This window comes from Amphiprion ocellaris, chromosome 22 (genome assembly GCF_022539595.1).
Source record: "Amphiprion ocellaris isolate individual 3 ecotype Okinawa chromosome 22, ASM2253959v1, whole genome shotgun sequence".
Lineage (NCBI taxonomy): Eukaryota > Metazoa > Chordata > Actinopteri > Pomacentridae > Amphiprion > Amphiprion ocellaris.
Genome location: NC_072787.1, coordinates 11,303,386 through 11,370,573, shown reverse-complemented (window position 1 = coordinate 11,370,573; position 67,188 = coordinate 11,303,386). Strand labels below are relative to the sequence as shown.

Here is a 67,188-nt window from a genome sequence, read left to right as displayed (position 1 = left end):
TCCTAAAATATATGTCATCTTGACTTGCAGTAGATTCACCCTGAGTTCTCCTGTCTTCCGTGTTGAGTGTGAGTGTGTGTGCTCTTTTTGCTGCCTATTTTATTATCCCAACCCCCCATAAATCTCCCTTATACCCCGACCCACTTACAAACCTCCTGTCCTCTCCTTCCTCCACCCCCCTCTTCTCCTTTTCTCTCTCCTCCTCCTCCTCCTCCTCAGTCACTGTAGGCACAGGCTCTCCTCTTCCAGCCCACTGCTATCAAACAATGTCTACATTCATGAGCCCAAGGCAACACACACCCACAGATCCACAGACATGCTCACACCCACACAAACACATTTTAAGGGTTTCCCCAGAGTGAAGCACTGAAGCATATCTTCCTTATGCTCTCCGCTAACAAGAAAGATAATCTGTCCGCTCACCCCACCCATCAGTCACCCAGCCAGTCTGATTGCCAGTCAGCTAGACACCTAGTGTGCAGGTTTTCAGGTACATCAGATACTCAGGCAAAATGCCCCACAGCCATGCCAGCAGGTCAGCTGGCTACTGGATGGACTTGAAGCTGACCCTGAGCAGCAGATGGCTGGTGGATTGATGAGCAGAGACTGATGACTGTGTTCAGTTATCACATGATGAGACAAAGGATTTTGCTCAGCTCTTAGCATGGAAATGTACATCATTATGCCGCTTAAGCCATTCAAGCGTCAGTAAATTATTAAAGTCAGTATAGACAATATGACAATATTAATAGAATCCACAGTCAAGACCATTATCATATATCTTGCAGCATACATAATGCATCTACAGTGCTGCATTTGAATGGATTTGGTGGGAAAACAGCTGGGTTTAATTATTAACTATAATACAATTAAGATGGTAGCTTCATATGTAACAAGGACTGTGATCTGCAAGATTTTTATGGAGTAGGTTCAGTCAGTTTTGTGCTTTGAAAATGCAACATGTGCTTTCTCCACAACCTAATTGTGCACTTCACTGCCTTTCTACTGTGAAAAAGAAGATAGACACATGCACACATGCAATAGAAGAAGTACACACCCTATTATCCCCCTCCCCACCCTGCCTAAATAGGGTTCCCATTTCAGCCCCCTGAGTGAAGCTCAGCACTAAGTGGGACAGTTAAAGGACATTTTCTATCGCTTACTCTCACTGTGTTGTCTATTAATATGGCTCTTCTGTGGAATTGTGCATTCAAACTGTGTGCATCCTTTGCACAATGCCTGCATCTAGCTGCTGAATGTCTTTTAAAACTCTTGATACTCTGCTAGCAAAGAGCCTCTGGCTACAAATATTGATGTTCTTTTTTTTTAAGTGCATGGGTGTGTATATGCATGTGAGTCACAGGAAATAGATTAAAGGATGGATAGATGAATGGATGGATGCATATGTTATTTTATAAAATGGTAACTTGCTGAATGTACAAAAGGTTAACATAAACGATGTACTTGCTACTTTGATAGAGTAAATGTCTGGAAAGACAAACTGTAAGCTGCCTGTTTATTTTAATATGGCCTCATTTGCAAGCAAAACAAAAGTGCACATCCCTGCCTAGGCAAATTTTTGATGCAAGTCCTTTTCTCACTAAACAAAACAAAAGTGTTCCTTTATCCCACTTAAGTAAGGGATTGGCTGTCTAGTAGCTGCTCATTTTGTAAGGTATTCCATTAATGATGTAATTACGCTGATTTATTCAAGCATTTGTCCTTATCATCCAAATTTAAATAAGTGATTATGATCATGAGTTTGCCACTGGTGCCTATAGTAAATACAACTCTATTACAACTGTCATCTCCTATTTGTTCAATCTAGTTTAGTCTTTTCCACTTGGATTCAGGTCAAGATTAAGCAAATACATTATGATAAAAACTGCAAATCAGCCACAACACCTTTCTTAATGCCAGCTGTCTACCATGGAAACTCAACTAACAGGTTACTGCATCACTTGCATGTGTAATATCAAAACAACCTAAACACAATAAAAGGGCTACTTGCTCAAATGAAACACTTGAAAGTCCCAGTATGAGATATTCCCTTTAATGTGCCCTCACCTTACACGGTGCACAAACTTTGCCTCACTGGCTGAAACAATGGTAGATCACACACTCTATCAGTAACATCAACAAGTGTTTTGTCACTGACAGAATAACAAAAAACAAACAAAAAAAAAAAACCACCTATTATCACCTAGCTATGATGCAGTCATGAATGAAGTTTTAATCCAGCTGGTTTACTCTAATCAGATTGCATAAATACCAGATGTGTTTGTGTATTTATTACTCTCTTTCACAGCCACAAACAATGAAATAAGTCCTCAGCTACTTTCACTGTCATTTCTGCCAGTAGCATAAAGCATTTTGTTGATTAGGTGGACAATAAATCACGTCAACGGGACACGTAAAATAAGCCTGATTAATAATGTAAACAAGGCATAGGTGGGGCTGATAATCCAGCACCATTGTCAATTGCACTGTACAAACAAGCCAGTGTGCTCTGGCACTGTTGACCAAGAACAGATTACAAAATACACACATACACACAACACACTCTTCTTCATCATCATCATCATCACCATCACCAGGAGTCCTGTTTATCAAGGTGTTTAAGGACAGAGGGCACTTCCAGCTCTGGATTAAGCTAAGATATAACATGCAATTGAGTGTGTGTGTGTGTGTGTGTGTGTGTGTGTGTGTGTGTGTGTGTGTGTGTGTGTGTGTGTGTGTGTGTGTGTGTGTGTGTGTGTGTGTGTGTGTGTGAGCACATGTTCATGTTTGTGTATTAAACCCCTTGGATTACTGCCCGTGCTCTTTTGTTACTTGAGTAATCAACAGGGAGTGGTACTAAGCTGTCTAAGCACAGACTCCCCGATACTTCTACATTCTAAACACGACAAGTTCTCACTGAGTATTTTAGCCTCTTTTGCTGTAGGCAAAATAACACCCAACCCTTAAAACAAACCCTTATTAAATATATTAAAGTCAAATAAAAAAACATCTGAATGTGAATGTTTTGTTCTTCTGTATTAATTTTTCTAATGCAGCATTACTGGCCCATTTTGCAACAGACAAGCTGATCTGTTCCATTTAGGCATACTTGTTTCAAGGTCCTAGTTTTATGTTTGCTGGCTCATTGGCGTGACTTGCTGGGATGAGTTTATGGAGCAGAGTTATCGCGAGTGTTGTTAGTTATGCTTGTATTTGTCTTACTGTAAGATTAGAAATACATTTCTGCCATGAAAAGCATGTTTAGTTGCTCCAAGTACATGCAACACACTATTTATAGTGCAAGATGCATCATGTGATAGAAAATGACAGTAATGAATTACTCTGTGATTAAATAGGGAAGTGCTGTTGCCAGTTTGTAATGATTAAAAATGCTGTTGGCATACTGCATGCCACTGAATGCTTCAAAACACAGCAGCATGCTATCAGTCTGATACAGAAAACAAACCTGTGTTAAACGGAAATATATTTTCAAGACGCTCTCCAGTGAAAACCATGTTTTTTTTCCGCCTTACTAGCATGTCCATATGGTGATTTTTTAAAAAATATATACGCTAGAAGAGATATCATAAGCAAAATAAGCAGTCAACATCCTGGCTGAGCATTTCTGCTTTGAAACTACAGTGTACAGATGACGGTCTCAAAAACACAGATTCATATTTTCAAGGTTTCATATATAACCAACCTAAGGGTTGAATTCTGACATCTTAGAGTTAGGGGTTTTCTGTACCATTATTCTTCTTCACAACTGGCTTCTGGTTCAAATATCTATAGCTAAATTACCCTTAATTTGCCATTGTGTAGAGTAGCTTTACAGTGCCTGAGCAGAGTAGTAGGTGAGCTGGTGTGCTCAAGCTGCAGTTGATGAGGAGGTGTGGGTGGAGAGAGAGGCAGAGACGTGATAGATCTGAATTTTCCAACGGTGTAGAGTTACATCTGAGTCATGTTGATTCAGGAAGTAAGCTTCTTAATATCTAACTTTCATACACAGAGATAAGTTTGAAGGAGTTTAATCAATGACCAAAGAGGACGCAAGATAATTAACTTACCATGTCAAAGAAAATGAGTGAGATAAAAGCAGGTAGGACATTTTAGTCTGATGCCACTGGGAGAAGAGACCCAAGCCCATTTTATACCTATGGCCTCCCACAAAATGCTGCATGTGTACCTCTATCATATGTTTGCATGTATGCAGAAGGCATATTTACATGTATATAGACCTACTGCTTGCACATTCGATGGGTTTATGTTGAGTGTAACTACAGTAGTCCCTCCTTGTCCTAAGGAGTGTTCTACCAGCATGGCGTGCAGTACTCATCTGAATGATTCAGAGCCCTGGGAGAGCTCTTGCCAGCTTGTCTCTGGAAGAGACTTTTCAATGTTTAATGTAAGGTAATATGCACAAGTAGGCTACAGAAAGGCCTCTGGAACACAAACAGCAAAGACATAGTTTTGGAGGAAGTACTCCATACCCAATCTGTTGGCTGTAATTTGAATTTATTTCTTTTTTATTTCCACCACACTGTTTTTGACATAATGTATAGAGCTTGTTTTGGCTATTAAGTGCAACTAGTATAACAATTTCACATCTGCTAAGAGGTCTGATGCTTATATTTTCCTCCATAATATACCTGTGGGATAGTAGTAGATTAGCCTGACTCACTATTTATCAATGTTTCAGATATAAGAGCTATAATGCCCTCAAGCAGATAATTACAGTTGATCTCTTGATACCATAATAACTCATATCTTCAGCTGAAACTCTCTGCACATTTAAGTCCATTCTGAAGACTTACCTGTTCTCAGCTGCTTTTGACTAAGTTCTTCTAACAGTTATTTTAAATCTTTTTTTATGACAAACTCTGCAGTGTAACTTTTAAAATGTCCTTGCTTCTCAACTTCTGTTTTTGATTATTTTACTCTTCTGCATCCTTAAATTTTAATGACCTTTTTAATGATTTTATAAATGTGTTTTCTTTCTTTTTATAATTGTGTTTTCATCTGCTGTTTTAATGTCCTTGTGAAGCACTTTGAATCGCCTTGTTGTTGAAATGTGCTATATAAATAAACCAACTTTAACTTTATATCTGTTCAAATCCTTTTTATTGAATAAATTAAACAATGCAAACAATGACTTTAGTTTTTGATTGATGTTAGAAAAATAAACCTTCTTTAACACTCTTCAGTCATCAGTTATGACTCATGTAACAATAAAAAAGGCTGTTGAAGTTGAATTGTTAAAAAAGGGAAGCTGGAGAAACTCTGTGAAAGAAAATAAGGTGAATAGAAAGCAAATGCAAAAATGGAAACATGTTTTCATTTCACTTCCCGAAAAGCCTATTTTCCATATTTTTCATCATGTGTGGGTGCTCTATACACCAATTACTGCGCTCTTCCTTCTCCCATTTTAAATAGCATGGAACTTTGAAGAAAGCTGACACAGGGGGTTTACACATCACATCCCACTGCAGTGCTAGCCCATCTTTATTCCAAGTTGTTACCAATGAATAATGACTTGTTTATTTGCCAATAGACACTGATTTGTCTAAGTTCAATGGCCTCTTTGTTTAATTGCTGTGTGAATGTAGGTGTAAACACAAAGCTCAATTTATTCCTTATTCCTACAAGAAGTGAAGATGATGAAATAAATGGTGCATGGGGAGGAACTAGTTCACTGTCAATGCTGCAAGCACAAATTCCATAAAGAATTTAGAAGCTCACCAACTGAATGAAATGCAGCAGAATAAACAGAGTTTGGTGTTTGCATAGCAGCGAACTGCCCTCATCAGTTTTACATCTTGCCATTCTGGGGCAAACTGACTGAGGAGGACATTCTCTTGTAAATCCAATCCGATGAATATCAAATCCTTCCTGAGCTCTGATATGAAGCAAAGTTACAACCTTAGTCGGGAATTTACACAGAATTATTATGGTTTCGGCAAACGAGACCAATATGAGCTGAGCCAAAGCACGTAGTCTGGCACAAAAAGAAATGTGAACTTGTGGCCTATATTCACATGTCACATCCCCAGGGGCCTGCTAGTCAGTAAACCTAACCCAGATAAAATATGAGTGTGTAACCGCTGCAAGACATAGCGATGACAAGAAACGTATGATTTTTTTTTTTAACCTAAAGCCACTCCATTAATCTTTTCCTACAATAATATTTCAGACTTTTTTGGTTCTTTTCTGGTTATGTGAAATGACACAGCTGTTGTGCAAGCCTTTTGTGGATCTTCAAAGGTCCTGCAGAAGCATTTTAAAAAAGATAATACAGGAAGAATTATGTAAATATGACAGGCAGCCTTAGGGCTAGTCTTGCATTTGACAGTGTTTAAGACAGACAAACCCACTGACCTTATACCCTGTCTGTTCATTGAGTGTCTGTGTCAGTGGCCCTTGATCGATGTCATAAATAATAAGTCACTGACGCGGCAGACAGACACAACCAATAGGATCTGGGGATCAATGCACGTTAGAAAGTCAGATTATTTGATCGACGTGAGAATCAAAACAGGATTAAATGATCAATGAGGGGGGCATTGACAGCTGAACCTCTTCAGGGTCTGTTGCCCCAGTAATAATTACAGTCCAGAGCATAAGGAGTTGGATTTGAAGTTTTGCTTTTCAGTCTGTGTTTCAGTATATTTAATTTCAAAATAAAATAAGGGATACTATATTGATGTCTCAGGTTTAATTTGAAATGGTTAGTGTCAGTACTGAAAGAACAGCCTGCGAGATAGAACTCTGAACTCAAACCTCATTTCTCAGTTTTGGCCACTATGGGTTAAAATGTTCTATATTTCGCACATTTCTTTCTATATTGATGCAAACTACTCGGTGTTTTAAGAAGCATCCTTTATGAACCGGACAGTTAAAAAATAAACCAAACTGCACTGAGTCAGATGCAGTAAACAGATCAACCGAATTTTGTTCCAGTGGGATTTTCATTGCTATATTTCATGATGTAGACTATGAGGTTTTATTTTTTCAGTCAGTCGGATCAGAGCAAAATCAGCTCAAAAATGACATTAGATTAGGTTGGACTCCAGCCTTTGGATGAAATTGAATATTTCTTGTGCCAAAAACAGTGATTTTATGACTGGTTTCCTGTGTAGAAATGACAGTGAAATATTAAGGTCATGTCTTTTAAAAAGTGGATTATATAACAAGACAAATTAAAAGACTCATTGTTTTGTTGATGAATTTATTCTCTTATGATATTCTTGAATTTTCTATAGTGCTTTTCAACATTCATAAAAAAAAACCAAGCCTTTTCACTATAGATGCAGTATATGACATAATAATGAGGCTTTCCATAGAGATTTATACTATACAGACATACAACTTCATCCACCCGGCCCACTTAGGGCCATTGCGTAATCAGCACTTAATCACATACCAAATGACAGCTTCACCTTTAACACGCACACACTTTTAGTAAGCCCTCTCACTCGGTTGCACCTGTCCCTCAGTATCCCACAATCCCTCGGTTTGGTTTCAGCAGGTCATACGTGCCACGCCAAACTCCAGACTGACAACAGCTGGCTCCTCTTTGGCCACATCACTGTTGTATGTCCCTTCCAGCTCTCCGTAGCTCTGCTTCCTGCTGTCAGTGCCACTGCTGCCCTCTACAGTCCGCTCTGTGTCCGTGCTCTCCATGGCCTCCTCGCCCACCTCCTCCTGCTCGTCGTCCTCCTCGTGACGTTGCACTTCTTTGTGGTTGATGGGTGCTCCCAGGATGAGGGAGTCGGGACGTGGCGGAAGCGTGTTGGAGTTGGAGCGCTGAACCCTGGTAGGAGGAGCTGCAGGGGGGTCCGAGGTTGCGACGGGAGTCACGCCAAGTTGCTGGAGCTTCTGAAAGATTGAGATAACATGAAAAAATCCTTTAATCATTGTATTTCTATAGCATGCCGCAATTTAAAATAATTATCATTATGAATCGGAGGTGAATACTATGAATTTAAATATTCAAAATGGTTTAAAAAGTAATGGAACTCTGCAATATTTTATAAGCATATAATAACAAAGTAATGTACAGTAAATGAGCGCTGCCACATGCAACATTCATCTTCATAAAATAATTACTATTTTTAAATCGAGTAATAATGCTCTTTCTCCGCCATTTCCCTAATTTTGTGAGAAAACAACTGCATTATCCACGCATGATAGTTAACTCGTAATTTTGGGATAATAAAACTAAAGTAAAATTAAGCGAAATATCTGCTCTTAGCTTCTGTAAAAATAAGTGAATATATAAGAATTTAAAAAGGCACTGTCCACAATGAATGTATATCACCACAATTATTTAACTGAAATACATAGACTAGTGTGTATAAAGTGAATCCAGCTCACGGTCTCCAGTGCTTGCAGTGTGCTCTCTGCCTTTCGACTGTTCTCTCTCAGCGTCAGAATGGTTTTCAGGATAGACTGACGTGGGTGCATGGACCGATCAAACTGGTGGTACATGTTCCTCCAGAACCTTAAGAGCACAAGTGTAGAAAGACGCACAGATAAGAGTTATAGAGACATATGGACAATTAAAGTATATAAATTTAAAAGTATAACAAGAGCAGCGAGACGAGGAAGGCTGTACTGACTTAAAATGGTAGGGCAGGGTGGAGGGCTCCAGAACAGGATGTGCTTCAGAGTACGCCGGGCTGTAGAACGGATTCAAGTAGTTCTGTTTCTCGCTCATTAAAAACGCCCACAGGGAGTGAGTCCGCTCTCTCAACCTGGAACACAGAATACGTCATCGTCTAGTGGGTATATTGAGTGGATCTTAAAAAACTCAGCATTTACGCACACAGGAAGCTCACGGTATAGTCATATATGTCTCGGTGTGTCCGATCAAAAAAAGCTGTCACAGTCCAAGCTTTCCATTATGCCTTATTGACTCAGTTTTACTTATCAGTAAGACAAATAAACCCTTTCTTTATTAAGAAAACATATAGATATGTGTCTTGCAGTTTTTTGTTCCATTAATGCTTTCATGGGCTAAATACACACTGCAGAGTAGGATGGAAAGAAGGCGTGTTTGTTAGACTTCCTATTCATGCTAAATGAACAGTGATAGAGCCTGGTGCCACATCAGGAAGTTTCCCACACAGAACAATGAGCACAAGAAGGTTTAAATGGTTTCAAGTGGATCAAATTTCTCGTGGCTCTGTCCTTATCTGGATCAAAAAAAAAGTATTTGCAATATGAAATAACCTACATAGTGTGTACTGGCTTTACTTGGAGAGGGACTGTATGAATTTGCAGGTGTAGTCCACCAGACTTGCTAGACTCTATGTTTAAATACTTTCCTGATATTTCATCAGAGCATACGACTTATGGCAGTACTTGCCAAAACGAAGATCTGATAACACTTGTCCCTGCTGATACTGACAAATCTGAACGGAGATGATGTAGCTGGTGGCAAGTTGAATAAAGTCATGTGGCTAATCAGCTTTTGTAGTTGGAAGAAGTCATCAAAATATAACGAGTATACAGCAAATTGACATAACCAGTGTGTCAATATATCATGGATTTGGGCGTGTCAATGAATGACAAGGCAGAGAGAACGCAATGCACTTTCCTGTTAAGTTATAAATTACTGACGGGAACTTTGTATGGAAAAGGCGGGGTGTCACTACCAGTCCACATTTGAAATCCTCTTCCCCTATCTTCCACCTACCCAAGCACAAAGGTGCATGCAATAGATGATGCAGGTTCTCTAATACCCAGGTTGTCAGAAATGTGCACTACATGGGCGCCTGTATAGCTCAACAGGTTACCATGTACAGGAGCTAGCCCCTTTGCTGCATGTCTTCCCCCCACTCTTCTCCCTCCTTTCCTGTCTATCGCTCACTGCACCTGTCAAAGCCAAAAAGGCCAAAAAAAAGAAAAGTGCACTACAGAACTAACTTACAGATACAGATTTTACGGAGTCCATTGGTGTTTGCTGTTGCCTAGTCTGTGAATGGGGCAGTGACCATACCATTACCATTTTACTTTTTTACAAGCACTTGGTTTGCTGTCAGCATCTTTTTAAGCTCAGCAGTCTGTCTCACCACTAGTGACTGACCTCTGGTGGCATGTGCTGCACACTACAACACATCACATCAGTACAGGATCTCTATATCAGTTTAATAGAAAGTTGTTATTTCTATTGGCAATAGAGGACTTTTTAAAAAACAAAAGTAAACAGAAACATTTTTTAGAATACTAAGCTAGAAATACATGTGTGTCTGACTTACTGCAACTCCTCTCTCTGCCTCTGATTGTTGCCAAGGAAGTTTCCATATTGACATGAGTGGACGTGCTCATGGATCTGCAGCAGGAACCACTCACTGAACTCAAACGCCTGAAGAGAATTTAATCATTAAGTAAATACAGTAAGCAGATTGGTGTAGACACAATGTCAGTTTTGTTTGGCTCACACACCTGTGGGAACTGCTCAGTCAGTTGCCAAACACACTCCAGGAACTGAGTGAAGATAGGAGATACCTCCTTCGGATCCCCATCCAACTGGTCACACCTGGATAGACACAGTTCAAATAATAGTACAATAACAGACACACATTATATATTCAAGAGCTTAGCAGTGCAAATCTAGTAATACACAGTAGTCATAAAATATTAAAGGTTATATAATCGGGGCGAATAGGAGATCCAGATTGAAGCTGCTGAAGTAGCAAACACTGACCAAATCTCCGGGCATAAATGATCCAGTTGAAACCTCACCTGTCTGCAAACTTGTGACCAAAGGAGATCCAGTCTTTCTCTATCAGTACCTAGAAGATAAAGGTCAGTAAAAACCAAGTTTGACGCATGAGGTACAAACACAAGACTGCATTCATACTCATATCAGCATCAGCATCATCATGTGTGTCGGTTTGCGGCCGGTACCATGAAGCCCTTGATAGTACGATAGTAGGGATCCATGAGCAGCGACCCCAGAGAGCAGACTTGGGCCGTTCTATCCCATCCATCTGAACAATGAACCAACACACTGACTCCTTCCACTGTCACCGCCTGTAGCCAAATGCAGGGACAGATAGCAGAGGAATGCAGTCAAAAAAATGACCAGTAGAGATAGGATAATGTGCATGAAACAGAAGTTTGTTGTTTTTTTTTTTTTTTTTACCTTGGTGAGAAAGATGGCTGCATCTACTACAGCTTTGATATGCCGCAGCCAGCCGCTACTCTCCAGCCCCACCAGATAGTCACTCATGGAGAGAGGCCGAGATCCAATCACTGAGAGACAGAAAGTAATTTCAGATTAATCGTATACATCCCCCTTCACAATCTGCAGAAAATGTGAAGACATTTTTGGACGTGTGCTAGTGTGCGTGGCGACGTGTGTTTAACCTTCCAGTAATTTCTGCAGGCTAGCTCTCATTACGTGGATGTTTTCAATGCCAACAAACTGGAAGCGGATGTTGGAGTAGTTGTCCTCGTTCTCGTAGCCTTTGCCTGCTGCTCGGTTAGCTAGTGCATTCAACTGCAGCAAAGAAAAGACCGGATAAAAATAAAATGATTGCAAAGTTTCTGTCAACTCTGTTTTCCATCTGTGTTTAAGTAACATTGAAACCATTTCCACACACACACTTAAAATATTCAGTTTCTAACTTGAAGAATAACATTTCTGACATGCATGAACCTTGTTTGGCTGTCATGGTTTTACCTTTGGCCTGGTATCCATGACATAAACAAATCGGCTGTTGTGATTGGCCTTGCTGATGGCCTGCAGGAGGCTCTCGTCTTCTAGGCATCGTGCGCTGAACCCAGAGAGAGGCTGACTGCATCGACACACTGCCGCCTGTCAAGGTGAATGGAGTACACTAATCAGAACAAAGAGTTAGCATAGCCACATTATATCGATCAGTCAAATTCCAACAGTGATTTCATAGTCATTTCACTTTTTACACTGGATAACTGACAGAAAGCAAAAGTATAATGTTTTAGCTTTTAACCAGTTTGGTATTAAGTCAGAATTTCCATCAGTAAACAAGAAATATTCTGTGCAGTTTCTCATGAAATTTGTTAAACACATACATAGCACAGATCATTTATGTGTTGACATATTGACATTTCCTATCTGCCACTGTATCACTTTTTAAAAAAATGCTCTGTTCTTTTGTTATATGCTGCCACTGGCACATTTTTTGTAAATTTTTTGTGAAGATTTCTATTTACTCCACTATTTAGTTATTTTTTATTCTTATTTTATTTTCTTATTTGTTTTGTATGTTTAAAAGGGAGAAAGTCATCAGGAATATCATTGTACACTGTGTATAATGACAATAAAGCTTTCTTATCTTCCCTTGCTTCAATGTACATGTAAAACATGCCATATACTATACATTTTTATTTTCTTTTTGAACAAAACTGTAAATGTTAAGGCGTTGTCTGTCCGTCAGTGTTCCCTTTCGGTCAGTGCTCTAAAGCATTTAATGGAGGATACTGAACATGATACAGATATAATTGTGCATTCCTACTTTGTACGTGCTGTTACATACTCCAGTGGGTACATTCACATGGAATTTGTCGAGCACTTTGATTTACTCCAAGGAGTTACTGACTTTTCTAGCAATTAACAATCCCATTGTCATTCAGATGATGACACCCTAGGACTACACCTACAATTTGTTGTGTTTAACTCAGCAATTTATTAATTAAAGAGGTAAATGACTGTTGCTGTTATTAAAGTTGTTACAGTACCTTCTTCTCTTGGTAGAAATATGTGAGTACAGGGAAGCGTCCTTTGCTTCTGAACTTGGAACTCCCCACAATTATAGGCTTACTGGCTGTGATGGGAACGTACAGGTCCCGTGGATATGTCTCACACACCTGGAAAATCACAAACAAAATGCACATAAACAAAGGATATGGAGCATTAGTATCAGTATAGTTAACACCTGAGTTACACAGATGACCCTAAAAGCTATTTTCTGGGGGAACGTGTGCCGAATCAAAGTGTTACCAGCAACAGGACAAAACTGTTAGGGCTCCTAATAGTCTTTAGAGATAGAGATATCATTTTGGATTGACGGCCTTTTGTCCATCTATCTTTTAGCTGTAACTAATATTTAGCACTGAAGCTAATAGGTGAGCTCCAGCGCTCTCTTCTGGACTAGTTTTCATAATGTTTTGTAATGTCTAACCAGTTTCTCCAATATAATACTGCCACTCCCTCATTTATATCCAGCTTAGTACAACGTCAGGAGGCCTCGCCTTACATTTGAACATGCAATCCTGGACGACATTCATACGTAACACAAGGTAAAAAAACACAACATATGTTTATATATTTTATTTCGTGTCAATAAATACAACTATATAACATATCCAATAGAACTACACCATACAGTTAGCATGTTGGCAGCCCTGAATTACTTTATAGCTCGGTAAACACGAAAAATTAACAAAATCTCTGAGGCCTTTTTCATTTTGTGATAGCTGGAGCTTACATCACACAGAAATTGCTTGCTTGCAGTTGTCTTTTTTCTAATTTTTCTTTTAAATGATATTTTGCCACATTGTTTACACAAGCTTTATCTTTCCAGTTACCAAACTGTGTTTATCCACTGCGTCTTGACTGAAAATGATTCCAGACTCATAACAAAATAAAATAGAAAAGATCTCTTGCATGCAAATTCCATCTAGACACACCAAAATAATGAGTGGAATATCTACTTGTTTTTCTCCGTTACAGAACATATTAGCAGCAGGTCTGGCTGCTGCATCCGATGTAAAAAAAAAAACAAACAAAACAAAACATACACTCATCAGCCACTTTATTGGGTACACCAGTTCAATTGTTAACGCAAATGGCTAATCAGCCAATCACATAGCTGCAACTCACTACACTTAGGCATGTAGACGTGGTTAAGACAACTTGCTGGAGTTCAAACTGAGCATCAGAATGAGAAAGAAAGGGGATTTAAATGACTTTGAATGTGGCATGGTTGTTGGTGCCAGAAAGGCTGGTCTGAGTATTTCATAACTGCTGATCTACTGGAATTTTCACACACTACCATGTCTAGGGTTTACAGAGAATGGTCCCAAAAAGACAAAATATCCAATGAGAGGCAGCTGTGTGGATGAAAATGTCTTGTTGATGTGAGGGGTCAGAAGAAAATGGGCAGACTGGTTCGAAATGACAGAAAGGCAACAGTAACTCAAAAAACTACTGGTTACAACCAAGGAATGCAGAATACCGCCTCTGAACGCACAACACGTTGAACCTTGAAGAGGATGGACTACAGCTGAAGAAGACCACATTGGGTGCCACTCCTGTCAGCTAAGAACAGGAAACTGAGGCTACAATTGACACAGGTTCACCAAAACTGGACAACTGAAGATTGCCTGGTCTGATGAGTCTCCATTTCAGCTGCGACATTCAGATGATAAGGTTGGCATTTGGCGCAAACAACATGAAAGCATGGATCCATCCTGCCTTGTATCAGTGGTTCAGACTGGTGGTGTAATGGTGTGGGGGATATTTTATTGGCACAATTTGGGCCCCGTAGTACCAGCTGAGCATTGTTTAAACCGGAGTATTGTTGCTGACCATGTCCATCCCTTTATGACCACAGTGGATCATCTTCTGATAGTTACTTCCAGCAGGATAATGCTCCATGTTGCAAAGCTCAAATCATCTCAAACTGGTTTCTTGAACATGACAGTGAGTTCACTGTACTCCAATGGCCTCCAGAGTCACCAGATCTCGATCCAATAGAACCTTTGAGATGTGGCGGAACAGGAAGTTGGTATCATGGATGTGCGGTCGACAAATCTGCAGCAACTGCGTGATGCTATCATGTCAATATGGATCAAAGTCTCTAAGGAATGTATCTAACACCTTGTTGAAAGTATGGCACAAAGAATGAAGGCAGTTCTGAAGGCAAAAGGGGGTCAAAATTTTTGCTAGCAAGGCGTACCTGATAAAGTGCCCAGTTAGTGTATGTCTGACAATTCTAACAAATTCTCTATTTGGCACATCAAATCAAAAACACTGATAGTTTATTATCTACCTTGTAGTCTCTGTTGACGTCGGTGAGCTGCCATTGGTCACAGGGGACGCCCATCCTCTCAAACTCTGCCCCAAGGTCAATGAGCTGCCATCCTTCCTCTCTCTGTTGGTCATTTTGTTTGGGGTTGTAGGAGAACGCATAGAGATCCTCATAGCTTACTGCACAGAAAAAAAAAACAGAGAGAAAGCCCTTAAAATATAGATAAGCGTTAAAGCACAATTTAGGTATGCAAATATACCTACTACACGTGTAAAGGATCAAATAGATTTATGATTTATTAAACGCAAAAAGAGGTAGAAGAACGAAAACAACAACAAATCAGTGATAGGACAGAAATGCCTGTAATGGACAGAAGGAAAACACAGAACTTAACACAAACAGACATAAGCTGAAACCCACCTGGTCGTAGAAGTCGCAGCAGCGAGCTGTAGATGTCGTGACAGTCTCGTTCTCTCTGTACCACAAACTGAACCATCCTGAAGTTTCGACACTGAATGACCAGAGGACAGCCTGTGGTGGTGAGGGAGAGCTTCTCCACAGAGGCTATATGGTGATGCAAAATCTGCCAGAAGTAGAAAGGAACAGGGTTAAGGAAAAGAACGAGAAGCTTTTTATACTTTTCCTGTGTATAAAGCATGTATGAATGTGTGAGTAAGAATCTTAGAAACGTAGAAACACAGTGATTTGAAAGCCTTTTTGATTTTCATTATTTTCAGCACCTCAGGTACACTTAAAAAGCATGTTATGTCAAGATTAACTTGTTTAACACTCTTTAATTTTTACCCTGTAGTAACCCCCAACAATTCAAAATAGTTCTAAGAGAACTTCAAAGTAAACTGTTGGATTCAAAGCAAAAACCAGATCAAGAAGTAGTGTTTAATCGTTTAGGAAAGGCACAAATAAACGCACACACCAGAGGAAGCCTTCACATCAACTTATCCATCTTGTGTAACAAAAAGCTTGCTCCATATTTCCACATAATCATTATTTGCTTTATTATCACACAGTATAAAGAGCATAGAGGACAAGAGGGTCAGATGCAGCACATTAACATATTCATGAATGCAGTTTGAGTCCCACAACCACGGGAAATAATTAAGATGCACATTCATCAGCATAAGTGATGACTAGTGACGCGCACACGCACACAACATAACTTCTGATCTCACCATCTGCTACGACATACAGAAACTCAGCTGCTCTTTAATATTTTATGAGGTACAACAACATCCTGACAAACTTTCTCTGTTTCTGACTATCAGAATTACTTCAAAATGACTCCCCAGTGTGCACATGTACACTATACTGCACATGGGAGACACACACATATGGGAACCTAAAGATTCAAAAGCACACAATGACACACGATAACAGTAGGAAACAATACTGCTGCTATTTCAGAATACAGCCAAAACGAGGAGGAAAAAAATCTTTTGCTCTTCTCAGCACATGAAGCAGGAAGGATGGTAGGAATGAGGTCATGGCCCAAGTTCTGCTGCACAAAGCATTTTAAACCATGCTAACCATTCCACAATGCAGACCAGTCACTGTGGCTATCTGAATACTAGAGTACTGTTTTAACTGCACTGAAAAAGATGTGGTTTTTTATATGCTACTGTATGCAAAAATGACCAGTTAAATCGAGTGTGTTAAATGTCAATGGGAACTAAAACTGCCACACTTTATTTCCCACACAGGAATTCCCAATAATCTCCTGTCTCAGGTGACTGCTCTCGGCTCTTTATGCCACTACTGGACATCCCCTATTTAAAGCTCTTCTACTTCTTCCTCGCTATTCTCACACCCTACCATTATGCTGTCAGGGCACCATAAAAAAACAGGAGACTATCAGTAAATCAGAATGTCATACTGTTGCTGCCAGACATTATTAACCCAGTTTTCACAGTGCTACACACACACACACACTTCACATGCATGCACCTCGCTACAGTGTAAAGGTTTTGAAACTAAACCCGATTTCCTCTTACCACACACAAGCTTCCATATTCTCTCTCTCCTCCTCAACCCACACACAGATACACTCTATTATGTTGCAGACTTCCTTATAGTGGTCACACGAATGTCTCTTTCTGTAGCTGCGGTGAGGCAATATCAGTTTCACATGGAAGCTCAAGTTTCTCTAGAGTGGTCATTTTTGCCTATTTATTTGCAACTACCTGTGAGTTTTTGAATTGATTTTAAGATTTGACTGCTTGTTTTTAAAGCCTTGAATGGCCGGGCTCCTGCTTACATCCAGGAACTACTCATGAGCCTGAACGCAGCTTGAGATCCACCAGCATGGCCCTTCTAAAGGTTCCTACCTCCTGTTTGGTCACTGAGGGTGACCGAGCCTTCGCAGCTCGGGCCCCCAAGCTCTGGAACGCCCTGCCTGTGGCTCTCAAGCAGACAAACTGAGCACCCATTTTTAAATCGCTTCCTAAAACTCACTTTTAACGTATGGCCTTTTCCAAACTGCTGCTTTCACTTGTACGATTGTACTGTGTTGTTATGGGATCTTATTGTTTTATCCTTTTTGTTTTTACTGTAAAGTACTTGTGTGTTTTGAAAGGTGCTATACAAACCATACATCACTATTATTATCATCATTATTAAATCTTATGTTGATAGCTTGAGCTTGGACGCTCAAAAAAAGATAAAACTGGCGACTAAATCAATGACAACATTGCTGCTCAGTTTTTGGCAGCCACAACAATGATTTTGCTAGAAGCTTCTGGCAACGCTGCATCCATCCCTCCAGCAAGGGAGTGAATAAATAATAAATTGCAAAGTAATAAAAGTTAATTAGTAGGCTAAAATCAGGTTCATAATTTTAAATTAGCATCCTCATTACCAACACTGGCACAAACTGGTGCAAATTCTGGGAGTGGTGGGCACATTGTATTCATATTTTGCATTTAACCCACCTGCACTGTTGCGGTATACAACTCTCAGCACTGTATCGGTTATCCCAACTGTGTCTGAGTGCATTCACTTGTATACTACTTGTACATTTGGGAATTGTGACACCTGCACTACCAGCAGAACAGTCACCACCAGAAGCACTCACCCAGATCTCCTGTCCGGCAGAGGTCGAGTTGTTAGAGCTGCTCTCCACAAAGATGAGATGTGTGGCTGTGAGGTACAGGGTGCCATTTGTGGATTTGCTGCTGAAGCGATCCAACAGCCGCACCTGCTCCACCTGCAAACACATACCAAAAATAACGAATTTATCAGCTGTTAGAAGTAAGGTCTGCCTCTGTGGCTGGGTGGAAATAACACACTGAAACGAAGAGCGGCAGGAGCTTGCCAACAGGAGTAACACCTGCCAGAAGAAAAACTGTCAGCAGCACTGATTCCAGCTGGCACACCACCTAACACTGACCACCTGGCCCTCACTATCGGCTGCCAGTTCCGTTATATTAGGAGTCACAAGCAATTTCTAAACATGAGAAAAAAGTCTAATGATGGCTGTGACAGAAAAGTGTTGAATACATAATAAATGAACCTCCTGCTCTATATTTAGACCCAACGCCTTATAGTTTTCATTTCACCTGTATGTAAGATGCAGTCTTGTAGTGTTCTTGCAATACTTCCTGTACCCACCTCCCCCATTGGCAGAAAACACCCATATAGTACATATTGCGAGTAGAATATTTACTCAAGTCACAAGGCTTCACAAAGGATGAAGGCTGTGGTCCACTAGCTGTAATAAATAACAGGTTTTACAACAATGTGAAATTTAGTCAGGCAGAAAATCCCCCCCATCCTAGAAAAACTACTACATGTATGCACCTTGTCTAGTATCTTATCTTTTCAGTAAAAAATATTAATAAATATCCAAAATGTATACAGGATAGGTCCCACACATGGATTCTGAAAAACTTGCTGATTGACTTTGTGTGCATAAACCTGCACTGTTGCATCCCTTTCCACCGTGAAGATAAACTAGAATAAAAAGTATTGCTCTCATTGTAAAAAATAAATAAAAATACAGCAGCACTAATCACCGACACACCACAGCTAAGAGGCTATTAGACTGTTGGTTCTGTATTGCTTGCTTATGCCAATGCTAACTGTCTAAATCCATGATTCATCACACGATGCTCTTTTGTTGACTCAGGCATCCTCTTCTTTGTTTCCGTTTTCCTGTTGCTCTCAGATATGATGAAATGATTGAGCCGGGCTCTGTCTCCCAGCAACCAGTGGGTCACAGCTCTGTCGTAAGCAGGTTTCTTAGAACATACGGGAAGTCAGCGGCATGTGAGAGTAAATGAGTGGGTTAATGCAGGAGGGAGCAAAAGAAGGAACATCTCATACTGTGTCATAGGACCTTTGATGATGTGATTGTTTATATCTTTTCCAAACTAATTATGCAACACATGCCATCATTTATAGTAATCTAAATACAGTAAGCACTGCAATGCTTGAAAATTTCATAGCTTTTTCATAGCAGAATCTCAAGTGGAACACATGGTTAAAAATGATCATTCAACATAACACTGTGTTTTTTACGATAGCAATAAAGTATTCTTCTGCCGTTTAATTCAAGCAAACAACCAAGAGGACCTGAGACAGTGGGGACACACCCAGTCTGCATGCACTCACACCCACCAGATCCCGGCATTTCTTTATTGTGCTGACAAACTTGCTGCCTAAGAATTGTGTTTACTTTGCTATAATGTATGATTATCTTCAAGCCTCAAAAATTGTGCCACACTGCTGTTTAAAATTAAAGTTAAAAATTAAAATATACACCGTGAAAAACTCACAGTGAGGTCTAAGTAGTCCCTACCTTATGAGCCAGAGAGGCTTTTGTGGAAGAGGTTTGACTGGTTCATGCCAAATGAAAGCCACACAGGTCATAAACAGTGCAGTCCACATGTCTTTGTACTTTACTGTGTCTTTTTCTGTGTTGTCTTTTTGCCCAACAATGGATTGGATTGAAAATAAACAAGAGCTGTCTGACTTTCAGCTTTAATCTGAAAAGTGCACAAGAATCAGATGAACTCCGACATGCACTAAATTAGATAGTGCTGTGGGTGGGACATTGGTCGGGATCACATAGTGGTGACTACACATAGTTTAATGCATCGCAGCCAAACTGGGGAATTTTTAAAAACAATTAACTAAGCGATAAGTGATAATCAGCAATATCTGACTCGATAATCAGTCAGGCCAATAAATATGTGATCTCTTAACTTTACAGGTTAAAAAGCAGCTGGATCATTTATTTATCAGAAAATAATAATATTTATTTATTTATTTATTTTCAGTCAATGACTGTGAATTCTACAACCCACATACACAGGCCACTTGGAATCTTTTATAGGAGCACAGGCCTGGCAGAAATAAACTTGTACTACAGCATTCCTCATTTCTTGCTTATTTAGTGGGATTTATGTTTAATCCAGGTCATCTAGTGTGATCAATGCCAAAATCTAATCCAATAAAAGCCACTGTTTGGCATTGCATGTTTGCTAGATGATAGAGTTTTTGTTACACTATATATGAGAAGTGCCATGCAACCATTAGACTGGCCCAGTCGTCTGATAAGTCCACCAATGTGCTGGTATTCACTGGTTAGCTTGGTAAGTGTAGCGTTAACTCATCATAAAATCAACGTAGGGCGTGCAGATAATAGCACTACAACAAGGAAGCCCAGCTATGTGCTGAACGGAAAAGACAAACAGCTCATTGATGCTCGTCACGTCTGACACGGAGCTGCTGGCGACACCTGCTAGCCAACATGCTATCACACTGACCCGCACACATTTAGTCCAAACACCGATATAAAGCAAACCGCACTTTAGCATTACAAAATTCCCAAGCAGACAAGGCCGAGTTGCTGACTGTGTCACATCCATTTGCAATTAGCAAGAGATGTTAGCTACCTTTGGCGTTCGGATATGCTCCATATCTCCGAGTCCAAACAGCTGTCAGCGACGGCAAAGCTTCAAACGACCCCTTCCCGAGAAAACTATATCATTGATAATATGGTGGCTTCAACACTAGCACGAACCGCCTGGACTTTTTCGGTGGCAAGTGTTTATTGTCAATTATTTCACTCCTCAGTCCACGTAAAGTCAACGGCAATCCCAAGCGGGTGGGTTTTCAAAATAAAAGCACAGCTTCCGCCGTTACATGGAGCTCGAATTTAAACCACTTTCTGGGATTCGTGCGCGGTAGTAATATGTATCTTGTGGATTTCAAAACAGATTTTGACTCAGAGCTCCTCTACAAGATAGATCCACAACACCAATGCAGATACTCTGAATTATTTAATATTAATACATAATAACAAACAAATTCAAAGTAAGTTTAAGACAACTCTTTGCACATCCAGTTCAAAAGTCAGGTGCACAAAAGAGGGATGAGCCAAACTAGAAGTCTTAAAAACACACTGTCTAACTTAGAAAAAAGACATTGATTCTAATGCTAGGACTTCATCAGGAAAATGGTTTGGAGCAAACAAAAGTTTTCTTGGGTAGGGAGTGTCGGTAATGTTTGCCTTGTTACTCCACCAAGGAACGTAGCAGAGCTATGTGACGATCAGCATATGTTTGTCTGTTAATCTGTGAATCTGTCTCTTAGCAACATTACTCAAAAATGGACTAACAGATTTGGATGAAATTTTCAGGGTAAGTCAGAAATGACACCAGGACCAAGCGATTCGATTTTCGCAGTGATACGGCTTTTAATCTGAATCCACGGATTCGTTAAATATTTCCATGTCATTGCGAGATAGCGTCACGGCGTCACTATGACAACAAGTGAATACTATGGCAGCTGCCTGCTGACGATCACATGATTGTGATCCTACTACAATCCACAGTCGGAAATTATACAACAATTGAACAGCCTTAGCGAAGTACTGCTCTCTCTGAGTGCTTTTCTTGTATGTATTGTGTTGCATTCATCCCATTTACTATTTCACATTCATAAATATGTATGTATAGTGCTGTTTTATGTATTGTACTTACTGTTGTGGGGTTGTTTTGTGTCTGCCTGTTTAGGGACATCATGTGTAAATTAGCTGCTAAGTAACAGTGGTGTGATTACTTTTAATTGTGCGCCACCCTTAAACAATAACAAACAATAACAAATAAACAATAAAAAAATAAACAATAACATGAAATTAAAAATGACAAAAATGTCATCCCACCACTAATTTTCAATTACTCATGGACAGTTTCCATAAAGTTCTGGAATAATAATGTTTAAACTTACCAAGGGCTAAAACTGCATTTTTAAAAGAAAAAAAAAGATTTACAGTTGCCTTGTGTAGATAAACCTACAATTTCAATAAAGAAATTCCCCCAGAATACACAAATTAAACAGATAGCATTAAACATGGAAAAGGGGAAGGGTACATAATAATTAATTTACTCAGGGTCTGCCTAAGACAATATGTCAATACAGTCAGAATCTTAGCCTTTAGAATCCCTGTAGAATTAATGCAAATAGATAAGAGAGCACAACCATCAGGTCACACTGGTAAATGAAGAGGGTCTAGCATTGAAACATTGAGAGTAAATGTATTTTTGCAAGTTGGACAGTGTGTGGGAATGTTTTGGAAATTTTTGGACAGTAATTAAATTATCATAAACTAGTCATGACACAGTTATCCTGTGGACCTTAGGCCTCCTAAGGGTACACGGCCTTGGAGATCTTACTCATGTTGATCATCCGTGTGTTAAAATGAATGCAAGTTTGCAAAAAATGATAAAGAATTTAGAATTGTTTAGACAGTGTTTCGTTTGTGTTTCTTTATGCAAATACAGTAGCATTGCCTGACCTATTCATCAGTAGTGTAACAGTATGGACTGTGTCATTTATTTAGAAATCAAGGCCGGATTCAATTCGTGGTCTTTTGTCGAAATGGCCGATTGTGAAAACGTCCGCCGTCAGCCCCAAAGTGGGTGCCGTGCGCATGCGTGAAGCATCACGCGACCCAAAAACTGCGCAGGACGACGGGAAATTGAGTCGATTAATTAAAGATTACCCGAAATGCACTAGCATCCAGGAAATACCAGGCGGGGAATAAGAAAAGTAACACCATGCGAGATTCCTTCCTGCGATTTTAATAGGTTTAAATGTGTAAAAACAGAAGTTTAATCTGCTAAATCGTTACAGCTTGTAGTTGGGAAGTTTTGGATTTATTTGGAAGAGTTTCCGTGTTTGTCTGAGTATGTTGTGAATAACGACAGAAAAACGGATTTGGCCCTCACGCGGGCGTTCAAGCTAACTGTTGTGTTTGCGGTGATGCTGGGTTGGTTGTTCTCTAGTTGACGGTAAATGTTTGCCTTTTAAGCGAAAATGTCTGGCTTTAACTTTGGATCGGGGACACTTGGGTCCACCAACACGGGTGGAGGATTTGCCTTTGGTGCCGCAAGCAGGTAATGACACATTTCAAATAGCTGACTTAGCTAACGTTAGCATAGCCAGGCGTTAGCAGGCACCAAAACTTAGATGACTTCACAACAGGACCACACTTTCTGTACGTTGTAGTGAACTGTTAAGAAGGTTACTAAGTAGAGATAGTAGAGTGTTCCTTAAAAACGTCTTCAGGCATGTTAAAAGATAAAAAATAAAATGATGTGTCAGGTGTAAAATTGTAATTTAATAATCACCTAATCAGAAACTTGAACTCATATCTACACCCCCTCGATTTAAAAAAAAATCCAGAATTTACGACTGCCAATATATTTGCCTTTCAACCATAGCAAAACTTGAATTACTTCATATAAGATGTCTCCTACATCACTGGAGGTCAAGTCACAATGTATGCACAGTATGGCTTGTCCTGATAACTAGAGTCACATTCGGTGTGCCGTCTTCTTAGCAGAAGGAAGTGCATATTGTTATAATTTTAACTTTGATCCACCAGACTTAAGTCTTGTAAGCTAAATGTTGTCATGGTGATCTGTAGTGCTTGGGGTATTCGTAACAGTTACAATGTGAATGGGAAGGAAAAGTATGCAGATTTGTCATCTGAAAATAAATAATTATGACAAATTTTTAACTTAATTTGAGTTTTCATCTGTTTGTAAATTACTTTGGTCACATTTTATATTCATATTTTAGTTTAAGGAAGCTATTGTAGTTAAAGGAAGCAGACAGAAAACTGTTAGTCTGCATTATTGTGCCAACAACAAATTTTTCCCCCTTCCTTAGTTTGTCACATAACTTGTATCATTGATGGGACTGTGAGTATGTTACTGGAGTTATGGCCTTTTTCTTCCATAGCGCGCCTGCTGCCAGTACCGCTGGCTTCTCTTTCGGGACTGCTCTGGGTACACCAGCAGCAGCCTCTGCTTCCACCACCAGCACCACCCCAGCTCTTGGCCTAGGAGGTAGTCTTTTTGGTCAGAAACCTCCTGGAGGATTCTCTTTCAATACACCTGCCTCAAGTAATAAAGTCACACTCATACAAAACAAAGTCACTGACAAGCAGTTAAATATATTTGTTTGTAATTAACATGTCTGTCAGCTGCAGCCATACACCATGTCTTATGTTGGGATGTGATTCTCTTTCAGGTGCTGCTGCACCCACTACTGGCCTTACGTTAGGTATGCTTCTGTGTCTAGAATGTTTTTTCAGTAAGATTTTGGAAGAATATTGGAAATGGCTAATAACTCTTTGTTTGAACATATACTTTCTCTAAGGTGCCCCAGCTACCACAGCTACTACTGGCTTTAGCTTGGCTTTCAACAAGCCCACCGCCTCAGCAACACCTTTCTCCCTCACCACCACTACCACGTCCTCGACAGTCCCTGCTGGGGCAGGTTTAACATTTGGCTCTGTCCTGACATCTACAGCTCCCCAGCAGCCTGCAGCCGCGGGCTTTCACGCTTGGTCTAGGTGGCACAACCACCACTACAGCAGCTGCAGCAGGCCCATCACTGGGTGGGGGCCTCTTCTCTAACACTGTGTCTACAGGTGAGATGCTGCCAGCCGAAGACTGCTCACACATAAGTGGTTTTCACAGGATGGTACGCAGACACAGTGCTGTGTGCTCAATGGCAAGATGGTGTAATACAATTTATGTATAAGCAAGAATTTATTGAAAAGATAGTCTATGACAAGTCCTCACTAGCATGGAATAAATATTGATGATTAAGGATTTTTAGAAAATGACAAAGCAAAGTTGCTTTGTCCGTTAAATAGCAGACATTATATTTACTGAGGGCTGTTGTAGAATTAGCTGCTAATTTTAGCAGTGGTGTGCAGCATTCTAACCTGTATGCTTGCTTGGTTTTGCAGGTTTGGGTCAAACCACTCTTGGAGGAGGGGGCGGATTAACGTTAGGTTCCCTGTTGGCAACGTCCACAGCAGCAGCAGCAGCAGCAGCCCCTGCCCCAAGTATTGGCTTGGGTGGAGTCGACTTCAGTACATCTTCTGAGAATAAGAGCGACACATCATCTGGAGCCAATGCACAGTATGACCTGCTGACCAATATATGCATGATCCTTTACTAAATGGAAATGGTAGAATAACTGTCAATGCTATAATACAAAAAAGTGTGAAGTCATGTTTACACCCGTTTCCTATCCTGTTGGTGTATACTTGGTCAATCAAGCATTCATTTTGTGGTATTAATCAACGACATCCTCTTTTTTTCTCCTCCAGGGACAGTAAAGCTTTAAAAGATGAGAACCTCCCCCCTGTTATTTGTCAGGATGTTGAGAATTTTCAGTAAGTATTGTTGTACATGTGCACAATATTACTGGATTATTGCATGAAATGTAGCAGTATACTCCAAACAGATTTGATGTGCTCTGAAAAGCACTTACTATATTACCAAACCTTTAAATGATTTCCATCCTTAAACTTATTGCTACCTTCTTTTGCAGAAAATTTGTGAAAGAGCAGAAGCAAGTTCAGGAGGACATAAGCAGGATGTCATCAAAGGCCATTTCTAAAGTCCAAGATGACATCAAGAACCTCAAACAGCTTCTCTCTGTCAGTGCCAGTGGTCTGCAGCGCCAAGCTCTGGCTATTGACAAACTGAAGTTGGAGACGGCACAGGTAAAAGCAGTACACCTGCAATCAAGCCAAAGTGTTAGAAGCTATGTTAGCTCAGGTTCTTCAGTCCTAATTTTTCTTGATGCACACATTTTATATAGCCACAAATCTATTATCCATATTGTGATCAGCAAGTTATGACTGCACATCGCAGGGCACTTTTGGCCTCGTCATTTTTCACCAAAACAAACGGACCACATTTGACAAGATGTACATACATTGCATGTATATAGAATTCCTCTGCAATCAGCACTGTAATGCTACTAGTTGCAGTAGCGAGTGGTAGCTATGGAAATGTAACCATGGAAACCAGATTTAAACTTCGATATACTGTGAAGTACACAGACAGGCTCATGTGGTGCTCAGAGGTTTAATCAGCGTTGTGTGACTTTGGCAGAGGCTTGAATGTAACTGACAGTCATTTGCTTATGAACGCCCAATACTCCAAGTTTAATTATGAAGTGTGTAGCTGTTTTTGTGACGCAGATCTCATGAACTGAAAATGTGAAAAATAATCCTTTAGATATAAAATAAAGTCTGTCAATATTTGACTTTTCTCTTTCCCTTCTGCTTAAGGAGCTGAAAAATGCTGACATTGCACTGCGTACACAGAAGACACCTCCTGGACTTCAGCATGAGAACACAGCTCCATCAGAGTAAGTAAAGTGTTGCTTGGTCAACCTTAAGTAAATCAAAGGCAGATGTGCACTAATGCAACAAGATTGCTCAACTTATCTTAGCCTCTGTTTAATACTACAAGATTTCTGAATCTGTTTGTTTGAAAGTTGCTTTATTTGTTGAGTTTGTTCATTCTGAGACAACAATAAATACCAGCCTTCTTGGCCTGTTAACTGCCTGCGACCTCACCCATCCCGTAGTTATTTTTCATGTATCTGCTTTGAGGGCTTCATGGATTGAACAAATATTAAAATATATGTACTTTTTCTGTGTTTAGTTATTTCCGTAGCCTGGTAGAGCAGTTTGAGGTGCAATTGCAGCAATATCGGCAGCAGATAGAAGAACTTGAAAATCATCTGACAACGCAGAGCAGTGGCTCCCACATCACTCCTCAGGGTAAGAAGACATTTGTCTGACTTTAAACACAGCTCTGGTCATGTTCAGGTTTTAATCGGCATTAATCACTATATCTTACATTAACATAAAAGCTGATAACTGCAATGTGAAGCCTCACAGTTAGAAACATGCTACATATCTGTTTAAGAGCCAAGACAAGCACTAATTAAATACTGAAAACATGCATCAGGTTATGTGCCGGTTTTGTCATTTGTCAGTCTTACACTTTTTTCTTTCTTTTTGTTTTTTTTTTTTAAATCAACATATGCCAGATATACATACTGACTGCAATATTGCTGCTTTTGTTTTCAGATTTGACATTGGCCATGCAGAAGTTGTACCAAACATTTGTTGCACAGGCTGCCCAGCTCCAGTCTGTCCATGAAAATGTAAAGGTCAGTGGGTTTTTTTGTTTGTTTTCTTCAGCTTTGTCTGAAAATGGTAACGTATTCTCATTAACATTGCATTGTTTGAAATATTGAAAAAAAGAACTCCAGGGCTGGGCGATAAGACACTTATCAAATTAATGTAGAGTTTTGTGATGGCATAAGTTTTTATTGTTTTTCAAAAATTTTTTGTGTAAATTGTGCCCATATTTTGGAAATGACACTAATGATATTGGACTGTTGTTTTATGTGTCAACGGCATGTTAATTAAATTTGTTTGTTTTTTTGTGTTAATATCTTGTGTAATAGATTTTGAAGCACCAGTACCTTTCCTACCGCAGAGCCTTCCTGGAAGACTCCACTGATGTCTTTGAGTCCAAACGGGCATCTAACAGGAAATGGCAGAGTGCGTCGCGAGTCACAACGGGGCCCGCCCCATTCTCCAGTGTGCCCAATGCTGCAGCTGTTGCCATGGCAGCCACGTTGACCCAGCAACAGCAGCCAACTCCAGGTCTGACTGCCTACAAGTTTTAGAAAGTTCTCCTCCTTCTCCTCACCTTGTTTAAGAGAATAAAGGAGGGAGAGAAGAAATTAAAAAAAGGAAGTTGTGGAAATGACAGGGACTAGCTTGCTTTAAAAATGAAGGGTCGGAAAAAGTTCAAGAGGTGACAGGGAGGATGATTATAAATAATCAACAGCTAACAGCCTTAGCTGGTGGTAGGCCAGGAGGGAGAAAGGGAGAGATAAGAGAAATATGTTGCTTAACTCTGATGGGAAACCTTTGTGTTGCCTTACCATCTTGTCTGTGACTCTCAGTCCAGGGATTAGAGACATTTATGCGCCTTACAGTACTAGAGTGAGGACATTTTTAAGATGGCTCCAGTGCAAATTGGAACCAAAACTATGGCAGTGTTGATGCCAAGCCTGAACCTAAGACAAATCCTTTCACCAATTTCTCTCTTTCTCTCTGTGCTCTCTCCAGTGGGGTATGAGAGCAGCTATACGGTTGACATCATAGGAGAAATTAAATAGTGTTAGAGAAAGTTGAGCTGTTGCATTTTGAGTCTTGAGGTTATGATTAAAGCCTGTACATTTCATTTGAGTTAGGACTCTGTTTTATTCCAATGATGCATAAAATGAGCCTAATGAAGGATGTTACTAATGGAATTAGGATCATTAGACATTTGCTGTGTAACTTAGACATAGTTTGCAAGCTTATTCTCTGAATGATTAGTCCAGATATGGTGCATCTGTAGTTTTTTGTAAGATTAGGTCTAAGTGATCAGTTAGCGTGTAAAGAATAGATTAATTTTAACAAACCTAATACTTTCTTCGGTCCAACTGTCAAGAGGTCTCCTCCATGTAGGGACGCTCCAGTTAATCAGACACCAAATAGTGTCAGCTTATTCACTAAAAAGAGAGAAGTGTGAAACATGTTCTCATAACTGAATTTAGATGAAGATAGCATCTCCATTGTCCTTTGAAGCACGTAGCTTCTCTTGGTCAAGGTTTTAACAATTGGAAGCCTAATTTAGGCAAAGACCCACATTTTAGTGAAAGTGTGTGTTCTAAATACTGAAAGGCTTGCATCAAAAAAGCCAGTCCTGTTCAGTTAGTACAGAATGTAAGTTATAGTCATGAAACTCTTTCTCTTTTCTTGTAGTAAAAATTAAATTATTAATAAACATTATTCCTCACAGTAGTATTGTCCACCATGAGGAGATAGATGAAGACTAATGTTTTTATTATCCACTCAGAGATTGGTGTCAGTGGTATTTTGACAAATTCTGTAGGACTTGATGATAGCCCAAAACATTTCAGTTAGCCTGACACACTAATGTTTGAGCTCTAAAGGGCGCATTAATTCAGTTATATTAAACATTTTACAACTAAAGCAACTTTAAGAATAGTGTCTACTATGGTTGTTGCCACATCTCGGAGGTGTTAAAGTTTCAGCCATTTTTGTAGGCTTTGGTTTGTAGGCCATTTTACTGGTACATCAGGGCACCTACATACAATGAACAAACTAAGCTACTATATATATGAGCATGTTTCTGCTGTGTGTGTGTAGGTTTTTGTTTTTTTGTAAAGTTATATAAGGTGTAGTAAAGACTTAATTCAGAAGTTTGAAAGCAATATTTTCATTGAACTTGGCTGTAAAGGCAGCAAGGTTGAAAAACTCCTACTTGGCAAGTTAAAGAAACATGAGCTTAAGTCTGCTTTCATTTGCAAATTTTTGCTGCTTCCCTTTCACATAGATCATCAGATGTGCTTAGACTGTTATCGGATCTGCCCACCAAATGTTACAGAGTGTGGCTTATTCTTCAGTGTAATTATATTTAAAGGTTCACATACCTTTGATCACTTAGCAGGGTGAACTGAAGCTATTGAGTAATCACTAACCTGTTTGAACATGTGCCAAATGGGCCTATTGGGTCAATTTTACTAATCCATTGCTTAGCCACAATTTACAGAAAGAAGTAGTTCACAAATAACCCCTGTTGCCACAATAGGTACGATGCGCTTGTGTGTTTAAAAGTGCACACCACCTTGGTGCCTGCTTAAAAAAATGTTTGTGTTGCTTTCCTTTTTTTTTGTTTCATATGAAGCCAAATCAATTTCTGATTGTTTATAACAATCTGTGCTATGGGCGCACAACTGTTTTATCAAGGCTGCATTATGCCGTTTTTACACACAAATCATTTGACTCTTAACTTTGCACATCTGTTAACCCACAATTGGGTACTAGGTTACATAATTACTTTTTTAATGTCAGTAATTGTGTTATCAAAATTCCCATCTCTATTGCCAAATAGTGGCTTTTCTCTATTTAGTGACTCAGTTCTTTGACAGACTAAGCATAATCAAATGTCGTATTTATTTACCTATTTATTTCTATTTTATTTTTTTTAAGTGCTTAACTTAGTCCATACTGGGAATGGCATATTAGTGGGTGGCCGGTATCACAACATATTCAGTATGCAACAGAAGTGAGTGCATTTCTGAGCAACATCAGTTAAATGTCAAATGATTCAATACCACATAACCTCTCAATAATTGCATTATTTCTAAGCTGACAAGTAGAGCATTTCCTCTTATGAACAATCCAAAATATTTTCTTAGATAAACTGAAAAATACAAGCCTCAGAGTAGAAATTCAACACAAAAAACTGTATACTTGTGAGTACTCTGCAAAACCTGTCATCACTGAAACAGAATTGAGTGAACCTGTGATTTCCAAAAAGCACTACAAGATGAAACTGCTACAGAACACGAAAAGAAGCCTGATAAATATTTGACAGCACATTTTTTGATTGGTTGAGATGAAGGTGAGTTTGTTTGACACAAATGAGGTCCACTATATTTGGTGTATACCTAGCCGGTTCTGCTACAGTGAATGCATAGTCCTGACAGTGAGACACAACACAACCCCTCCGGCAAAGAGCAAACGTTTAAAAAAAAAAAAAGTTTTCTGAAGAATGATGGAACATCTCTCCAGAAATGTGATATTCTCCATACCGAGGAGGAGTGATTGTGTTATCAAAAATAAAGATGGACTCGTAAAGTATTGCAAAAACAAAAACATTTGCATCTTTACAATGAAAAGTCTACATGACTTTTTCTGCACTGAATTGCTAAGGAAGGGCCTCCATTTTTAATATTGAAAATCAAAACTGATTGTTTTTTTTTATTAAACTTGTATGCAAATACCTGACTGTTCCAACGTAGAAGTGATGCAATTATTGTCAGCTGATACAATGTTGAATCATTTGATATTTAGGTCATTTTGCACAGAGGTGTTCTCATGTCTTTTGTACACTGTACAATACTGACCATGCAGCTGGCCGGCCCTTACTTCTGCTAGATTCTTGTTTAACCCATGTAATCTTTACCATTACAATGTGGTGGTTGATTGTGTAGGCTCTGCAAGATTCAGATCTGTGCCTCTTAGGACATTACGTGAACAGTGCCAAAAAACTCAGGACTAAAAAATAAAGTATTTAAATACCTGAACTGTAAATTTAAACTGAGAATTTGTCTTTTAATTGCTGTACTTGCTTGGCTTTGAAGTGGAAGAGATGACCTTGTAAAATAGCCCTGTTCACTTATTACTAGCCCAAATAAAGCAGTGTTTATTTAGGTGATGTGTTTCTACACAATATACAAGTGTTGTTGATCAAAGAAGGTAACCATTTATGTAGAAAGTTCATTTACACAATGGGCTGTCAACCATGACAAAAATGGAGTACATTATCTCACTGTTCAATACTTAAATGCATTTGGTTGGTTTGGTTGTAATGAGGCCATACCACTGTTGCTTGATGAAAGCTATTTCACCTAAGGGCTACTGTCAGCGTAACAGGGCTGGATCACTTCACATTCAGTTCAGTTAAATGAAAATGTAGAGTAAAAGTGCTGTACAAAAGTTGTAATTTCAGGTATTTTTCCAAGGTGATGGTACTTTGTATGGACTTTGGCCAAGAAACACTTGTGTAGAAAGTCTACTTTCTTGTTGGTTTGACATGTTAGATCGTTGAGGTCAATTTGTTTGGTAGTTCAGAATAGGAGAATGTTTTTTGCTGCTCACACTGGTGTGTAAGTACCAGTAAGATACATTGGTGCCAAATGAAATAGACATGTCAGTTTGGTCACAATGTGTGTCCACATCTCTTGATTGTGTGGGTTTTTTTCCCCACCATTTTATGATCTAAGGCTACACTGTTGCTTGATGTATTTATGAGAGCTGAGCCATATTGGCACTCAGAATAAGGTTTAAAGTGTTGCGATACAAAAATTGGTAATTATCCAAGTCAACTGGCAACACTTGTTTGTAAATAGCTGCTGGTTACAGTGGTGCTTGGTGAACCCAACCTAATTGATTCTTTCTTGGTGAAACCGCTGTGTGTTAAGAGAAACTGCTGCTTTGGACATTCCAGTCCTGTGATAGACAACACTAAACTTTTGTAGTATTTACACACAGTTTTGGATTGAGCCAGATGTTTGTTTGAAGGATTCCCAAGTTGTCCAGATTTTGACTTTTGTGTAGCTTTGATTACACTTTACCATATTGTCTTCCACATAGCTGAAGGCATACATGACACAATAATGACCATTAAATGATGTGGTAGTTGTTGGTCCATCAAAGCTGTTAGGACTTTGAAAGTGACACTGGATATTATGCCACCATATTACTCTATAGCCCTTTTCAGACATGCCCTCCTTTCCATTAATCTGATGGCATCTGAACATCTCGGCTTCCTGTCTAAATGAGCACTCTGGTCACTTCTGAGTAAAAGTCGTGACACAAACCCCATTCAACATGGTACAAGTCTCAACTGCATGCAGTCGCATTCGTGGATAGGCACATGCAGATCAGGATGTACCGACATAGGATGCTGTTACGTGTAGTCGTAAATATAACCTCATGCATTATACATTCGTTAGTGTAAATATCAGTTGTGGCTAGCTTCGTAACTGTCTTGGGTACGTTTGAATACGAGGAACATTAACAAGACAGAACCCTTGTACTTTAACAGATCGACAGCAGGATTGTTAGATATCCCATGTCTGAAAAGGGCTCATGTTAGGTATTTTCTCACTATTTATCAGTAATATGTATGCAGATGTTGTATTTCCTTTAATGCTATTAGAACAGCAAAAGTGATCCCAATTACCTCTTCTTTTTGTGAACAAGTGAAGGAATTAAAATGTGATTTTTTTTTTATTATTATTATTTTTAATGGTAGGCACACTACCAGCTCCAAAGTTTGCCTACAAGGCTCAGCTCGACTGGATCCATTCAGAAACTCAATAATGATTCTGAATTGTACATTTAGAATTTCAGATGTTCTTTGTGTTGAACTTTTGCACAAAACTACACAAAAATTGGCCTCGTAGTTGAAAATCTGAGTCTGGTATTTTGAGCGATTGGCTGTTACAGACTGTTTTGAATGTTCCTATTCTCTCTGAAACATTTCCTTTTAATCCTTTATCATATACTTTAGTTACACCCTTTTTGTAATTGGTTTTCTGTTTGGCTTTCATGAGATAGTGCTATTGCAAGTTGTGTTTTGGAACAAGCATAATTTGCTTTCTTAAACCTAAAGGATCTCTTAGAAGTCAGACTTGATCCAATAAAGAGTTTGTAGCCCATAATTATGTGTAGATTTAACCACCAAGAGAATAGCTGTTTTTATGTCGACGAATACACTGGTGTTAAAACAAACATGAACCACAAAGGTCATTCATTTCCTCTTGGAAAGATGCACCAAACTTGACCACAATGACTTCCACAGGCAAACTGTACCATATCACTTGATTTTCCTTTATTTTCATCAGTTTACACTGAAAGGCAGCCATTAATGCCAATTTCACATTTCTTATCTAAATCTCGAGTGCTTTTACTTGTAACAGAGTGTGTTTAAACTTATATATCCAATGCCTGTTGATACAGTATATTTAATATATAATATGGTGTGCCTTTTAAGCTATATTCAATAATTGTGTGATGCATTTTTTTAGCGTGTGCTAGTTCATTCACTCTCAGAAATCTTGAAAATTTGGAAACTTGTCAAATGCAGTAGCAGTTAGTAATTAACAGCCAATTCTGTTCTAAACTGTTTGTTTGTGTTTTATGTAAGTGGAATTGCATATTAAATTGACAATAAATCAGTTTTTAAACAAAGAAACGTTTGTCCTTGTTTCTTTTTGACTGACGTTTTAGCAATACAGACTAATTGGACGCAAAATTTTATTTCGTAGAAGAAAACAATACATAGAGGAAAAAAAGACAAGTTTCTGAGTGAAAGAACTAGCAGTATTTTTTTTTTATTTCCAGTTCGTGGATAACGGTAACTGCTAATGATTTGCTAGAATATTATTGTTGACAACTTTTCTGACATTTCAAAAGTACATATATTTCCATTCTGCAGTTATAAAAGCATAGTACATTGCTTACATGCAGTTCTATTTATATTTCCAAAGCATTATGTGAGACTGTATAGAATAATTACTTAGCCACTCTAATCATTTAATGTTTCTCCAAAGCACTATTAAGATATTTTTAACCATTTGCATACATTTTGTAAAACTACAGTGGAAAAAAAAAATTATTTGCATTTTCTCATTTAGATTCGGTTTCCATCAATATTACAGTAGTGCAAATGGCATGTAGTGTCCTTTTTACCTATAAAACACCACATTCAGAAGAGTAAGGCATATGCTCTCTCTCTCTGTGCCTTAGGGACCCAGGCACCCTTGGGGGCAGGGTTTGGAAACCCCTTTGCCTCGGCAGTGGGCACTAGCTTGGGCTCTTCTACCCTTGGAGGTATTACCCTCTGCCTGTTTAAGATAAATATTCCCTGTTATTTTCCCTTCCCCTGCATAGTTTACCATTTCCCTAATGCCATCTAGTCTTTCATGCCAAGCAGCCTTTTTTAGGTAGTTCAGTTCTCTTGTATGAGAAGTAACTGGTGTGTATGTGCTGAGAGTGGTGCTGTCAGAGCTTTGAAGTTTATTTTTTCCCCTCTTCTTCCTTGTGCAAGAGGTCATGTGCGTTCATACCACACCAAAACTTAGCAATCCCTTGCTACAGGTCACTGTATTTACCTTGACATGTGGCAAGTTTGATGACTGTACATCAGTTTGTCATCCTCGAACGTTACCAGCAGTGTGGGAACAAGTGGTCTGAACGCACACAAATTTGCTGTGTTCTGTCGTAGCTGGTGTGTTTGGTAAAACCTTTGTCATTTTTCTCCCTTCGGCTTTTGCATTGCTATGCAGTGTACTGTGAGTCCTGTTTTGTTCTGCAGTGTTCAGTCAGAAGTTAAGCTGTGCATTGTGCTCTGTGGATTAGGTTGTGGCATATGTTTGCTAATGCTTGCCTGTGCGTACTCCTGAGGCACTGCTCCTTGTGTTCCTTCCTAGTGTAGGCTCTGTGCTTAGCCCAGTCTGACTTCTATGTCACTTTCTCCCACAGGTTTTGGTGGTGGGCCAGGATTTGGTGGGGTGGGGACTGGGGGGTCTTCTTTTGCCTTCTCCTCCACCAGTAAGCCCACAGGAGGCAGTCTGAGTGCAGGTACATACATGCTGTATATAACACAATCACACCTGGCCCCTGAAAATTACAGCAACCAAATAAACAACAGTACGGCAACCTGTATTGTGATGATCCTCTGAGCTGTTAATATTTGTCTGCAGAAGAATGAATGTGCACTGAAAGCAGCATTATATGCATGCAGTAGGACAAACCTCCTATATCCGTGTTGTTAAGTTACTGTGAACTTAATAGGAATGTGTAGTTGCTCTGATTGATGAATAGGCCTCAACACCATCCAGTACATAGCCTTTATATGTACAGTAAGTGTGCTGGCACTCTGACATTTTAGGCTGTGGGGTGTTCTACCTGAACACTAACATCTGTATTTCAAATCAACATCCTTTATTTTGATCCCTTATTTCTTCCACTGCTTCTGTTTTCTCAACCATGCCATGTTCTTTCTCTGGTCTGACCGTCTGTGTGCTTTGTCTCGCTTTTCTAGGTTTTGGTAGCAGCAGCAGCTCAGGCTTTAACTTCAGTAACCCTGGCATCAACCCCTCAGCCGGCCTGACCTTTGGCGTGTCCAACCAACCTGCTGTAGGCTTTGGCACTGGAACGCCCCTACTCCAGCTGAAGAAGCCCCCTGCTGGTAACAAAAGGGGCAAGAGATAGAAATGAGAGAAGACAGAACCCTGTGACTGAGCAGCTGACCAGCTTAGGGGCTTGTAGCAAGTAAGGTCTGGTCTCTCAAAAGCATATAAGCAGCGCTCAAATGATCATTAGATTATAGAACAGAGGAAATGCAAATTTGAGGAAAACATCAGGGAAGTGCTTGGACTTATGTCACAGAAACAGAGGACTACTGTTTTCAAATCATTAGGAGGTATATGCTCAGTAATCATGAAGAAAAAAAATCCTATTGACCAACCAGCATTCTTTCATTCACTAGTCTGTGATGTCCACTGTTCTACATTGATTTGATTCCATTGCGGTCACCCACATGCACAGTTTCCTCTTTCATTCATTACAACAATGAAGTTAGATTTATACTAGTACTTTATACTCAGTCACTTTGACCACCAAATGTCAGAAACTGGAATTATCCATTGAGTACATGACAAGCTTATTTTTTTAGCAGGGTCATTGTTACTTCTGGTAAGAAAAGTGGGACCAAATCAATCAATACAGTCAACAGTGGCATGTAAACAAAGGATACAATAGTATTTGTTCATTTAATCTTAAGGCCATTTGCATTGCCTCAAAAAGTTCTCTGTACTCTCTGGTCTGTGGTGCCACAGTGCTTTTGGGAATGCCAGATAAGGACAGAGCCGGCTCAGTTTCAAATCATTCACTTATCTGTGAGGAGTTGCTTTCATCTGAATATTGTAAAAGATAAACATGTTTTTTGCGCTTTGAGGTGGACAGTCTAGTCGGTTCCATTGTCTGTCAATCACAGAGCTGCACTTGAATGCTTCTCAAATGATGACTTGGCTCAAGTCTTGTCCAGAGAAGGGGGAGATAAGGTAAAGGGAAAGGAGCTTATGGAGTGATAGTTGGCTGGGAACAGCATAGTCCCTGTCTGAAAGTGTCAATAGGGAGTATTATCTGATTCTAGATAGTTTTATACACAGGAGTGTCGAGGGTGGGTTTTTGGGGAAGCACAGTTTTATTTTTGTATCAAGTAAAGAAAAAGCTGCCATTCGCGATGGGGTAGAGGGGGACTAGCGCCTTGTGACAGTCCATTATCTAGTCCACACAGCCTGTGTTGTTTTGCTACAATCCATCCTTATCATTGTTTAATATTTACTTTTAGACAGACTTTGTTTGCCCCTGTGTACTATTGTAAGAACTTGGGATAGGAATCGCTGTACTCTTTGTATTACTTGGCCCCCATTCGATGTTAAGTTAAATCTGAAAGGGATTTCACAGTGCATATTCTACCTACTCAATTTATACATGTGCTAGAACAAATTTGCACTCGCCAGTGTATGTGACCTGACAGTGATTGCGTGAATGTGCATGTGTGCCTATCGCACAAGTTTGAATTTGTCTCTGTTGTCTGTCATGATACTTTTGAGTGTTGGGGTTGGTCCAGGGGATATTCTGCTTTTTTAAAGTGTCCATGTCACTTCAGTTACCAAATACTGGTAATTGTACTATTATTTTCTAATCACAGTCTGTGGAATCCTGTATTTTCAAGAAGCTGTTTATTAATAAAATCTTCAATATGATGTTTTGCCTGTTTGTGGCATCACTTCAATAAATGTGTTGACACAGAAAGGCTTCTGTTTTACTGCATTTCTCCAAAAGTGTAACATATGCAAACCAGTTTATAGCGACGATCGCTTTGCTTATTTTTCTTTCCCTGCTGATTCCTGTGGGACCACTAGAACAGTAGGTGCACTCCCACCTTAATGACAGAAACTTTACAGTGCCTTTTTGTTAATTTATTTTATTTGACAATTAAGGCATGTATATGGTTGCACTCACTTTCACTGTTTATATGGCAGGCAAACAGACCAGGTTAACATTGTTATGTTCTCTATCAGATACATTTCCCTAAGTATTGTACAACTAAGTAACTTTATGGAACAGGTTTGTAGACTATCAATTGTAGATTCTCGCTGAAGGCATCAAAACTATGAATGAACACATATGGAATTATGAAGTAAACGAAAAAGTGTGAAATTAGTCAAAACATGTTTTGTATTTGAGATTCTTCAAAATAGCCACCTTTAGCTTTGATTACTGCTTTGTACACTTAGCATTCTCTTGATAAGCCTTATGAGCAAGTTAATCACTGTGTTTTGTTGTTTTATGTTGAAATGTGCAAAATAAACTTTCAAAAATCAAAGTAGATATGTATGTTTATGTATAATATGTATATAATATATTGTTTTAATATATTCAACTGTTTATACAGTTCATGTTTGCTTTGCGATACACAAATTTCCTCATGTGCTCTATGTACAACCCTAAATGCTGCTTTTTCTAATATTAAATCACGTTCCAAGTCAGAAACACAATTTTAATAGCTTTTTAAATCTTCTAATCTACACGATAGTATGTCACAAATGCAGGACTGACATGATTTGGATCATTTCTGCGGCAAAACAGGGCAAGAAGAATTGGTATGCACATAAAAAGATTTAGTAGCCCTGCTCTGTTTCTTTAAAACTCCAAGATGTGTTCGGCTGTAATAAATCTGGAATATATCTATACAATATAGTTATGGATGACATTAATTATACAGAATATCAAAATTAACATTTGAATTTTTTTTTTTTTTTTTTTAAAAGATTACATTTATTTCAAAAGCAATTATGTTTTGAGAAGAAGTTTAGTAAGGTTTGCAGTGAAGTTTGCTTCCTACAGCAGTTTATTCTTGGGGTCTGCAGGTACCTGGGTCGATAGGCGACGACAGACGAGCGTTAATATAACGTTCAGAAGAGGAGTAGGTGGAAATTAGCAATAACTGGCTCTTATTTTATTCTGGAAACACGGTTAAAAAGTAGTGTGCTTGGTCCATTCTCGTAACCAGAGGGGGCAATAATGCACTGCATGGTCCACTAGAAGCAGCAGCAGAATAGAAGAAGAAGAAGAAGACCTCCGTTGCTATGCGACGAACGCTACAGTACAAACGTTAGGAGCGAAGCATAAATAAACAAGTTTAAGCTAACAACATATTCATTCATTAGTACAGGTAAGTTTTTCTTTCTTATCATTATTATTATTTATTATTGTTGTTGTTGTTTTTAGTGTATTAATCGATGTTGGGCCGTGAGCATTATGACTAAACAACAACCTCTTAATATTAGGAAACGTTAAGCATAATTGTATAATTGTATTTAGTGCTGCATACAAATAAATTAGCGTAGCACATAAGAAACTATGGGAAGATGTTATTAATTTGGATAAATTAGTGTTTCAGCTGAATTGCTATCATATTAAAGCTGTAGCAGATTTTCCTGTTTCCATTTCCTGACTTATAGGCTACTTTATGCAGAGTGTAATAAATCTGAGTACTTACACCGATCAGACATAACATTATGACAACCTGCATAATGTTGTGATGGTCCCCCTTTTGCTGCCAGAACAGCCCCGACCCGTCGAGGCATGGGCTCTGCTAGACCCCTGAAGGTGTGCTGTGGTATCTGGCACCAAGATGTTAGTAGCAGATTCTTTAAGTCCTGTAAGTTGTGAGGTGGGACCTCCATGGATTGGACTTGTTTGTCCAGCACATCCCACACAGATGCTCGACTAGATTGAGATCTGGGGAATTTGGAGGCCAAATCAACACCTCAAACTTGTTGCTGTGGTCCTCAAACCATTCTTGAACAATTTTTGCTTTGTGGCATGACACATTATCCTGCTGAAAGAGGCCACAGCCAGTAAGGATTACCGTTTCCTTGAAAGGGTGTACATGGTCTGCAACAATGCTTAGGTCGGTGGTAAATGTCAAAGTAACATCCACATGGATGGCAGGACCCAAGGTTTCCCAGCAGAACATTGCCCAAAGCACCACACTGCCTCCGTCAGCTTACCTTCTTCCCATAGTGCATCCTGGTGTCATGTGTACCCCAGGTAAGCAACACACACGCACCTGGCCATCCACGTGATGTAACAGAAAACATGATATATCAGACCACACCACCTTCTTCTATTGCTCCATGGTCCAGTTTTGATGCTCACATGCCCATTGTTGGCGCTTTCGGTGGTGCACAGGGGTTAGCATGTTCACTTGCTGCCAAATATATCCAACCCACTAACTGTTGCCATGATGAAGAGATAATCAGTGTTACAAACTTCATTTGTCAGTGGTCGTAATGCTATGCCTAATCACAGTGTATATTCAGGACTGATTCACCAGTGACTGGACCTTCCAGATACAGGTGTCTTTATACTACAATCACTTGAGACCCATTCGCTGCACTCAGATGATCTACATTTCACTAACTGAGTAACCTCTAGCACCAATTTGCTGCATCTGTGCCTGAATACTTATGCAATCTATGCAATCTCTTATCTTATATTTTTAATTAATTGGTATTACTTTGTAGAAATCTGACTTCACTTGGAGATGAAAGAGTCTTTTTTGTAATATCTTGTCCAAAAATCCAAATTAAATTGAGCATATTTCAATGTTAAAAAACAATAAAAGGGAGAAAAAAACTCTTAGAAGTCTGAATACTTTTTATAGGCACTGCGTTTTTCATCAGTAACTTTGGATTTCAATGTCCAGCTTCTTTCTAATTTAAATTTTGAAAAAAGTAAGAAGACTATACACAATCACTTTATTTGACCAATAATTGAGTTAATCACATCAAGGCTAAAGGCAATATCTCAATATGATGCTATAGTCTGTGTTGCCATTTCACATAAAATAGACTTACAAAAGGGGAAAAAAATGAAAATATGTTCACAGTTTACTGAAATAATGCAGACTTTGTACCCCAAAATAGGCCATTTTTTGAGTATCTTAAAATCCTGTCAAACTGCACTGACAGAATATTCAGCTTTTTCAAAAAGCGATCTTTGTGAGCATAACATTATGTGTTGTGACAGTACAAATGGCTTTACTTTGAAGGGTACATCCACACCAAAGTACATTAAATAAACTAAGGCAAAAATCAACATATGTGTAAAGTTAATTAGATGGTCATGTGGCAAATCGTGTTTTCATTTAGTTAGAAACTTGACCGTTTTGACACTGTATTTGTGAGGTATTAAGTTTGAGATTAAAATGTCAGATTTTTGTCAGTCATGATGTTAAGAAAACTTGCTGGCAGCAGGACTAATTTATTTGTACAAATCCACTAATATATTTTTTCAGCTCATGATTGATTATAGTTTATACTTGACTACTTTCCAAGGGCATTTAAGTGATTGTCCTAGATAAGGTTGCATCATCAGGGTGTGAAAAAAAACAAAAATCAAAACAAGGTATTAACTGGACTCGACCAGAGTATACCTGAGGTATAAAACAGATGAGCCTGCTTTAACCCCAGGTATTGTCAGGGCTTAGTTAGATCTTTGCATGTTACACCAGTTTACCACTTTGCCCTTAAGCTTATACCTAACACATTGTCTTTAAATTTATTCCTTTATTCGTTTCTTCTAGCCCCAAAAATTCAGGTGGTTAACACCAGAGTCACTGGCATTAACACTGACAGCCTTTTCCTTTATTTCTCTGTTTCTCATTCCCTAAAATTTCTGATAGTATCCATATCTCTTGCTGTGCGAATGGGATCTTCTCCCCATGACTCCTTTTATCATAGAGGAACAGCCTACTACCAGGAAATGTACCTGCAGCTTTCTGATCTTGCCTCTTTGAAACATGTTGTTTTCATGGTCTCCATATTCCTTTCCAGCTTCCATGGTGAGACAGTAGCATCGGGTTGCTAAATTAGGTCTCAGCAACCAGAACTGAATTTTTTGTTAATGATTTTTTTTTATTATTGTCAGTGTGGGGACATTTTAGCAGTCAGGGAGCTGTCGCATTTTTATTTCCTCTTGGAACTCCTTTCTATTGCATTTCATCCTCTAATTGGACTATATTTGCAATGTTCATATTGCAGCCATGGTTGTTCCAGAGACATTCTATTGTGCCCAGCAAATCAACATCCCTCCCCAGCTGCCAGACATCCTCAAAAACTTCACCAAGGCAGCCATCCGAACACAGCCCAAGGATGTTCTGCTGTGGTCTGCGGCGTAAGTTTTAATCTGTGTCAACGGTGGTTTGGGTAGACATGTGGTTGTGTTTAATTCCAGTCTTATTCTGTCAAACTATAGCATAAACAGAGCCCACAGTGTCTCCAGGCAACATCGCTGTATTAAAAGGCAGGCCCTTCTCACCTGCACATGTCTTATTTTTGCATTGATTGGCTGTAATTAGATCCCAGGGGATTCCATGTTACCATGGCGGTTAAACGATCAGACTTTCCTCAACAAAGAAAAAACACAATTAAAGTGCTGGATGAAATTGAAATATTCAGTTTTTTTTTTTTTTGTTGTTTTTTTTTTTTTTTACCACCAAGGGCTGGCCTATCCTCAATAAACAATAAAGTGAGTCATATGGTGAAGTAAAAAAAAAGCAAAAAAAAAAAACCCCACAAAAAACACAAAAACAATTCAAGTGTCTCCTGGGTTTAAAGGTGTTTATATGCTATTAAAGTAACACCGGGCTCTGTTGCCTCTCAGAGATCCTGAAAGTCATACTGCCTCTGAATTTATTACAAAACATTATTTAACTATTGGAGGAAGATAAGCGACAGCATGACTCGGAAACTTTTCACAAACGAAACCACAGCTTATGATGATTGACTTTGGGGGGTGATTTATCCAGCATACAGCACTCATGAGAAGCCATTAAATTGGACTAAACCCAATTTATGATTCATTATACATGGTCTCCTTTTATCACATTGTTGGAACGGTAGGTTTGGGACACAGGCGAGATGAATAACAAGCAGGGTAAAGCTAAGCATGGTCTTTAATAATATATGTGTGCTAATAATGTGAATGTGTCCTCTCCCAGATACTTCAATGCGCTGTCTAAAGGAGAATGTCTACCTGTCAAGGACAGGCTGGAGATGAATGTTGCCACCCAGAAGACAGACACTGGGCTGACTCCAGGTCTACTGAAGACCCTCCACAAACAGGTGCTCTCTCATAAACCCGCAGAATTTATCACTTAATCATTTTCTTTATAGTGCTGCTGGTAAAAGAAATGAAATGCATAAACTGTATTGCATAATTTTCTAATGTGATTTACTGTTTTGAATTTACATTTCCTGTAAAGGCCACATTCTGTAATTGATTACCTTATGTGCTCTCCTGAGCGTAAGTATTAATTGCATTGAGTTTAATATCCAGTCTTTGCTTACTCTTATTATTTCTGTGTGTTTCTGAATATTGCAATGTTGCTGTGACCCCATGTGGATCATTAAAGTTGCATATTATTGCAAAACCTATTTTATCTCACCTGGGGCATTTACTGGCATCTTGGTGTGGATTCATAAAAACAATCGAATTATTAATATTTCCTTAAAGGCCAACACTTAAGACACAGTCCTGGCCTTGCAAAAATGCCGCTCTCTGTCTGTCTTGGGTTTATAAAATTTTGCAACATGTTAAACTGTGTTTGCATTAGAAAATGTAAAAACAATCTAAGAAAAGTGTGTCAATGTAATGGCCACAAATACACATTAGTGTTAATGTTGCGAGCAAATCTACCAGCTTGGAGTGGAAATTAACTTATACATAAGGGCTTACCATAAGTAAAAGAGTGCATAAGTATGCACAGCTGTGAGACCCTCCAGTCTCAATACTCCTGTTAATTTAATCAGATAATACAGAATAATTTGCCATGATTTGATGGAGTCATCTGGTGAAGTGACTAACTTGGTTCTTTCTCCTACTTTCCACACCCAATCACAGCTGGCCCCCAAGAAAATTTGCAGCAAGGAGGAACTTGCGGAGAAATGGAAGGGTCTGTGTCTACCCATGGATCAGCTGAAGACCCTGCTGTCGCTAGGCAGCTTTGGCTCAGATATCGACTGGATGGAGTTTTTTGCCCTGGGCTGCAGTGCTCTAGCAGGGGTGAGATGTTACATAAGGCCAGATATAAATGCTAATGCCACTTTATTCCACTCCGTTTGAGCATTAAAACCTACTGTGAGACCATGCACAGCTGGAGATCCTCAAGCAGCCCAGTGTTTGTTCATCTCACACTCCAGCCTCCTAGAGACAAGATCCAGACATCCATGATCCTTCTTCATCGGAATCCTGGAGCTCCGTAGAGAATGACAGGATAAATCCTTTTTAGATGATGTGAATCTTTGTCGAGCTGTTAAGCCAATGATTTTGCTTTAAAGATGCAGATAGAGCAGTAGACAGATCAAAGAGATTTTTTTAAGCATCAAGAACTTTACATGAGATGACTTAGTGTCTGCAAAAGCAAATGCAGCTAAGCATTAACATCAGTATGTGCTCAGTGTCAGTAGTTTTGGATCGGATGCTGCTATGAGTCTGTAGACCACTTTAACCACATGAGGGCAGTCTTGTTCTAGCTGGGCTGGGCAGTTGTTTTTTTTTTACTATCTTTAGCTGGCCTATGTGCATGTAAATGTATCTGTAGAGTTTTTCTAATGCTCAGATGGGGTGGGGATGTCCTTCATTGCATGCTTTTGTGTTTGTGTGTCTCTTTTTTGTTATTTTTTTTGTTTAAAATTCCTCAGACTGATTCTCATGTGTCTCGAAATACACTTTCTCAGAACCTGATGGGTACTCTGAAATTTGCCTGTGAGATTCTGACAGAGGACGAGGAAGGCAGTGCTGCAAGGATCCCATTCGTTACCTTTACGAAACTGTACACTTACCTGGCTCAGGTAGAGGGGGACATGTCACAGGACCACATTGACAACTTCCTCCGCAGTCTGCAGCCACAAGTGTAGGTTTTCATTTTTGTGTGTGTGAGTGTGTGAATATGTGCATGGACCTCAGATGTAAAAGCTCTCACAGCAGCTGTAGTAGTGGAATATGAAGCTATTTTATATACATCACCAACAGACACGCTAGCCAGTTTTTACTTTTTTTTTTTTTTTTGCCAAAAAGCGTAATTACTTTCCACCTTTGAATCACCTCCCATTGATTTCGGCCTCAGTCAGATCTCATTAAAAGACTGTATTTTAGTCCTTTTTTCACTCATCAAGGTCATATAATATCTGCAAGTGCTAAATCAGAGGCGAGAGGGCTTGTTTGAACTCAAAGGGCCTTAAAAAACTCTTAGCACAGTTGCCTTTTATTTATTTTTTAAACTACATTTAGATTTTATTCGATTCCTCTCAAATTTTCCCGATTTATTTTATCACTGATTGCAGCTATCAGGTCACCTACAGAGTTTGATGTCAGGATTTCAGCACATTATATGATTACATCCAGTCCATGCTGGGCTGCTGAACACGTACAGTAAAGCTGTTAACTTGAACTGCATTTTAAAAAGTATACATAGGGACGAAAATTTTAGAAAAAATACATTCAAAACTACTTTAAGCTCAAGGAACACTATTAGAATGTTTCCTGCAGTGATGACTCTGGATGTAGTGAACACTTCTTTAGTTGTTTTTGGCCCAGCATTTCTGCCACTCAATGTCAGTTGGCTAAGAAGCACAGACCATTTAAGAGCTCAGCCTGGTCCCCCTAGCCTCAGATGATATTGTAAGATTGTGATATTCACAGTTGTGAAAATCCTTTTGCTGCTGAGTAGAGCTGTTGCACTCAAGCATTGGTTTCTCTGCCCAACAGCAACAAGCAGAACGGCATGATTCAGGTTTCCAACTTCTACATCAGCAGGAAGTAATGGAAGGAGAGACAGAAAGCAATGAAAGGAGGAAGGAAGGAAGACATAGAAGTAACAAAATGATGGTGTTCAATTAATAAATGGGCCCAGTAATGCTCCTTCAAGCACAGCTGTTGTTTCATTACTATAAAATTGGTCCCAGTAATTGTTAGCATCAGGCACAGTGGCCTATTATTTGTCATTGTCCAGCTGAACGGAGCTGCTATTTCGAGTCCGGTTGGAATCTTTTAATGAGCAGCAAGTGAAGCACAAAGCTGCCTTATACAAACTGTCAGGTAGGGTGTATGAATGCTTTTTATTTCCCATTCTCTTATGTCTGGGTTAGCCAAAGTTCATTTATCATGCACATAACCTATCAGCTTGCAGCTTCACCACATTTGGCCTCTCTGCTGCTGTATTCATTTTTCCCAGCAGATGAGAAAGAGGAGCTGTAAGGAGATAAGCACTGAGGGCACAAGAGCGTGATTTTCTGCTTGCCATAGAGACTTCTGTTTTGTTCAGCCCCCCCGTGCAATAATGTAAATGGGCAAGTGCAAATGCACACGGAGACAGGTTTATTACACTAGTCAGAAAGCACAGAAAATCACATACAGCGCCACACACACACACACACACACACACACACACACACACACACACACACACACACACACACACACACACACACACACGCACAAAACCGTTGCTGTGTCATTTTGGGAGTTTTTCATCAGGCTCGACAGGAAACAGGATCAGTGGGAATTCACATTGCAGGCACAGTTGGCAGTAGGTTTTAAAGGGTGGAGGATACACACACATACACACACACACACCTACACACACCTATGTGTGTGTGTGTGTGTGTGTGTGTGTCTTATTGCTTTTCTACTTTTTCAGCCATGCATTTCATTTGCCTTTTGGATTTTTCTGAGCAATATGTTGCACAAGATTTTCATTTCAATATTAATACAGTTTTATCTGATCTTTTCAATTGCTAAGCAGCCACATGTTACTGGTTTTCAACTTGCTAAGTCAACTTAGAGTTTCTGAACTTAGTTGTGAGCTCAAATAAAGAGGCAGCCAGCAGACTGCAGCATAAAACAGGACACTTGGTACCACAGACTGATAAAACATCTGCAGCATCTTACTGCAGATGTCTAATGAGGCAAAAGAGGCTCTGCCCCTATTTGTAGATGAGGTCAATATTTTTAGACCAGTCCAACTTATTATCCAGGTGTCTCTATCAAGTCTCTATATGTGTGTTGTCTTCATGTATCTTGACAACTTTGTGTCCAGTCCACTTCAAACTCAACAGGTTTGTCGCTGAGCATTAGAGGAAGTGCAGCATCGAGTTTGAGGTCAATTGAAATGTTTTTGGGCTCGTTTTGGGGCCCATAGCTTTGCCTTTTGTTGCCAGTAGGTGGTGCATTATTTGGTAGGCAAGAACATGAAAATTCCGTTGGTGTATGATGTCATAATTTGATGCCATTACATGTTTGATGACATCATACATATGATGACATCACAATGATGTCCAACCCTTTCCAAAAGTATAAAAAGGTTGAACAAATCGGAGATTGGTCATTCTCGGATTCCCATCCAGCGATGTACTTAGGATTTACTGAGTATTCAACCACAGGATTCGCGAGACCGAACGACCAACTGTAGACAAAGACCCTTGTTTGAGACAGAAACTCAACCTGCTGAGTAATATTTTTGTGGAATTTATTTGATTGGCATCACCTTTGCTTTGACGGTACAATGCCAGGAAAGAAGAAGAAAAACACCTCTCGTGGACAAAACGACAAAGGTTGTGACTCTGACCAGGACAAAAGTAGCAAGCTAGAAGATCTTCTGGAGAACCCAATAGGAGATTTGCTGGAGGCCAACGAACAGCCCGACCAGCTGTTGGACGAGGCCCCAGAACCAGCAAACCAAAACACTCCCAAGATGGGGGAAGTGAAAAAGCTACATGAACTGGGGCAGAGGTGCAAAAACCTCCAGGCAGAGAAAGTCCTTCTGACAAAGGGCATGAAACAACTGGAGGAGAAAGTCAGAGATCTCCAGCTTGAAAATCAAGAGCTGGAGCTGAAAAAGGAATTGGCTGAAGAGGAATTTTGGGCTCTGCTGGAACAAGAAAGAACTCAGAAAAACTGGATCTGGAAGCTAAAAATGATGATCTCCAGTTGGTAAGTAACGCTAAGAAACGGCAGAAGAAGAGATTCTTCTGCTGCTTCAAGAGCGAGAGAGGAGGAGAAAATGGTAAAAAAAAAGTAAAGAAAGACAAGAGGAAGAAGGTGGGTTGCTGGAGCTGGATGTTCTAAACTTCCTTTCTCCAACTTCTTACCAAATGGAAGCTAAAAATGATGATCTCCAGTTGGTAAGTAACGCTAAGAAACAGCAGAAGAAGAGATTCTTCTGCTGTTTCAAGAGCGAGAGAGGAGGAGAAAATGGTAAAAAAAAAGTAAAGAAAGAGAAGAGGAAGAAGGTGGGTTGCTGGAGCTGGATGTTCTAAACTTCCTTTCTCCAACTTCTTACCAAATGGAAGCTAAAAATGATGATCTCCAGTTGGTAAGTAACGCTAAGAAACAGCAGAAGAAGAGATTCTTCTGCTGTTTCAAGAGCGAGAGAGGAGGAGAAAATGGTAAAAAAAAAGTAAAGGAAGAGAAGAGGAAGAAGGTGGGTTGCTGGAGCTGGATGTTCTAAACTTCCTTTCTCAAACTTCTTACCAAATGGAAGCTAAAAATGATGATCTCCAGTTGGTAAGTAACGCTAAGAAACAGCAGAAGAAGAGATTCTTCTGCTGTTTCAAGAGCGAGAGAGGAGGAGAAAATGGTAAAAAAAAAGTAAAGAAAGAGAAGAGGAAGAAGGTGGGTTGCTGGAGCTGGATGTTCTAAACTTCCTTTCTCCAACTTCTTACCAAATGGAAGCTAAAAATGATGATCTCCAGTTGGTAAGTAACGCTAAGAAACAGCAGAAGAAGAGATTCTTCTGCTGTTTCAAGAGCGAGAGAGGAGGAGAAAATGGTAAAAAAAAAGTAAAGAAAGAGAAGAGGAAGAAGGTGGGTTGCTGGAGCTGGATGTTCTAAACTTCCTTTCTCAAACGTCTTACCAAATGGAAGCTAAAAATGATGATCTCCAGTTGGTAAGTAACGCTAAAAAACAGCAGAAGAGATTCTTCTGCTGTTTCAAGAGCGAGAGAAGAGGAGAAAATGGTAAAAAAAAAGTAAAGAAAGAGAAGAGGAAGAAGGTGGGTTGCTGGAGCTGGATGTTCTAAACTTCCTTTCTCCAACTTCTTACCAAATGGACACTAAAAATGATGATCTCCAGTTGGTAAGTAACGCTAAGAAACAGCAGAAGAAGAGATTCTTCTGCTGTTTCAAGAGTGAAAGAGGAGGAGAGAATGGTAAAAAAAAAAGTAAAGAAAGAGAAGAGGAAGAAGGTGGGGTGCTGGAGCTGGATGTTCTAAACTTCCTTTCTCCAACTTCTTACCAAATGGAAGCTAAAAATAATGATCTCCAGTTGGTAAGTAACGCTAAGAAACAGCAGAAGAAGAGATTCTTCTGCTGTTTCAAGAGCGAGAGAGGAGGAGAAAATGGTAAAAAAAAAGTAAAGAAAGAGAAGAGGAAGAAGGTGGGTTGCTGGAGCTGGATGTTCTAAACTTCCTTTCTCCAACTTCTTACCAAATGGAAGCTAAAAATGATGATCTCCAGTTGGTAAGTAACGCTAAGAAACAGCAGAAGAAGAGATTCTTCTGCTGTTTCAAGAGCGAGAGAGGAGGAGAAAATGGTAAAAAAAAGTAAAGAAAGAGAAGAGGAAGAAGGTGGGTTGCTGGAGCTGGATGTTCTAAACTTCCTTTCTCCAACTTCTTACCAAATGGAAGCTAAAAATGATGATCTCCAGTTGGTAAGTAACGCTAAGAAACAGCAGAAGAAGAGATTCTTCTGCTGTTTCAAGAGCGAGAGAGGAGGAGAAAATGGTAAAAAAAAGTAAAGAAAGAGAAGAGGAAGAAGGTGGGTTGCTGGAGCTGGATGTTCTAAACTTCCTTTCTCCAACTTCTTACCAAATGGAAGCTAAAAATGATGATCTCCAGTTGGTAAGTAACGCTAAGAAACAGCAGAAGAAGAGATTCTTCTGCTGTTTCAAGAGCGAGAGAGGAGGAGAAAATGGTAAAAAAAAAAGTAAAGAAAGAGAAGAGGAAGAAGGTGGGTTGCTGGAGCTGGATGTTCTAAACTTCCTTTCTCAAACGTCTTACCAAATGGAAGCTAAAAATGATGATCTCCAGTTGGTAAGTAACGCTAAGAAACAGCAGAAGAGATTCTTCTGCTGTTTCAAGAGCGAGAGAAGAGGAGAAAATGGTAAAAAACAAAGTAAAGAAAGAGAAGAGGAAGAAGGTGGGTTGCTGGAGCTGGATGTTCTAAACTTCCTTTCTCCAACTTCTTACCAAATGGAAGCTAAAAATGATGATCTCCAGTTGGTAAGTAACGCTAAGAAACAGCAGAAGAAGAGATTCTTCTGCTGTTTCAAGAGCGAGAGAGGAGGAGAAAATTGTAAAAAAAAAGTAAAGAAAGAGAAGAGGAAGAAGGTGGGTTGCTGGAGCTGGATGTTCTAAACTTCCTTTCTCCAACTTCTTACCAAATGGAAGCTAAAAATGATGATCTCCAGTTGGTAAGTAACGCTAAGAAACAGCAGAAGAAGAGATTCTTCTGCTGTTTCAAGAGTGAGAGAGGAGGAGAAAATGGTAAAAAAGTAAAGAAAGAGAAGAGGAAGAAGGTGGGTTGCTGGAGCTGGATGTTCTAAACTTCCTTTCTCCAACTTCTTACCAAATGGAAGCTAAAAATGATGATCTCCAGTTGGTAAGTAATGCTAAGAAACAGCAGAAGAAGAGATTCTTCTGCTGTTTCAAGAGCGAGAGAGGAGGAGAAAATGGTAAAAAAAAAGTAAAGAAAGAGAAGAGGAAGAAGGTGGGTTGCTGGAGCTGGATGTTCTAAACTTCCTTTCTCCAACTTCTTACCAAATGGAAGCTAAAAATGATGATCTCCAGTTGGTAAGTAACGCTAAGAAACAGCAGAAGAAGAGATTCTTCTGCTGTTTCAAGAGCGAGAGAGGAGGAGAAAATGGTAAAAAAAAAAGTAAAGAAAGAGAAGAGGAAGAAGGTGGGTTGCTGGAGCTGGATGTTCTAAACTTCCTTTCTCCAACTTCTTACCAAATGGACTCTAAAAATGATGATCTCCAGTTGGTAAGTAACGCTAAGAAACAGCAGAAGAAGAGATTCTTCTGCTGTTTCAAGAGCGAGAGAGGAGGAGAAAATGGTAAAAAAAAAAGTAAAGAAAGAGAAGAGGAAGAAGGTGGGTTGCTGGAGCTGGATGTTCTAAACTTCCTTTCTCCAACTTCTTACCAAAAAATGAAAAAAAAAATGAAAATCTCCAGAAAGAAAAACTGGATGTGGAGATTAAAAATGAAAATCTACAGACAGAAAAACTGGACAGAAAATGTTTTGATATTTTAATAAAATAAGAGTACAAATCCAGCAGTGTAAAAGTACTGCATTACAAGTAAAACCCCATTTAGTAGCATAGTATAATAAAAGTATTAAAATACTAGTTTGGTCCCTCTGACTGCCATGTTATTATGTATGACACCATTGGATTATTAATGGTCAAGCATCATTATGTGAGCAGCATGCTACTATTGTAACTGCTGCTGGTGGAACGAGTTTAAACAACCATATATCCAGTTTCATTAACAAGGACAGACAAATCTGAGGGTTCATCAGATGATTAATGGGAGAGGAAAAAAGAAAAAACAAAGTTCTGATAGACCAGCCTGTTTTCAATTTTGCGACTTTTCTCTAATCTTTTTTTTTTTTTTAAATCAGATCTTGGATCATTTGAACATTTATTAAAATGAAACTCAGAGGGACATTAAGCGGGAAAAATCAGTATTTGGTAGAGCAGCTTACAATTCAGATAACTGAAATGTGACCAGACTACACACTGCTTTTTGTGAGATGTCAGAAGCCAGACATTTGGTCAGAATTCACTGGTTTAATTTTTAACAATGTGTTGGACTTTAAAAGCTTATTATACTATCCAGTGTGTTAAATCTTCATCCTCAGACTAAATAAAGCTGATAGATAAATGTAGTGGAGTAGAAAATAAAATAGAAATGTAACAGAGTGGAAATAAAGTAGCATAAATTGGAAATACTAATGTAAAGTACAAATATCTCAAAACTGTAGCTAAGTACAGTACAGTAACTGTGCTTAGTTACTTTCCATTTGTGGAATTTTTTAATTTTGTTGATGTTTTAAATGACATTTTTGTTGTTGACTGAGATATAGACAGTAGGCAGTTTTCTTTAACTGTGCCTACAGTGTGTACTAAAATGTTAGAATTTCAGAAAAATAAACTGTAGGTGCTCACTCCTTTTGACTTCTGCACATCTTCCTTCAAGCATAGATTTAAAAATCCCATCTCAAAGTAGCAAAATACTAAGAGCAACAGTGTGTTGACTCAGAAAGAAATACTAGGTTTCTGTTATCTAAAACTAAAACCACTGAAGCTGGAAAGTGTGACTGCTTGGAGACACAACTTGCACTTGTGCTATTGAGAAAGGACTGTTACGTCAGGTCACATCGCTCCTGGTTGACTATTCCAGGGAAGAAAATTCTACTTTGTATTCATGTTTCATTTACTATGGACCTTGTGGTCAAAATCGGGAGACGTGTTCCTGTGTTTCCTGAAGTAACAGCTGCTTCCTAGTGAAACTTTCCACTCTTCACATGTTCTTCCCTGAGTATTTTTAGGCACGTCCTTCAATTTCTATGCAACAATTTATTTTTAGTTGCATCTTTTAAGTACAGCGGTTACACTTACGGCTCCAATGCCGTTTGCCCCATCGTTTCAGGATTTTGGAACATCGAGAAAACATGACATCATTGCAAAGTTGTCAGTGCTTTAGGAATCTCAGCTCCAGGGTGGACCTTGTTGTACAGGCTCTACTGTTTCTTCACACTTTGCTCATAACATCACATCTCCAGGGACACGACGAATGTTGCAGAACAGTGAGAAAGAGACAGGAGAAGAGAGAGCGTGCACAAAGGCTCCCTTTAGTGCATGTCTCCGTGTAACTGTTGTGTAACAGATTTCAGGGTAAGAAAAAGGGAAAATATGATTCATGCTGTATTCTAGAGTTGTAGAACATGGATATTTTATCATTCTTTGAGCTGTATTCCTGTTCTCAGTACAGCTGTCCTCTACTTTGTTTAGACCATTGTTGGGTTTAAAAGATTTATCAGTAGGTTTTAGTCAGTCTAGAAATTATTATCAGGCTGTTTCAGTAACAGTTTACATTGAAAAAATAACCATCTACATACCATGATTATGTAAGTCATGATGATAACTGGGACATGTGTATCAGCTGTTTAGTCTTATGTGTGTGACTGAAATGTATGTCATGGATGCTTAACATATTTTATTTATGCATGTTCCAGGGAGCTCCAGCATGGGATGATAAAGCCTCTGGACTTTATCCACAGAGACGACATGAACTCACCTCCTCCTTCTTCATCCAGTGTTGCCAGAGCTGAATAGGAAACAAGAAAGACAGAATTTGTAAAACTAAAGCTGTACATATACCAGTGAAAGCAGAGCCACACCCGGAAAGTTGTGTTGGTGAAGCATGTGCATGTAGGTGTGACTAAAAAAAAAGAATCAGCTGGAACTGCCTACAACACCATCTATACATGCTAGAATCATAGTCTAAAAAAACAAACCGACTTTTCTTAAGCCCAGATTAGTTTTTAACACTCACCCAGGTGGGATAACATCATCTGTCAATCAAGCAAACGCCCCCAAAGCATTTTCCCCTTTAAGCCTCATTACCTTCTTAATGGAACAACGATCTTGTAATCCCCACTGTGACACACATGAGCAGATGTGAAATTAACTATTGAGACCCGAACTCCTTTAAAAAAAACACATGTAATTACTTTTTGTATTTCAAGAGAGAAGTGTGGACCTTTTTCACTAATTCCACCACTTTCCTGGATTTCTTTGAGCCAAGTATCCTTATTATTAGGGGTGCAGCTTCTAAACCACCCCTGCACTGACTTTAGTGCTCTGTCTCATTTTTACAGCGACGTTATGCACATGACTGTGTGTAACTGTGTGATAATCAGGAATCCTTTTGCAAGAGGACTTCAAGTTTCACCTTGTGGTGCTACTCTATGCTGTCATACTTAATTGCTTTGCGAAGGACACATTTGCTTAATGGTATAGACTGTTTAATTCTGTGTCGCGTTCTTGTGTCTATTTATCGTTAAAACTGATTATGTCTTTGGTGTGGCAGCAATTGTGGAACATGCTAGCAATAAATGAAGCTGATTTGTCCAGGCTGTACTTGGGAGTTGTTTTTAAACACATGAACACACATAACAAAAAGAACTTAATTAAGGGCCATTGCCGCCTGATTAAAATTAGTTAATTACCACTTGTGGACTGGTGAACTTCTCCTATTCAACAGGCAACAAAAGCTTTCTCTAGCCCTGCTTTTGAGTGCTGTCCTTAGCTTCTGAATAGACAGTGCTGTCTCTCCTGGCCTCATTAACTGATTAAGCAATAATATCAAGAGTTTCTAATTAAGCAAATAATAACCAGCACATTAGGCTTATGCCATGAAGAGGAAAAACAACATTTCCATGCAAATCCTACTACACAAACAGCCCCGTTAAAAACCTTGACATAAACACTTGATTTTGGGTACATTTTCGCTTCAGCACACACACGTACACAAACCTAACAGTTCAGTGCTTGTGTCCAGAAGAGGCTCATAAGAGATCTTTGTACGGAGCTCGTGCTATACGCCATAGAAGAGGGCATGGTGTGTGGGTGTTTGGGCTGTTTGTGGTTTTAGGGGTAATAAATGAATGACTGGAAGAGGAGAAGGCATGCAGGAGCTTGTCTCAAGCTACCAGCAGCTAAGTCATGTTGTGCTCATGAAATATATGCAGGCAGATCTATTGAGAAAGGTGAGGTTAGAATAAAGATAACTCTCTGAAGCAAGCGCACTCCACAATACAATTATCTATAAATTTAAAGGAGCATTTTACTGCCTAATGATGTACACATCCAGTCTGTGCAGATGGTCAAAGGCATTCTTAGGTCAATCTGGTCCCACATAATCTCCATGTTCAGAGTGGCCTCTCAGTAGTTGACTCATACTATATAATGGATTAGAGACCCTGTATAAACTCCACCATTTACATGGCATGCACACACATTCACTGAAAGCCTCCAGTCAGCTTGCTGTGATTATCTGTCTGGGGGATTTAGATTTTTCCTTCTGAGCCCAGGTTGAGCTAATGCAATTGGCTGTGCAAGTGATGGCACTGCTAATGTGCTACTTACAGTCTCACATGACTACAAGTACATGTTAAAGGATATGATTATATTATATTATATATTATATTATCAAAGTGAACGTAACAAATCTGATTTTTGAAGTGACCACACTGCAGTACTCTATGAAATACAGTGCGGTGTTTTTGCAATGCAGCAGTAAGTGTGCTGTGGAATACTGGGTGTGGGACATATGGGAAGAGAATCTGGGATCAAGTTGTCATATCAGCAGACATCCACCACGCTACAGTGTCCTTCACTGAAACATACATTTTCCCACAACTGTGATGCCAACGCTGGCTTCTATACTAAAATGAACCTTTAAAAGAGCTGAAGTGTTCTTATCCAATTCTATCCACTGGTCTTCTTAATCCGTGCTAATCATATCCTTCTATTTTGCCTGAGCTAAACAAGACCCACTGGCCCTACATAGGATGTCAAATAAACCACTGTGAGCAATAGCAGTTTACTTGAATTCATAATACAGCTGTCTAGACATCATATAACAAGATAGAAAACACACACTGATGAGACAGGGACTAATACTGAGTAATGAAAAAAGGAAAACTGCTTATTTTAAGTGCTTTCCACACTACTTGCAGTGTTTGTGTAACAGCTTGCGATATTGAGACATCTCGACTATTGATGAATCCTTGCAATTTAATGGACTAGTTATTCAGTTTTATCCCCTGAAAGACCACTTTATTGCCAAGCAATATTAGCTAATTTCCTTTTTACTGGAAGCAAAGTGTTTCTTTCATGGCAGCTTTATCCTACTGAGCATTTCACTAGACCTGCTGGTGGATTGATCAGAATGTAAAACCATGAGAAAACACAACTTTGATTAAATGGTGCGTTAGTGTCATAGATCAAGAGTGGGGCTGCATCCTGTGAGGGAAATTACAGACACCTCTGAGCTGATAAAATGTGCAATAGATTGCTTTTTTCATTTTTTTGTTTTGCTTCCAATAAAATATAGCACATGTTGGATATATATGTTTCTAATGAAATATAATATGAACTGATATATGTTCTGTATTTATGATGATATTGATGAGAGTGTTAAAAATAATGGAGTCTGACCTGTTCTGTGGAACAGACTATATAAAGACACAGTTTCTTTAATACCCCAAGCATCTTTTTCTGTATTATGTTCTGTAAGAGAACGTTTTCATGTCATCATTTATTGGACAACATATTCAGTGATATTGATGTATCCATAACAGATATCAATGACTCACACATAAAACAAATCTGTAGGACTTCCTTTTTCCACCTGAGAAATATTGTAAAAATCAGGAACATCCTGTCTCAGAGTGATGCAGAAAAACTAGTCCATGCATTTGTTACTTCTAGGCTTGACTATTGTAATTCCTTATTATCAGGTTGTCCCAATAGCTCTCTGAAACATCTACAGCTGATCCAAAGCGCTGCAGCCAGAGTACTGACGGGAGTTAGCAAGAGAGATCATATTTCTCCTATATTGGTTTCTCTTCATTGGCTTCCTGTTAAATCTAGAATAGAATTCAAAATCCTTCTTCTGACATATAAAGCTGTTAACAACCAATCTCCATCATATCTTAAAGACCTGATAGTACCATATTATCCTAGCAGAACTCTTCGCTCTCAGACTGCAGGCTTACTTCTTGTTCCTAGAATCTCTAAAAGTAGAATGGGAGGCAGACCCTTCAGTTGTCAGGCGCCTCTCCTGTGGAAGCAGCTCCCAATTTGGGTTCGGGAGGCGGACACCCTCTCTATTTTTAAGACCAGGCTTAAAACCTTCCTTTTCGACAAAGCTTATAGTTAGGGCTGACTGGGGGACCCTGACGGGGTGAGCTGGTGTTTTCATTTGCACAACTGACTTCCCCTCTCGACGTTCTTTAGTTTGCCCCTAGTTATGCTGCTATAGGCCTAGGCTGCTGGGGAACCTCTCTTGATGCACTGAGCCCTTCTCTAACTACCTATGTATTTACTATATATACCATTATTGCATTACATTCACTCTGTTTCTCCCTGTGTCCTTTCTCCGAGTGTCCCTGGTCCCAGAGCTGGATGCTTCAGATGTGTGGTTGTTCTCCCACCAACTGGCCTAATCTCCATCTGTGGGATGCTGCTGCTGACTTTCCTCCAGCCCACTGCTTCCAGCTGCCCATTTCCACCAATCTATTCCGCATTGCCCTTACTATACTTGATTTGGTCATCTACATATTTTTGAATTTACCACCAGCTATATATGTAGTATATTTAATGCCAGAGCCGTACACCATAGCAGTAAACTATAATCAGTTTCCATGTTAGTTGTACTTTGCATGTATCATCTGTCTTATCATGTATGTATCAAATTGTGTATTTTATGGTCCTTGTTCTGTAAAGGTTCTTGAGAAAATTTGACTGTAATTGGTGCTATATAAATAAAATTGAATTGAACTGAATTGAAAATGATATGGACAACGTATACAGTAATTGGGATGTAATGTGAAACAACAATTTGTGGTTTTATAGCAGTTATGTGCTGTAAATATTTAAACCAATGAGATTGCCTGGCAATCAGCAGAGATGTTACACAGAAAACAGGTGATTTAATCAATCAGCTGTTTGCCAAGAAATAGGCAAGTGACAACTCATAACACTCTCTCAGACCATAGCTTGTTGTTTTTACATTTCTATTTCAGTTAATTTGCAAATAGTAGACATGCGAGTGGTATCAGTATTCTAATCTCTAAACTCTTTACAGTAAAGTGAAATTTTTTCCATTTCTTGCAATGTTGCACTGTTCTTTTAATGTTTTTAATTACACCTGTGATTTTTCTTACTTGATCAAATAGCTGGGAGAGCGGATTGTTTTGGATTCAGAACAGAAAATATATGATTGGTTTGAGCTTATTTCTGCCTGACTGTGATCTGATACATTTGTGTCTCCACCATCAAAAGCTTTTATTCATCAATAACTAATAACTGGACACCCACTGGTTTGAGAAGTGGCCCATTGAACCATTTAGTAATGTTTCTGATAACCAAGGGATGTGTAAATACCGTATTATCAGGCTTGTCATCTGTCTCTTGAATACATCACCTTAGAAAATCATTTGAGGGTCAGGTAGACATCATTTATCTCTGTGATAAAGAAGGCTATTATAAGCTGTGTGCTGAACAATAAATGGATTATGAGGTATTTTAAAAAAACATTGTGGACAGTACCGATACTAAGGGTTCTATTATGACAGAACAGCATGTTTTGGAATAAATACAATTCTACACAGTACAGTACATGTTAAACTGCTCCGCTGAGGCCTGTTATCAGAATTTGTAGGATCACTAAGGTAACACGTGGATTTTGACTGTCGCAGTGCTATAAGAGCTCCGAGGAGCAAACGATTCTTCTTGATTTGAGTCTGCTGGGCTGCATGGTGGTCTACAAATAAGAACAGCTAAAGAGTAAAGAGTACAAGTTGAAGATCATCCCAGTAGGAGGTTAAGTCATTGTGCTGGGCCTGAAGAGCAAAGCACAGACTGAGCAGTGGCTTAAGGTGACAAATTCACAGCGGGCTGCATTTAGTCATTTTAAACAAATCCTGTGATAATATGAAAATTACATACGTCTTTATTGCTCTTTCTTTACTGCACTCTTTTCTATTGCTCTTTAGGTTATTCAAGAGATCAGTCCCCAGCCAGCTGACAACTGTGATTCCCAACACTCTGTGTCTAACTCCCCAGGGCTTATTTATGATAGACTTATTTCATACTTGTATCTGCAGATTTGCCTCTAAGGTGATCTGACATGCTGTTTTTGATAAGCCATTTGATTCTGTAAAAGTTTCCTGTGTTTCAAATTTTATCATCATTTGCATTTCTGAGAGATGTGCTGTTAAAGTGTTTAAAATGCAGATATGAACACGCAGGGGGAGCTGAGGGAGGGATACTCGGTGACTTCAGGGAGTGGCAGCAGCACAGACAGAGATGCTGAAACTCCAGACAACAAAGATGGTAAGTCACAACTTTCCTGGAAATTTTCTTTTTGTCCTTGAAACTTTCATGGAAAATCCCTCGCAAATTCATATAACATTCATCCATTTACTTCCAGGAAAATTGCCATAAAATTGCAGGAAAATTTCCATAAATATGACAGAAAATTGCTATAAAATTGTCATAAAATTCCCAGAAAATTTCCATAATATTCCTGGGAAAGGAAAGGGTAGTAGTCCAGAGTGATGGAGCTAAAGGAAAGCTGCATGGCTCCACCTGTTATCTGCTTACTGATAACTTTGTGCTTACTGTGGATGTCATCACAGATGTGCGGTCAAGGTGTGTGATCTTAAGGTGTGTGATTCACCTGAGTGTCATGTGGTGCACCACATGACACTCAGGGTTACACTATCACGGTGCAGGGATAATGTCTCCAGTCTGGGATCGGGAGACATGTTAATAGGGAGTAATGGGGGGGATTTCACCAATATGGCCTCGCTGGTGGGACCCGGCCCCCTTATGGCTATGGGGTGGCGGGGGTGGACCATCATCCGTGTTGCTGTGGCTGGGGGGTCCCCGGGACCTGGGGGCTGTGGTCGGGAGGGGTTCTCCTACGTGCCCGACGGGTCCAGGCTGGTGCGATGGCTCTTGGTGGGCTGTGGGGGCTGGATTGGCCGTCCTGGTGGGCGCTGTGGCTGTACTGCGGGCTGGCGGCATGTGATGGCTCTGTCCCGGGGGGTTGTCAGGGCGCATTGCGGGGAGTGGGGGCCCTGGGTGTACTGCGCTCACCTGGGGCCTGGTGCGGGGGGTATGCGGGGTGCCTCCCTGTTGGCGTCACCGGGCCCCACCACACTGTCCATTTTTACCCTCTGGACTCACATCGGGTCCTGGCTCCGATTTCCTCTGACCGGCTCCCGGTGGCGGCCTGCCTTGTGATGGGCTGGTTGCCGCCCCTTCGGTGGGCCGCTCGGCCCCTGTGTCTGGCTTCCTGGCTGTGTGGGGCCGTTGGCCCCCTCGGGGGAGGGAGAAGGGGTGGGGTTGGGCGGGTCGGGTGGTGGGGTGGGGGGTTTGGTGGGGGCTGGGGTGGGCGGGGTTGGGGTTTGGGTGGCGGGTGGGTCCTCGTGCCCCGGGCCGCCTGGGTCGGTCTGGGCGCGCTGGGGGTGTCAGTAGCTGCTCCCTCCTGTTCTCCGGGTCCGCGTCGTTCACGGTGGCCCCGGAGGCTCTCTGGGGGCGCCACCCTGTGGCTCCTACGGCCCGGGGGGAGGGGTGCCCTGTTGGCTTGGCCCTGCCTTGCCATGATTGCTGTTCTGGGCTTCCGGGTCCTTCACACTTGCATGTTTGATCAGGTCTCGCCAGCTACTGCTGAGTCCCATTTCAGTGAATGATGGGACCCACCAGAATGTGCTGAGAATCTCTCCAGAGTCTCTACCCTAAACTCATTCTCTCTTGCACTAGTATCCTCTTCTGGCCTGTTCTATTCTATTCTACACTATCAAGACATCCACAATTATGGTGCTCAGTACCGTTTGTTTAATTATTTATTTATTGTATCTCTTTTTCTTTTGTGCTGGTTTGGATTTCTTTTCTTTTTTCAAAATTTTTTAAATTTTTAAAAAATTTTTTTTAATTGATTGACAGTTAGTACTTGGGAATAACACACCACCTTACTATCTTTAATTGCAATAGCACCGCCTGTTAATTTCTATCCCTGTTCATCCTGTTCGTCCTGTTCGTCCTGTTCGTCCTGTCCAGTCTTTGTTTCCCCCACACACCACTGAGGTGTAGCACTGCCCTCCCTGGCTTATAATAGGGAATTCTAATAAAGAAGGTCTGCTTAGCTTTCAGGGAGGGCCGGTGATGGTCACACACATGCACTAAATATTAAAATATTTGGCTGCAAGACTAAAATATGCATCGATCTCATACAATGTTGACTCCCCTTTTGTGGAGTTAAACAATGAGAACAAATGCAGACAAAAAAAAAAAAAAAGGTGTGTGATTCACATAAAATTCCCAGAAAATTGCCATAAAATTCCCAGAAAATTCCCAGAAAATTCCCAGAAAATTCCCAGAAAATTCCCACAGAATTCCAGGAAAATTCCCATAGAATTTCAGGGAAATTCCAATAAATCCCCCATAGCATTCCAGGAAATTTTCAATAAAAAATTCCAGAACATTCCCATAAAATTTCAGGAAAATTCTATTAAAAATCCAGGAAAATTAAGTTTTGGGAAAATTCCCAGACTTAAATCGTCTTTTATTACTTCAAAATATTGCAAACCCTGGAATCAACATGTACAATATTTTACCCATGGAGTATTGTCAATTTTCAAAAATAGGCCAGATTTTCCCTTTGGTTGTATTCTGTATGTACTTGCAAGGACAAATGTTTGTATTTACAATGTGACAATGTCGCTTTCAGCTGTCTGTCATGTTTGTTTAACATGCTGATCCAAAATCTTCCCGAGGTGTTTATTTGTGTTGATATCTGGTGACTGTGAGGGCCACAGCTATGATTCACTACATTTTCAGTGATCCCTTGTGCCCTATTGATGCAGGCGTTGTCATCCTTGAAAAGACCACTCCCATCAGGATAGAAATGCTTCATCATAGGATAAAGGTGATCACTTAGAACAACTTTGTATCGATTTACAGTGACCCTTTCCCCTCTAGTGGACAAGTGGTCCTGAACCACGATAACAGAGCCACCGGATCCTCTTACTGTTGGGGTCAAAGGGTCGGGTTTTTCTTTTTATTTGTCACTCGCCTCTATATCTCTGAAAGTGCTAACAGTGACTGTCACTCACACAGCAGCAGCCTGATACCATAGCGATGCCAGAGCCACAGGAGAGCAGAGCTCTCAGCTGGGTGTAGATGAAGGTATAATAATGATGGGTACACACTGGGACTGTTATGAACTTGTTTTTTTCCACAGCAGGTGATGTCAGCAAACTGATCTTATTAACAGCTGAAATAAAAAAGGATCATTTTTGTAAATCTGGCCGTGGAATTTGACTGACAGAATATTTTAATATTTGGGCAACACATATTTTAACCAAAACGACTGACTGCTTAGTGGATCTACTTTTTGCAACTTGTCTTTTCAAGCATAAGCATTGGGGGGAGGAACAAACAAGCAAACAAAAAAAGAAAAAAAAATTAAAAATCTGTCAAAAACTTGTTTTTAATTAAAACTGTATTGTTATCTATTAGGCAAATAAAAAAACTGGAGCAACTAAATAGTCCGTATTCACATATATTAACTAAAAATCTTAATATTTTTTACGACCTCCTTTGGCCCTGATAACAGCTTGCATTCTTGCTGTCATTGTTTTCATGTACTTTTCAGCAGTCTCTTTTGTTAGTGAGTTCCAAATAGTTTCTAGATGTTCCCAGAGACTTGCTTTGGATGAAACTTTTGTGTAATCTATTTTTTAATTCAATAAATCCTGGATCTGTTCAATAGGATTCAAGTCTGGACTTTGACTTTGCCAGTTATCAGTTCCTGTATTCCAGATTCCTTTTTCTTGGTCCAGTAGTCTCTGCACAGCTTTGAGGTATGCTTGGAGTTGTTGTCTTCTTGGCAGATGAACCCACAACCAATCAGGTTCAATCCAGAAAGGATTCCATGATGCACCAAGATGTTGTGGTAGACCTTCTTGTTCATGATACCATGGATTTTAATTCATTTGCCCATGACGTTTCCACAAACGGAACCCCATATATAATGGAATCTCCACCATGTTTCACTGTGGGTGCAATGCATCTAGCTCCCTGGTGAATTTTAGACATGTTTGGACGTTTGCAGGCCTCAATAAAGGTTTCTTAGCGGCTATTCTTCCCTTTCAGCTTTGTTCCTTCAGTCGTCTGCTTATAGTCATTCTGGAGACTTTCTCAGATTGTGATCTAGACGCATTAATCTCTGTCTGAAGTTCAGCAGTGGTCTTCCTTCTGTCTCTACTACTTCAAATCTTGAGATGCCTGACATCTGCTTCAGTAAGCTTTTATTTTCAGCCTCTTCTTTGGTGCATTTTGTAAGTAGCAGTCTCTGCAATCGAGTCCAAGGCATATTTGATCCCACTGTGAGAACACTTTATGTCTTGCCCTGTTTGTCTCAAAGATCATCCAGCATCATGAAGTGCTTTAATTTGGACTTTATCTTTCTCAGTGAGTTTCCTACGCTTTACCAGTTTGAACAAGAGTGAGGAATTTCAAACTAAATTCACATTTTTATACCCAAATTTGAGGCAGAATTCTCTAAGAAGTCAGAAATTAATCAAGAATAACATAAAACCACTGAAACTAAATTTTCTGTTCAGGAATGCAAGCAAATTAAAAAATAATGTGCTTTACTATTTTTTCAGCTTTTTTGGAAAACAAGTAATTTGAAAATGCAGGGATAACAACAACAATAATTATATTTTAGCATTAAAGATGTCATTTTGATTAAAGAGCTTGCACATACTGGCAGAATAACCATTACAGAAACATGCAAAAATAATTTGGTAAGCAGCAATACTGTTAATTTAGGGAAGCGGTGACAAACACCTCATTCTCGGTGGTGTTGTAATAAATTTGTTAAGCACTATGTGTATATATATATATATATATATATATATATATATATATATATATATATATATATATATATATATATATATATATATACATATATATATATACATACATACATGTATATATATATATATATACATACATACATATATGTATATATATATATATATATATATATATATATATATATATATATATATATATATATATATATATATATATATATTCCCCTCACAGGAGATCGAAGTGATTATACAAAAGCCAACTCTCTCCTCTCTCAATAGTACAGTGCCAGGTAATGAATCCCAGTCAATGTCTGTATTATCTGGACTGGCTGGTGGCCAAGAAAATGAGAGGGAAAGAAAAAACGACAGAGACAGAGAGAGGGGTGGCAGAGCAAAATGCCCTGAGGCTGTTTATATAAATTATATATATAAATTATCTTGCACCATGCAAAATATAATCAGGAGCAATCCATGTGCCACAACCATGTTAATACTAAATCACCTCATTTGAACTTGCCTTGGTACACGTCGATTTATAGTACAGTGATGTTTTGTAGACATACAAATCTTGTAACTTATTATTGGCTAGCACTTAAATGTTGGGTTTTCCCAACTTAAATGTTGTATTTCATGTATCATGTGGATCATAAATTCATATACAGAGGGAACATATAAAGAAGTGTATATTTTCAGTATTGCTTGAGTTCACTTCTACTTTACAGAAAGTTTTACACAATGTCAGAAAGGTTACACAATGAAGAGAAAATATAGATTTATTCTAATGTTTTCATTTTGAAAAATCATGTTTTTCATACATTAATGTGCATTTTGCTGTGTGTTTTAGATGTATTGGTTGTACAGTACTTTTTATAAGTGTATTGAGAATGCACATTATTATTATTATTACTGCTTGTTTCCAGGAAGGACAAGCATTCCTTTCAGTTCTAATTCAATACCAAAGATACACATTTAAAAAAAAAAAAAATATCACAGTTACAGTATAGATCTCCACATGGATATTCCAGGAATATTAGGAATATTCTAGGAATATTAATGCTTTACTTTGGTGTTGGCAACAGATTTAATCTCTCATTAGTACACACACACACAGAGAGAGAGAGAGAGAGAGAGAGAGAGAGAGAGAGAGAGAGAGAGAGAGAGAGAGAGAGAGAGGTCCCAGTCGCGTAATCGGATTAACGCAGCGACTGTAGGTTAACAGGCTGCTGTCTCTCTCCGCCCTGCATCGAACAGTTGTGTTACTTTCTGCTGTAGCAACTTTTTCAAACACTCGTGTCTGCCATCCATGTGCTCTTGAACCGGATACCTGCTACTACAACTCAACATGGTTTCGTTTTGGGGAACTTCGTGGGACGTTCACGGCTCAGATACGCACGTCAGCAACTCTCCAAAGACGAGCAACGGTTCAAGGCAGGCTAAACGCGCAGCACGTTCAACTTGTATATATGTTACCGCAGATACACAACCCGAGTTTGTGTGATTCAGGCTGTCGTAGACGACTTTTTTTTTTTTTTTTTTTTTTTTTGCGTTTGGCACGATAGTTGGATTGTTGCCTTTCAGAGACAGCCAGTCCCATGCCCGCGCCCCGTGCGCCAGGCTGCTCTCCACCCCGCGGACAGTGCCCTAGGTTCGGGGGTTAGATGGTGCTGATCACGGACGACAGGGATGGAGGAGGCGCCCCGTCGGTCCGCGTCAAAGAGCTCCAGCAGAGGCAAAAAGTCGGGGGAGGCACCGGGCAAATCCACCCGACCATAACTGAGGAGCCACCGTCCAACTCCGAGGACGAGGACTACCTGGGCTCGTGCGAGGAGGACGATGAAGAGGACGATGGGGGCGAGGAGGACAGCGATGAATTCGAGGAAGTTGACTTTGAGGACTTGGATGACTGTCGGAGCATCGCGTCGGACGACTCCTTCTACCCGCCGGATGATGTGTTCGCGGACTCGGAGCGCACTCCGTCTCCGGAGAGCCCGGAACCGCTGTCTTTTTTCCAGGCGTGCTGCACCAACAACGCGGCCATCGTGCGGATAATGATACGACACGGTGTCAAGGAGGATGAGGTCAAGGAGACTGACAGGAATAACAGGGTAGGAAACACACACAGGGCCACTCACATCAACCTTACACAAGTAACTTTAGTGCGCACTGACAGTGACACTAGAAGTTTTTCGCCATGAACACCTCCAAAAAAGTTAGTGTGACAAGTTTTGAGGTCAGTGAGAAACATTACATTTAATAGTATTTTAGGTTAAATCATTTATGCACAAACTTTTAGGTGGTCATGCAAAAACTTCAAGTAGCCTCAGAGTCAGAAGGTGTTCAAATAATTAAGCCCGAGTTTGTTTTTAGTTATCTATTTTCAGGCCTTGGGAAAGTATCTGGCCTCTCAAACTTTTAATATCAGCTGGAAGCCTTTCATCAATGTAATGTAGTGACTTGCCTGCAACAATTACCACGGGCAATTTTGTAAAAATGAGATATACATTTAATAGACATGACCTTTTCAAGTTGGAAGTGTTCATAAATATGCCTTTGTTCAGATATTCTTGGGTTCCAAATATTTTCATACTGAGCTCACCTTTATACTCAATCATTTCTGACACCAACTGTGATTTTCTGACAGGTCTGTGTATGCCTGTGTAATTAAAATTTTTATGAGTGCAAGCAAACCCAAGCTCTTCATGAACCTAGAAGTCACACACGCCATCCTCTGTATGTGTGTGATGTCATGCAGGCATATTATATGTATGTGAGTATGTGGCTTACTGCTTTTTCTTGTTCTTAATTTGGATTCAATTTGTAGGAGTCTGTGGTTTCAAAAAAAGAAAACATTATGTACTGACGAGATGATCTTGTTAATGACCCCAGATGCATTTTAAAGCCATGAATTCCACAACAGGGCTGTACTAATTTCTTTTGCATTAGCTTTCACTGGGAATAGTATAAATAATGAATAAAATGTCAGAAATAATATCTAAATATATGAAAAAATATGTTAATAAAACTTACAATTTTCACTAAAAGTGATCTATCAAAATGGTTGCTCCAAAAATTATTGTTTGCAGTGGAATCAATGTATAATATCTCTTTATGCCTTGTGTGTTACTTCCCTCCTGTCACACAACTGCAGCCCAGAGCAAAGAGATAAATCCATAGTAATGGAATGCTACACTAGCTTTCATTCATCTGGACATTTTGCTAATAGTAATTAAACTGACTGGCAACCACCTCCTTGTTGGACAGGAATCACATGCCTGTTCTCATCCGTAGTTGTAAGTGTAATTAAATTATAACTATTATGTTACCTTTAATCTAGTGAAAGT

At 39.5% G+C, this 67,188-nt stretch overlaps 4 protein-coding genes across 5 annotated transcripts in view; 3 read left to right on the top strand and 1 right to left on the bottom strand.

The window, feature by feature from the left end:
- Nucleotides 1–7,208: 7,208 nt before the first annotated feature.
- Nucleotides 7,209–21,132, bottom strand: mtmr6 (myotubularin related protein 6). The gene is made up of 15 exons (XM_023272073.3): nt 20,933–21,132; nt 18,109–18,240; nt 15,441–15,603; nt 15,042–15,199; nt 12,727–12,855; nt 11,690–11,824; nt 11,374–11,506; nt 11,150–11,259; nt 10,912–11,037; nt 10,747–10,796; nt 10,447–10,540; nt 10,260–10,366; nt 8,619–8,753; nt 8,374–8,500; nt 7,209–7,875 (listed from the first exon to the last, which is right to left on the bottom strand). Exons 1-15 carry the CDS (start codon nt 20,954–20,956, stop codon nt 7,519–7,521), a joined length of 1,980 nt encoding a protein of 659 aa, XP_023127841.1. The 5' UTR covers nt 20,957–21,132; the 3' UTR covers nt 7,209–7,518.
- A 1,924-nt stretch (nt 21,133–23,056) lies between these two features.
- On the top strand, nt 23,057–37,796 carry nup58 (nucleoporin 58). Its single transcript, XM_023272070.3, is given in 14 exon segments — nt 23,057–23,437; nt 24,288–24,451; nt 24,579–24,611; nt 24,708–24,882; nt 24,884–24,981; nt 25,306–25,480; nt 25,672–25,737; nt 25,896–26,070; nt 26,644–26,723; nt 27,023–27,141; nt 27,454–27,536; nt 27,837–28,038; nt 35,506–35,604; nt 36,068–37,796. Coding segments are annotated over 14 exon segments (1,719 nt in total). The 5' UTR covers nt 23,057–23,357; the 3' UTR covers nt 36,238–37,796.
- A 1,359-nt stretch (nt 37,797–39,155) lies between these two features.
- Nucleotides 39,156–54,296, top strand: ropn1l (rhophilin associated tail protein 1-like). Of its 2 annotated transcripts, none has more exons than XM_055006934.1 (6): nt 39,156–39,268; nt 42,144–42,276; nt 43,103–43,226; nt 44,005–44,166; nt 44,841–45,016; nt 53,399–54,296. In XM_055006934.1, exons 2-6 carry the CDS (start codon nt 42,146–42,148, stop codon nt 53,496–53,498), a joined length of 693 nt encoding a protein of 230 aa, XP_054862909.1. In that variant the 5' UTR covers nt 39,156–39,268; nt 42,144–42,145; the 3' UTR covers nt 53,499–54,296. The 2 variants fall into 2 exon arrangements, with proteins under 2 accessions (XP_054862909.1, XP_023127847.1); XM_023272079.3 differs by lacking the exon at nt 53,399–54,296 and adding an exon at nt 45,871–50,687.
- A 10,729-nt stretch (nt 54,297–65,025) lies between these two features.
- Nucleotides 65,026–67,188, top strand: part of ankrd33ba (ankyrin repeat domain 33ba) — an 18,320-nt gene continuing 16,157 nt past the window's right edge. The window contains exon 1 of the mRNA XM_023299896.3: nt 65,026–65,952. Coding sequence (XP_023155664.1) covers nt 65,506–65,952 — 447 coding nt within the window. The 5' untranslated portion in view covers nt 65,026–65,505. The remainder of the gene's footprint in view (nt 65,953–67,188) is intronic.

Excerpts from the sequence above, each read along its gene's own strand:
- mtmr6 (XM_023272073.3), bottom strand. The coding sequence starts at position 20,956 with ATGGAGCATATCCGAACGCCAAAG. Across the intron at positions 11,038-11,149 it reads CAGCCATCTTTCTCACCAAG|GCGGTGACAGTGGAAGGAGT; the intron begins GTAAAAAAAAAA and ends ATTTGGCTACAG. Across the intron at positions 10,367-10,446 it reads TGACTGAGCAGTTCCCACAG|GCGTTTGAGTTCAGTGAGTG; the intron begins GTGTGTGAGCCA and ends AATTCTCTTCAG.
- ropn1l (XM_055006934.1), top strand. The coding sequence starts at position 42,146 with ATGGTTGTTCCAGAGACATTCTATTGTGCCCAGCAAATCAACATCCCT. Across the intron at positions 42,277-43,102 it reads GTTCTGCTGTGGTCTGCGGC|ATACTTCAATGCGCTGTCTA; the intron begins GTAAGTTTTAAT and ends GTCCTCTCCCAG. Across the intron at positions 45,017-53,398 it reads CGCAGTCTGCAGCCACAAGT|GGAGCTCCAGCATGGGATGA; the intron begins GTAGGTTTTCAT and ends TGCATGTTCCAG.